Source organism: Canis lupus, chromosome 13, assembly GCF_003254725.2.
Source record: "Canis lupus dingo isolate Sandy chromosome 13, ASM325472v2, whole genome shotgun sequence".
NCBI classification, from domain to species: Eukaryota; Metazoa; Chordata; class Mammalia; order Carnivora; family Canidae; genus Canis; species Canis lupus.
In genome coordinates, this window is record NC_064255.1 from 49,664,144 (window position 1) to 49,736,232 (window position 72,089).

The window sequence follows — 72,089 nt, forward strand, 5'->3', positions numbered from 1 at the left end:
ATCGTTGCCTTATGATGGGTGCCTCTGCCTTACATCTGCAAGACTAAAAGAAACTGCCCATGTGATTGTTTCCAGAACAAAAATGTGTCCCAAGATGACTTGTTAGACATGGAAGTGGCTGGCAACTTTTAACTTGCAGATTTTCTTGCTAACAAAAAATTTTAAATTCTGTCTCATCAGGGACACTGCTGCATATTCATGAAAAAGAAATTGACTGGAAAGAGCTATATCACAGTATTAACCGCGCTTACCTCTGGGTGGTGGGATTCCAATGGGCTGTTTTCTTTTTAATGTATTTTGTTATGTTTTCCAGATTTTTGACAATGAATATGTATTACTTTCACAATTAGAGTCATAGATTTTGCCAATACATTAAAAAAAAAAAAAAAACAACTCAAAACATACTCATTTGAACGGATACCAGATGGGGACATCTGTGTGAATTTTTACCCCTGTCCTAGATCCATCCCAGTTATCTCAAATGACAACCCCATTTTCTGCAGGCTGATCTGGCTCTCTCCTAGTCCCACTGAGAGGTCAGTGGGTCTGTTAATAAGAGTTGCATATGGCAACAAAGAGGGAGGTTTAGAACTGGCCTTTGTGTTGGGCTCTACCTCGGTGTTCTAAGCCCCTTAACCACTCCTCTACATATTCTGGCATTGGGAGATATGTATGAGATCCCCAAGGCTACTCTCAGCTTTGATGATTTGCTTGAAGGACTCACAAAACTTAGAAAAACTGTTAGAGGTATAGATTACTAGAGTGAAGGGATACAGATGAAAGCCAGTGAAGGAAAAACATGTATAGGGTGGAGTTCGGGAGAAACCAGGTATGAGCTTCCAGTTGTCCTCATCCAGTGGAGTTGCATGGATACCACTCAATCCCCCCAGCAATAATGCAGGACAACACACATGAAGTATTGCCAACTTTTAGGGGTCAGTCGTATAGACATGGAGTGTTCGTGTAACTGACCTTAGCTACTCAGTCTCCAGCCTCCCCAGGGTATGGCTCATGATTCCAGGCAAACAAAAATAGGCATTTACCATATATCACATTGTTAACATAAACTGTCATGGCCATGGGCCCTGGTTAAGGGCGAGTTTTTTTTTTTTTTTTTAAATTTTATTTGAGAGAGAGAGAGAGAGAGAGAGAGAGAGAGAATGAGCAGGGGGAGGGGCAGAGGGAGGGGGAAGAACAGACTTACTGCTGAATAGGAGTAGGGATCTTCCTGATAGGAATAGGGATCTTCCTGATCCCAGGAAGAGCAAGTCCTTTCTTTGAAATATGCAGAGTTTGGGCACCCCAGGCCTGCTGAGTTAACTGTTTACTGCACAGGAGATCAGGTTTTACAAGCTTGGGTCTAGTTCTCCTTTGTCTGGGTCTCCTGGATACGTAGAGTGTTCATATTTTGCACCCCTTTCTAGATCATGGGGGCAAAGCCCTATTTTATTGTCCTCATGACTTTATATACTGTTCTCTCAGGCCCTGGTGGAGGCAGAATTTGTGTAGGATCTCTGGTTAGCTTGACATTCTCATGGTCAGTATTTTAAATCTCTGAGGCTGTCTTGTCTTCCCACAGATCTCCCTGAGACCCCTGCAAATGGGCTGCATTGGCTGTATGTCTGCTTGGATTAGGGTTTGGACAATTGATGGCTTATACTGGTGCCACAGCTCTGCCCACAAAACCCTGTGTCCCTCCCAACCTGGGTCCAGCTCTTTTCTCCTAGAATTCCCTGTGATGAATGCCACTGCCTTGCAATGTAATTTACTCCCTGTGGAGTACAAATCTTTAACATATATGAAAGTGCAAGATGTGTGGAGTTGATAAAAAGTTTTTTTTAAAACAAGTATGCAGATACCATTTATTTGGTCCATGAGTACCATATAGTTGTAATTTGATGTTTTAATGAAACATCATATATAAATAACCTGAAACTATAACAATACACAAAAATTGGCTCCTTACACAGACATACCAGGCAGTAACAGGCTGAAAACTTGAGTAAATGAACACTGTTTTACATTAGTGTACGTAGTGCCAGTTAACATTTAAAAACAGGCTTCAGTGCATGGCATTTGATACTTCTTTGAATCTGTTTCAGTCAGTTAAGAGTATGAAAATGGTTAGATCTAGGCTAAAAATAATTCTAACAAAAAATAAAAGCATAATATTTATAACCAGGTATCAACTTGACTAAACTATGATATTCTATTTTTTTTTTGAGATTTTATTTATTTATTCATGAGAGACACACGAGGGAGGCAGAGACCTAGGCAGAGAGAGAAGTAGGCTCCCTGCAGGAAGCCCGATGTGGGACTTGATCCAGGACCCCAGGATCACGACCTGAGCCAAAGGCAGACGCTCAATCACTGAGCTGCCCAGGTGCCCTAAACTATGATATTTTAAAACTGTTAAATGATACCTAAGGTTATTTACATTAGAAAGGCAACATGCATTGTGTTCTTTAATCTCACAAATAGTTATGCACACACTTTGAAGGATTTTAAAACTATATTCCTACTATGAATATAGCATACTGCATGTTTCTAATTATTCTAGCCAAATGAGTGCTTTCAAAGGAGCAGAATCATTTTTTTCAAGTCACTGGTGTCATTTTTTCCCCCCTTTGGAACAAGAGACATAACAAAGAAGCTGGTTCTGCCCAGATGACCTACTGCAGTCAGAAGGTTCTGTTTAGAGATCTTTCTGTTCAATCTAAAGCCATAACATTATCAAGCTCTTCTGTCTGTTGTGCACATGACCTCTTTGCGCTGATATTCTCTCTTATCCAATTTCCTCTTGTGACTTCTCTCTTTGTTGATGTTGGCATTATCTGAAGGACCTTCTTCATCTGAATCAACTATGAGCATTATCTTGCTCCCGTGAAGTGGACGTGGAAGGCTGAGCTCCATCGTCACTGCCATTGCTACTTATGCTTTTGGCATCATCTTCAGTTAGTTTGGGGCCTCCCTTTTTCTGGGGAATCACCAACAACATCAAGTTCAACATCCTTCCCTAGGGCCTTACTATGAAGGATGTTGATCAATAAAGTGTAGTTTTGAAGAAAGTCATCGGCTTGAAGCAGGCTCCCATTTCCAGTTCCAAATTCTGACAGCTTATTGTGATTATTAGCTTCTGCCTCTCCCTCTTCTGAAGATACTAGGATTGTTCCTTTCCATCTCCAATTTAGACATCTGGAGTCACCATAGCAAATTTTTCTTTCACTATCTTATCCTGTAATGGGAGAACAGTCATTTTGTGGATGTTCAGCCAGTCACTCTGGCTTGTTGGCACATGTCTAACAATTGGGATTGTGAGGATCCAGTGCCAAGGTACAGGAAGTTTCTTTCTTGCATTTGGCTATTTATTAAAAAATAAATTGTTCTACTGGTCTGCTTTTCTAATAAAGTCTTCAATCCTTCTAGTACTATTAACCCAGCAATCACTCCATTAGTTGTAGCAATAGCAGGAATAATGTTCTCTGCCATTAATTTTCTACCAAATCTGCTCTTCATATTCATACTGAAAATAAGCAGCATGAGGTCTGCAGCAGAGGTGACCCATTGTAGACAGGTCATCCTTGCCCCACACGAGCTCAGTTCCATCTTCCTTTTCTGTTAAATGAACTCTCAAAGTCTCAATGCTCTTTGAAAAAAAAAAAAAAAGAGGTGTATAGCTCTTTACTCTAGAACCTGCTGGTCTTGCAGACCTAACTGGAGTTCATTTTGTTGATCTGATTCATTGGTTTCTTCTCCTTGATTCTGTACTTCAGCCCAGTCCAACAGAACTGGTGGTTTCCTTTTCCACCATAGCTTGTCCATTGTTAACAGATACTGGATATCATCTTTAAAAAGCTTGGTAAAACGTTTAACCAGATCATTCATATGTGGAATATAAGAAATCGTGGAAGGGATCATAAGGGAAAGGAGGGGAACTGAGTGGGAAAAATTAGAGAGGAAGACAAACCATGAGAGACTCCTAACTCTGGGAACCGAACAAATAGTTGCAGAAGGGGAGGTGGGTGGGGGGATGGGTAACTGGGGGACGGACAGTGAGGAGGGCACTTGATGGGATGAGCACTAGGTATTATACTATATGTTGACAAATTGAATTTAAATTTTAAAAGGTGCAAAACAGTTTAACCAATCATAGCCCATTCCTTAGTGGAAATATGTTTAATGTCACCATATTCATTAGATGCTCTGCTACAGCTTCCATTGGTTTCTAGGAAGCTTTAGGTCAGCTCTATCAGGGGATCTTCTTAATCAGCATGTTTTTCTTCAATTTTCCTAGTCCTATGAAGGTGAGCAAGTTATTTGCTTTCTGAGTTTTAATTTTTTTATCTATAAAATAGGAATATTAAAATTGGCTGTGGTTGTGATTAGAAATAACCTATGCAAAGTGGCTAGCCCAGTACCTGGCATATGGTAGACTGTAATAAATAGTAGCTACTACTACTATTATTTGTCTGTGTAAACAGAGTAGGCATCTCTAGATCAAAGAAGGTAGCTGATACAATGCCCGGTTTCATCTGGGGACACATGTTCAATTTGGAGGACTCCACTCTAAGATATGTATGTGTGTGTATGTTCATATGAGTGTGCATGATTGAACATTAACAGTCTTTGCAAAGATGGTGGTCAGGAGGGCAAAGAATCTGGAAAATATGCCATATGAAGGAAATGGGGATATATAGCTTGAAAAAGAGAAAACTTAGCTTGTGTTGCCTTTAAATATTTGCTAGTTACTATTTAGAAGCAGAAGTAGACACATGTGGTGTAGATACAAAGGATCTGCCTATTGGGTAGACACTAGGAAGACCAGACCCTGCAAGAAACAATTTTGGCTGTCTAACAATTACAGCTGCCCAGTAGCAGAGTAGGCTGCCTCGGCATTGTCCTGGCCCTGGAATTATGCATTGGCAGATGCATGATTTGTGTGTACACAGAGATTTCAACTTTGGATGGGAGCCTGGCTGAGAATGAACTCCAAGTCTCCATGTCTCTAGTGGTTGTCTTGCTCATTTTTCTTGTTAAGATCCTGTAGGAGCCAGCACTCATAAAAGGCCCCTTGATATTATATACCATTATAACTTTGAAGGAACTACAAATACTCAGGGAATGTGAAAAGTGAAGTCTTCTTACCATATACCTAGTTATCCCTAGAATGAAATTTCAACTGGGTTGAGGAGAGAGTGTCCCAGCAAGTGTTACTTTTCAGAATGATTAAAGTCTCTGGGCCTATCTGGACTCATTCATTTTAACTATTCCATTTCCCAAGAATATCATCTCATTACTTTTTCAATGACCCAATATTTTCTGTACAAGTGAATGAGTCCAGAAAGTCATTTCAGCCATTGATTATTTTTGGTGACCTTCTGATCTGTTCTGAATCCCTTTTCTTTTAATTTCCATTTATGTCCTCCTGTCTTATCATCTGTTCTGAGCTGAAAATAGTAACTTAGCTTGACCTTATTATCTACCATTTAAGATTTTATAGTCTTTGGTTTAATCTCATCTTAATAAGTGTTGCTAGGGTAGACTGTAGTTTTTTTTTTTTTTTTTTTTTTTTGGCAGCTCTTTGCAGCTCAAATCTGTTATCACAGGATCAACTATACCGCCCTTTTATAAGTATGCCAAAATTTCACTTCATCTTTTTGATAAGAGCTGGCTTCAAAGTCAGCCTTACGAAGATAGACCTATTTGCTTAGAAACAAAAAACACTCCTACTTAGCCTTGAACTATCTCCCAAGTCTGTTTGTGAAAAAATTCAATTTACATGGGACTTAAAATGTCACTGGGCAGGGAACATACTAAGTGGTGTTAGTTAGATCTTAATGTGGCTGAAGTGATCAGCTCCTTTGCTAGGAGTACATTTTGATGTACGAGAAGAGACAGGGCCATAGAATAACTCTGGGCACTTATTTGGCCAAACAGATTCTTTTAGAAAATGTTTATGGAATACCTGCGTATGATTTGGCAGTAGGTTACGGAAATACACACCAAAAAGACACAATAGTTGACTTCAAGGACCCCCTGTGGAGGGGTGTGGGCCTGTCATTAGGAAACATAAGAAAACAGGGACACCTGGGTGGCTCAGTGGTTGAGCATCTGCCTTCAGCTCAAGGCATGATCCTGGGGTCTGGGATTGAATCCCACATTGGATTGAGGATTGGGTCCCATCCCTGCAGGGAGCCTGCTTCTCCCTCTGCCCATGTCTCTGCCTCTCTCTGTATCTCTCATGAATAAATAAGTAAAATCTTAAAAAAAAAGAAAAGAAAAAGAAAACATAGGCAAGTTTCAGAGCCTAGAAAACAAACTTCAGATTTCAAGAATAGGATCTGGGTAGTCCAAAGTCATTTTTATACTCAGAAGTGGGGAGAATGAAGACAAAGTAGTAGAAAAGAATAATTTCCTCCAGCGATTTCAGATGATTTTTTTCATTGAGGAATAACAGTTTATTTAAGGTGTTTTATTTTTTTATTTTTTTATTTTAAGATTTACTTATTCTAAGGACGCCTGGGTAGCTCAGTCAGTTAAGCAACTGCCTTTGGCTTGGGTCATGATCCCCAATCAGGCTCTCTGCTCAGCAGGGGGCCTCCTTCTCCCTCTTCTGTCTGCCACTCCTACTGTTTATGCTATCTCTCTGTCAAGTAAATAGATAAAATCTTAAAAAAAAAAAGAGATAAGATTTATTAGAGAGAGAGAGAGAACAAGAGCAAACATGGGCTGGGGGGAGGGGCAGGGGAAGAAGGTGAGGGATTCTCTGACTCCCCACTGAGCATGGAGCTGACATGGGGTTCCATCTCACGACCCTGACATCATGATCTGAGCCAAAACTCAAGAGTTGGAGGCTTAGGGGAGCCCCAGTAGCCCAGCGGGTTAGTGTCGCCTTCAGCCCAGGGTGTGATCCTGGAGATCTGGGATCAAGTCACAAGTCAGGCTCCCTGCATGGAACCTGCTTCTCCCTCTGCCTGTGTTTCTGCCTCTCACTCTCTCTGTGTCTGTCATGAATAAATAAATAAAATCTTAAAAAAAAAAAAAAAGAGTTGGAGGCTTAAATGACTGTTCTACCCCGGTGCCCCCAGATTTTTAATTATCTTTCTATTATGTCCTTTCTGATTGGGCATTACTCAAAACCCATGCAGTCTTTTGAGGTTTGGCCAGGACTTCTGATATCCTCGAGGCCTGTCTTTGTTGGCAAATCCAGTTTAAGAGGCAGCAAATCAGCAGGAAAGGAAAAGACTCCCCTTTCTTCATTGCTAAATCTCTCCTCCTTCTTCTCTGTGTCACCAAGTCCTCTTCATGTTGCCAGGCCCAGTTTACATTCCACCTTCCCTGTGATACGTTCTCTGAATGCCCAGCTGGACGTGAGCTCTGCTTAGCTAGAGTGCATTCAAGCATCATTCTCCAGAACTCTCCTGTTGTGCATGGCACTCACTGGCTGGCAGGGAGAGCTATCCTTTCCTATTTAGGGTGGAGTTTGGCCACAATCAGATCACCATCATTATTCTCAGAGGAAGAGAGTACCAGGCGAAGTTGCTGAGGATCTCATAAAGGACAACATTCAGACCAGCCCTCCCTTAAGGGCTTATAATCTGGTACAGTTTCCCTTTAAATGAGATTGGCTGATATTAACTGAGATCTATGAATTCAATGAGAACTTTAAAAAATTGTGTTTTTCTTTCAATACTAATAAAGTATTTTTATCAACTATAAGGATTGAAATTCTATTTTGCAATGATAATTTGCTACTGGTAGATATTTCAAAGAATAAGAATGAAGTTTAAATTGAGGTTTTATAGATAACCTCTGGGGTCAAGAGACTTATTTCTCTGAAGGAATTTGAGGGACATTTGTTTCATTCATTCATCATTCATTTACTCAATAAGCATTTATTGTATGCCCAAGTGTTATATGCCAGACACTGTGTTAGACACATGAGCAAGTGGTCAGGACATGTTCTAGGCTCCAGAATCCTAAGTGCCACTACTGACTTATCAAGTAGCACCTTCCACATGGGGAAAGCCATTCTCTAAGCTTTGCTTTCTCCATCAATAAAACAAAGATAAGAGTATTTTATCTATTTCTGTCCCTACAGAGGTGTAGAAAAAGACCCTGGGATTAAAAAAACTCTACAAAGGGATCCTTGGGTGGCGCAGCGGTTTGGCGCCTGCCTTTGGCCCAGGGCGCGATCCTGGAGACCCAGGATCGAATCCCACGTCGGGCTCCCGGTGCATGGAGCCTGCTTCTCCCTCTGCCTATGTCTCTGCCTCTCTCTCTCTCTCTCTCTGTGACTATCATAAATAAATAAAAATTAAAAAAAAAAAACTCTACAAAGATTTAGTTGTATCCAAACTTGGCCTTTCCAAGTCAGCTACAAGTGCTAAATCCACATTTCTTCCTACCTCCCACTAGTCTCAGTGGGAGGGATCTGGGACCCATGGAAGGTCTCAACCAGCTCTAGCAGAAGTGGGTTCTATATTGCAGAGCAGATTTTTCACAAGAGCTATTTTCAGATTTGTTTACGCTGTCACTGACCTCCAATTTCACATTTCACAAACTCCCATGGGGCCGAGGAGTTACTCCCTAGGAATCTTCTCTGGTTAGCAGGAACTCAAGGGCAGCGTGCTGATGGGTCTGGTGTTTAAAGGACAATCTGTCACAAAGCTAAGGGGCTTATTACTCAAACTAACACTGAACACTAAATAAACACCAGACTAGATGGAGACATAACCTGGGACCTTTTTACACAGAGCTAATATGAATAGCCATTAAAGTAGCACATTTGCCAATTCACACCCACTGAATCATTTCTTCTTGTTAAAAAATGCCCTGGTGGCTCAGCGGTTTAGTGCCGCCTTCACCCAGGGCATGATCCTGGAGACGGGATCAAGTCCCACATCAGGCTCCCTGCATGAGCCTGCTTCTCCCTCTGCCTGTGTATCTGACTCTCTCTCTCTCTCTCTGTCTCTCTCTCTGTCTCTCATGAATAAATAAATCAAATCTTTAAAAAAATGCCTATTCAGCATTGAGTTGCAATGCAGTCAGCAAGGACTACAGCATGACACTTAAACATGTCTAAGTAAATCTCTAACAGGGCCACTACCCTGCTAGCCCACTACTACTGGAGTTGTAGGTGGGATGAACTTTGCATTAAAGGGATAAATTCCCTTTTAAATATTTTAACAGACAGATGTAGATATAGGATCATTCACTCTAGTTTTTTAAGTTTATCTGATCCCAAGCATCATAACCAGCAGCTTCCAAAGCTTCCATGCCTGGAGCCAGACTCCATGAGTAACTAAAATACAGCATTTGTGGACACTGTAGGATATACTGTGTGGTCCTATCAGTGGCTGCTGTGTGTGGAGCAAGAACTGCTAGGGACTTTGGGTGGGGGTGGGGGCATGATACCTTTATTCATTAACCAACATTTACTGAGTATCTACTTTGTGCCAGACATCACACCACATGCCAGAGAAACAAAGGTAGATAAGACACAGTCCCTACCTTGTAGATGCTTATAGTCCAGGTGGAGATACTGACAAGTGAAAGAGGCAATTCTAATAAAGAGCAGTCAGAGTGATACAAGCTGTTTGACCCCGTCTTGGAGGTCAGAAAAGGCTTGTTGGAGCACAGGTGTTCAAACTGAGACCCTGAGGATGTATTAGAGTTAATAGGTCAATTTGAAGGAATGGTAAAGTGTGCAAGTTCCAAGGTGTGGACAGCATGTCAGTTTGGAAACTTATTTTATCTTTATTGTTTGAAAGATTTATTTACTTTGAGAGAGAGAGAGAGAGAGAGAGAAAGAGAGAGTGTCAAGCAGACTCCCTGCTGGATGAGGAGTCTGATGTGGAGCTTGATCCCACAACCCTGAGATCATGACCTGAGGCAAAGCCAAGAGTCAGATGCTTAACCAACTGAGCCACCCAGGGGCCTCTGGAAACTTATTTTAAATTGGCCGGTCAGAGAGTACAAGATGGTAGGATAAGAAATAAGACAGGAGAGATGAAATCCTTGATTATATTGCCTCCTAGTTATTGTTCCCTGCACTCCTTCCTCAAAAAAGACATAGCAGGTATATTTGTGTGTGTGCACAGCAATAAAAAAAAAAAAACACAAAACCTCAAGTAAACTTTTTAATTGAAATGTTTGCTTGATTGGAGGCTATTTAGAAGTGAAGTGATGATCTCTTTGCTTGCTCCAAGTCAGGTTCGGGAAAACATCACCTGTGAGGCTAGTTATCACAGGGGCTGTGACCTGGTATTTGCCAAGCTTCCAAATTTTCAACCGAAAATTCAGTTTTTTAAGAAAGAAAATTATCCGGGACTTTCTATATAGAAACAGAAGGAACTATGCTGGAGAGAAGCTAAGAGCAAGTCTCATATGTGAATGGCAAGAACATTGGGAGGGATGATGATGATGCAGATGGGCCTGAATTCCAACCTGAGGCCAAGGGTGGGTGCGAATGTGAGTGTGAGGCCTCTTGGCAAAGAAATGATTAGCAAGGAGGCTTTACTGTACAAATATTATAAACAAAAAATTACATTCTATTTTCTTTTTCTCTGATTAGAAAAGATACATGTTCAGTACAGATGATTTAGGAAAATATAGAGAAAAGGAAAGATTACCTAGAACTTTCATCCAGAGGCAACCTTATTGATAACAGTAAGTGCATTTATGTTTGGTCACATTTATGTGTAGACATGTTTTAAGAATAAAATTGGGAACCATATACCTTATATACTGTTTTCTGACTTGCTTTTTCACCTAAAGTGTTAATATTAGGAACATTGCATATACCTTTGTGTATACTTCGATGGCATGATATGTAGTGGATGTATGGTATTAGGTTATAAATATATACTATTTGGTCAATTAATGCATTTTTGGGCTTTCAGGCTATTTCCAAATTTTGAGTCTTATTTATTATCTTGTGATGAATATCCTTTTTATTAATCTTTCTATGCATTCCTTACCTGTAAGACAGTACTGGAAGCAGAGTTACTGGATCAAAGAATGTGGCTTTTAAAAACTTTTATTACTAAATGATTATCCAGAAAGTTCATGCCACATGGCATGTTCAGCCAGGTGCAAGAGAATCCTCAGCAGCGCTGCATGTTATTAAAGTTTGTTTCACCGGTTTATTTCTGTTAGAAATAATATGCCGTGATGGGTCTCTGCACTGGGTATTAGGATCTAGGATTTGAGGTCTAAAGATTCCAGACCTTACTTTTTTATAACACCCTAAGTGCTAGATGTGAAAGTGCTTTGTTAACTCTATGAGACACATATATACAAGGATATTACTGTGGTTGTCATGTCCAGCTGAGTTGGGTTGAGTGAAGCTGCTGCTGAGATGCAGTCTGGTGTAGTAGAAAGAGTACTGACTTTGTACCAAGTCCTTGCTCCAGTATTTACTGGGTGTGTAACTGCAATCAGCTTAAAATGCTATTAAAGACTAGGTAGCTTAAATGATACATTGATTTCTTGCAGTTCTAGAGGCTGGGAGATTCAAGGTCAAGGTGTTGGGCTGATCAGTTCCTAGTGAGAGCTCTCTTCTTGTTTCGTGCTGTGTCCTTATGTGGCTGTCCGCTAGCTCTTCTTGTGAGGGTACCAATCCCATTCGTGAGGGCTCCACCCTCATGCCTCATTCCCTTATAAAGGTCTCACCTCCCACTATCATCACATTGGGGGTTAAGTGCTTCAACATATGAATTTTGGGGGGACACACAAGCATTTATTTTATTTTATTTTTTTCATACAAGCATTTAATCCATACTAGTAAACTTGGGCAATTTATTTAACACCCAGAGACTAAGTTCCTTCTTTTGTAAACTGGGAGAATAATGCACAGTTTTTATAAAAACTACATTATATAATGTTTGTATATGTAATAAGTACTCAATCAAGGAGAGTTATCTGCCCTAATTACCAAGAGATAATCACTTTTTTTTAGATAATCACTTTTTTATGTTTCTGGATATTACTTAGAGGGATCATCTATTTATTTAAAGATTTTATTTATTCATTGATGACACACACACAGAGAGAGAGAGAGAGAGAGAGAGAGAGAGGCAGAGACACAGGCAGAGATAGAAGCAGGCTTCACACAGGGAGCCTAATGTGGGACTCAATCCTGAGACTCCAGGATCACGCCCTGGGCTGAAGGCGGCGCTAAACCATTGAGCCACCCAGGGATCCCAGGGATCATCTATTTAGAAACTAAAGTGGAGTTCACCCCTGCACAAAGCCCTTAAAAATTATTGAAAAGTGTACACACACACACACACACACACTTAGCTGATATAAGAACAATAATGGGGAAAAGGATTTCAGCCTATGTTGACAGCCTATATTGTTTTAGGTTCCTGGACCCAATCCCTGTGTGTGTGTATGTGTGTGTGTGGGGTGGGGTGAGGGGGCAAGAGACCTCCCACAGAACACCAAGAAATTGCTAAACCTCAGGAGGGTGTCCAATACTTCAGCTTAATTCCAACACTGTCTAGCTGGAGATAGTATCAGATTCCACAAGTTAAGGAGTCTGTCCTGTAAGTCTGTCAGCCCCGCTGTCCTCCCAGGTGGGGGAGATGGTCAGATGACAGACACACATGCAGGTTATTACCTGTACTTCTGACTGGCTATATAAATTGGAGGTTCCTATGACCTCCTCTTTGTGTTTGATTAATTTGGTAGAGTGGCTCACAGAACTCAGAGAAATATTTTACTTCCTAGATGACTGTTTTATTATAAAAGGAACTGCCAGATGGAAGAGATCCATAGGGCAGCATGTGGGGAAGAGGTGTGGAGCTTCCATTCTTCCTGAATCTCCACCTCTTCACCAACCTGGAAGCTCTCCAAACCCTATCCTTTTGGGGGTTTATGCAGGCTTCATTACACAGGCATAATTGATTAACTCATTGGCCACTGGGGATTGAGCCAAGCTCCGGTACTTCTCTCCCAGACTAAAGATTCCAACCCTCTCATCACCAGGTGGGTTCCTCTGCCAGCCAGGCCTCATCCTCAGGTGGCCTAGGGGCATCTAAAAGCCACCACATTGGCATGAAAAAAGAAGCCTTGATCACTCTTATTACTTACGGAATTCCTAGGGTTTTAGAAGCTCTGTGCCAGAAACGGAAGGAAGACCAAGTATGTATTTCTTATAAGTCACTATATTATCAATGTCATTTCTCCAACAACTCCTGTTTTTTGCTCTATTTTTTTTAAAGACACAGAAGAAATCTAGAAGAAGAAATCTAGAACTCAGGGTTCACCATCCTTGGTGAACACTGGTCACAGGCACACAAAACAACATGATTTCAGTTTCTGCTTCATTTTCATACTCGTTTTCAATGACTCTTGTTGAAAAGTTCCTTCCTAGAACTTCCTTTGGGGCTTACCTCTGACCTGATTCAAAGCTCTATGTCCAGATTCTCTCCCTTCCCCCTTTCCCTGTCCACTCACCTGCTGCCACTTCTCCTTCCTTTCCAGACTCAGCCTCAGCGCAGCTGATTCCAGAAACATTTTTCCTCTTTATGTCTCTGCTCCACAGGCTGCCCTCTTCCCCTCATCATTTCTCATTTCTCACCGTGAAAATCTCTCCTTTCTCTCTTTATGGCTTCCTGAGACCTGAAAATAGAAGTAATTTAAATTTGGCAATTATGACGACAATGAAACACCTTTTGTGAAAAGTAGAGTTTAAAATGCAGGAGTTTGCTGCTCTGGAAACCTAGCTCTCTCTCTGCCTTTATTCTGCGGATACCCCTGCAGTGGTGTTCTAAGGTCACCCCGATCCACTTGCTGAAACCTGAAAGGCTAAGAAATGACTACCACATGCAGGCAGGTGACCTCCACTTGCAGGGGTGAGGGCGGGGTTGACCAGAGGTACCAGGTTCAGCCTAGCCTCTTCTACCTCAAATGAGCTTCCCGACCCTCCTGTGGAATCTTTGCCCTCCCACACTCCACACCCTGCACCTGGACTGTTCCGTGTTCCAGTCATATGTTGGCATCAGGTAGCTGGAATCATGGAGTGGGGGGTTGGGGGTATAATTTCTTCTCTGCCAATGACTAGATGAGTCACCTCCTGTGGGCTGTTCGTGGCAACCTTTTCCTCCATCCTTGAAGTTGGCCCTCCTGAAGACTTCACCTCCTCTGTTATGAAGTGCCTTGAGCTCTCCAAAAATCAGCAGCAAATGTATTAGTGCATATTAACATCCCACTTTCCTGGCACATGACTAGGCTAACACTTAAACCAGCTCCAAATCTGCTAAAATCTGGTTTCAGGAGGAGGACATGGGAAGCATGTAATGTGGAGGCCATCTCCCGACAGGTGCCATCTGTTCTCATTAGAGTGATCTAGCAGCTTCAGCTTGGGAGGGAGGGGCCTCCAGGTGCTCAGAAGGAAGTCTGCTCGTGCGTTATCCTTTCAGAGACTTTGCTTTTATGTTTGGTTTAGTTTTTGTTTTTGTCTGGCAGGCTGAGAGCCTGTCCTACATTCCAAGAGAATAATTGCTCCAACATTGTAGGAAATTAAGTCCCCTGGAAAAAAAAATCTTGTTTGAGTGGGCTTGTAATGGCTCCTTGACCACATGCTGCGCTATTCAATTTATAACATAGAAATATTACAGAAGTTGGGATCCAAAGTTGGTGTGTGAGCCATTGCTTGAAAAGGGATGGATGCTTCTTGGGGATGGTGATCCTTCCCCCGAGCCTCCCCCTCCCCCCGCCAGCATTTATTCAGTCTGGAGAGATTCGGTCTGCCAGGCTCCCACTCCTACATTCCAGGGAGAGCTAGGCCCATTCATTGTCCTCTACATGCAGAAAGTGATAATAATTCCTCGGAGACCTAACTGGGCTCAGGGGAATGTGATTGAAGCCCTGCTGGTGACTGGAACTGCCTTTTATGCGTCTGTGTGGGGTTATCCATTTCGCAGGTGTTTTCTATTGCCAGCCTGTGGGGATGCCCACTGAGTCAAAAATATATTTCCATGAGGATAGGCCTTTTGGAGGTGTCTTATATCACATTTTGGGAAAAGCATGGGAAATAACAAGAGCATTTGGCCTTAAATTTGAAATGATTCTTTCCCAGATTTTATATTAAAGACTTTGCCTGCAAGATTGATCTGAGGACTAAAGCACGACTCCAGGTTTCCAGCATATCTTCCCCCTCTCTTGGGGTCTCCTTCCTGCCTGTTCCCTACATCTTTTCCTAAGCTGCTGTTCCGCCTCCCATCAAGTGCTTGGTTTGTGTATCATGTCAGCTCATTCCTGTTAAAATGTTAGCCAATGTTCAGATATCCTCATGGGGGGATATTTGCATTTTAATAGGTAGCTTGAATATGGAAGAGCTTCAGACTAAAGCAGTGAATCCTCACTGGGAAGAGAGGCAATTTTGGATGGGGTGAGGGTGTGTGAGATCTGAAACATTATCAAATCCTACTGTGTAAGTCCTAAGATGTGTTGATGTAGCCTCTAAGCAGAAGTCAAAGACTGAAAGAAAGGTGTTTCTTTCTGTTCCCAACCCTGAGAGCAAATAGGGGCCTGCTGTGGGAGTACAGTCAGCAGTGACCATGCTACTGTGTGTTCAGATTTAGCAAATAAAAGTACAAGGTGCCCAGCTAAATTTGCATGTCCAATAAACAATGAATACTTTTTTAGCATGAATATATCTCATGTGATATTTGGGACATATTTATGCAAAAAAATCTTGTTTATCTGAATTCAGATTTAACTGAGTGTCCTGTATGTTATTTGGCAGCCTGCTACCACACTAGCCTGTTGTTAAAAACTAATTTCTAAAAGAGATAAAATTATAACTCATATATAAACATAAACAAATGTGTCAAAGAATTTTTTTTTTTTTTTAAGGAGGGGGTGTGAGGGACAGGGAGAGGGAGAGAGAGAGAGAATCTTAAGCAGGCTCCACGCCCAGTAGAGAGCCCAACACGGGGCTACATTGTACAACCCTGAGATGATGACCTGAACTGAAATCAAGAGTTGGATGCTTGGGGCACCTGATTGGTACAGTTGGTTAAGTCTCTGACTCTTGGTTCCAGCTCAGGTTTTGATCTTAGGGTCCTGAGATGGAGCCCCTCTTTGGTCTCCATGCTCAGTACTGCTTAGTGAGGAGTCTGCTTAAGACTTGCACTCCCTAAAATAAATAATCTTTAAAAAAAAAAAAGGGAGTTGGACGTTTAACTGAACTGAGCCACCTAGATGCCCCCATCAAAGTTTTAAAAAACTCACTGATTAATGAAAGAATCAGTAGGAGGTTACAATTGGTTCAAAAGAGAATTCAGCACACACATAGAAGACACGCACATATATACAATCAAGAGATGCTAAAATAGGGATGCTTGGGTGGCTCAGTGGTTTAGTGTAGGCTCAGGGTGTGATCCTAGGTCCAGGGATTGAGTCCCACATCGGGCTCCCTTCGAGGAGCCTGCTTCTTTCTCTCTCTCTCTCTGTCTCTGTCTCTCTCAGGAATAAATGAATAAAATCTAAAAAAATAAAAGAGAAATGCTGAAATGAATTGGTTAACAGAGGTGAAGCTAGCCATATTCATAGGGCAATAATCAATTACACGTTGGGCAACATTAATTTGCATTTCTCTGGTTAAGAGTCATGGCATTACTCTCAGTTTTCTACAATTTGCAATAGTGATAAAGTAGGTCAAAGATAATGAAGGCACAGGTAAGTAGGAAAGAGTATGTTAGACTATCCAGTCACTTTTGCCTATTTTAAAGTCAGGGAAATTAAAAAAAAAAAAAGGGAAATTATAATTTCTCCTGACCGTGTCATGATCTTTCCTGTCTCCGGGCCTTTGCACATGATGGCTCCTTAGTAATCTTGTATTTGTTGATTATCTCAAAAATCATTACCTTTGAGAATCCCTCACTGACCCTCAATCTGGGTTAGATTCATGCTTCATAACATAGGAACATGCTTCTTTCGTTAGAGCATTTATGTTAATTCTCAATTTATGCCTTTTACTGAGGTCTATAATTCCTTGCAGGATCTAGCCTCTGTTCTCAGCTTCCTCTTTAATAATTATGCTATAGTCATACTTTTCTCCTGTTACTTGATCATAACAAGTTTTCCCTGCCACAGGGACTTTGCACCTACTGTTCTCTGTCTCTGGAATTCTTTTTTCTCTTGGCTTTTGCATGGGATGTTTCTTTTTCATCTCTCAGGTCTCAGTCTGAATATCACAAAGGCCTATCCTGATCATCCTACCTAAAGATACTCCTCTCCCCACCCTTACTTTATATCCCAATGGAACCTTAGCACAGATCAGATTCCCCTCATAGGCTTGTTAAAACCCAGATTGCTGGGTTCTATGCCCAGAGTTTTTGATTCAGTAGGTCTAAGGATCTGTGCCTTAACAAGTTCTTGGGTGATGCTGATGCTGCTGGTTTGGCCACCACTCCTGGAGAAACAATGTTCTGATTATTTTTCTTTCAAAACATAACATTATTTCCCTCCTTTTACTGATTTGCTGTCCCTGCACAACTGAAAGCTCCACATGGGGAGGGCATATTGACAACTTTATTCTTTGCTTTATTCCCGGTACCAAAGGTAGTGCCAGGTTTACAAAAGATGTTCGATAAATATTTGTTGAGTGAACAAACCATTTCCTCTCTTCTTGTTCTGTATCATTATGAAGAGTTTGTTCATCAAAGCACTCCTGAATTCAGGTGCTGAGACTAAGCCAAAGGGATTGGCTTTTCTCTCAAAGGTAAGTTTGTGGAGGAGTGGTCTTGATAAACCACACCAATATCTGATCGGTAACTTGGATTAAAGACCAGTGTCTGTTGCAACCTGCACTGTCACATGAGCTTGCCCTCCTTTCTAGGGCCAATGTCACTAACCCACAGTTGGTTAGACATTGGGGCTTTGGGTACTGTTGGCAGGGTCCAGGCTGACCTGGGTTTTGCTAAGACCAGTGCTATGGTGAATATTCAGAAGACATGGACAGGTAAGGGTGGGGAAGGCCTTTTTGTGTTGGCCTCAGGTGTGCCTCCCCTGATGAGACAGTTTGGGAAAAATAAAAGAGCAGGGAGCAGGGGCTGTCCCTTCTTTAAGCTGGGCTATAGGTGGTGCTCTTACATCTTTAGCCTTGGTATCTTCTTAAATGTGTTAGGGTCCTTTGCCTTCGGGTTCTAACCCCTGGGCCTCCTGATGCCAATATTTTGTTCCAGAGCCCCCAGTCCAGGCCTTAGAGTCTAGCCTCAGGCCCTTCCTCCCCAGCAGCCCTGCAGGTTCTGGCTCATTTTTTTCTACTCTCTTCTGAATCATTCCTTTAGGCTTTCATCTCATCAGGTTATGTGGTACACTAATGGACCCTTGAAAGTGAGAGAGATAATACAGCATAGTGCTTGGTTCCTAAAAGTAGGTGCTTTGAGGTCAGCCCTAGATTCTAATCTTATTCTTATTCTTATTCTTATCTAATTCTTATTCTAATCTTAGATACTGTGTGTCCTTGAGAAAGTCACTTAACCATTCTGTACTTCAGATTATGGGGATGACAACAGCATTAAATCATAGGGTTGTTGTAGGTATAAGAGATGATACTTTGTAAAGAGTTTAGTCTGTGCCTTGTAGCTACCAGGTTAATGGCTTAATACTCCTTTATGAAAATAGCTTTCCATTTTAATAACGGACTTTGGTAGACACATGGTGTTGACTGCAAGAGGCTTTGCAGGTCAGATGTTTGGGGACCTTCAGATGACAGCATGTGAGCAGATGCTCATTCTGTGTATGGGTCAAAGGAACCCTCTGCAGATCTCTCTGGGGGACAGAGCACTAGGTGACTTGGCCATTGGCTCTAGTCCTAAGAAAAAAGCCCTGGCAACTGAGAATAAGACAATAATAACAATGTTGTATTCAGGAGCATTGCTTTAAATAATCCTTCTCCTTAATAGCTTTGCCCCTGGCGTGTGACAGGTGTTTACATTATTAAGTAAAAGCATTTAAACAGTGACCTCCTTGGTATAAGGGTGAAGGAGATTAAAATCCAAGCAGTTCTCCAGCCATTTAAATCAATGAGACTTGTCAGATCTGTAACACATGAGCTACTTAGAGGGCGCAGGCATCTATTGTTTTTGAGGTTCAGCTAATATCTCTATATGCTAGTTCCTTCAAAACCTGGCCAGGCCCTGGGTTGCTCATTAAAGGCTGGTCTGACCACAGCTTCTCTGCCTCTAGAACCGGCATTATTTTATAGTTGCCCAAATGTGTACCAAGTAGTTATGCTATTAGGGAAAATCAGAACTTAGGTTATTTCTGTTTAGAGAAATGACCTTTCAAGGAATCCCAATGCTCAAGTCCCTTAGCTAATCAGAAGCAAAGACCATGCATGCTATCTTCTCCTCTAGCAGGGGTTGCTAAACCAGGCTGCTTGGCCTCACCCAGTCTCCCTTTCTTGAGCTGTGTTCTCATCTTTAGCCACAGCACTGGCAACGTCATGTCCACCAGCATTATTGGGGAACCAAGTTTCTGAGACTTAAATTTTGTTTTTAAACTTCAGGCTATCACCATGCCCTGGAAATTTTTTTCCTAAAATTAGACTTTCAGTTTCGAAGGAATGTGGACACACATCCATGTATGTGTGCAGATGTGATGGAAAGAACGTGGTCCAGCCTAGTTCACAGCCATGGGTTTTATCTGACTTTGGGAGACATTGAGTCAATAAGAACACAATCAAGTGTGGCTCCGGAGCCCCAGATGAACTGCACAGATGCTAGGTCATAAACACATGACCAGGAGTGACTGTGCACATGCGGGATGCCTGGGGCAGGAGCCCTGTGTGGTGCTAGCCCAACCTTGGGCCCGTCTGTACCACCCCACAGTGGGCACACAGATGGGTGGTACATGCTTGCTGGCACACGTGCAACCTGGTGGGCCCTGGCAGACACATGCACCTGTCCACTGAGGGTTGGGGCAAACCCACTGGATGACTTACAGCTGAGTCAGTATGGCCACAAAAGGAACTACAAGCAGGAAGGGTTACATGGTAGAGTTTATGGCCTCATGTGTGGCCTATCCTTGATCCCTGAAGGACTGCTCCAGCCTTGACTTTGGATGTGCAGTTCCAGCAGAGGGTGAGGAATTTCCTTTCTGGATGATCTGAAGGGCTTTTTCCCAGGTGAGTGACTTGAAGAATGTTCTCTGCTTCAGAAGAAAGCCTTCCTTCTACTCATAGCAGTGATGTAAGGCCACGGCTTCTGGTCTTTACAGAACTTCTTTGTCAAAATGCGACATCAAGGGCTTCACTGTGAAAACATATGTGCAGAGAAAACCTGGCTACTCAGCATCGGGACCAGCAGTGTGGGCACTGTGTTGGAGCTTCCTAGAAACGTAGCATCTCAGGACCCCAGAGCAGCTGAAACAGAGTATGTGTTTTAACAAGCTCCCCAGTGATTCGTGTGTATGCCAAAGCCTGAGAAGTGCTGATACTCACAAAAAAGGCCATCTCTTTTGTCCACACATTTCTCTCCACCACAGAAAAACACCTCCGTTGAAGCCTGGTCCAGGGAAGCTAGTCTTGTGACCTACCTGTCCCCTGGAGCTGAGGAGTCAATAGGGCGTCTGCAGGGTTTTTTTTCTGGGTTATGGGCTGGAACCTTCTCAGAGCAAGAGGATAATGAGGCCATGTCATGGGTTGGAGACCACTGCACAGATTAATTTGCTTCTTTCCAGAATCATGGTCAATACTGCCGACATTTCCTACCAATGGTATGTAGGCCTCCAGGGGGCCTGGAGCAAGACCGCCACCGTGGCAGCAGCCTCCTAGGAAAAGGCTAGTGAAGTAGAGGGAAGTCTCCCAAAGTGACACCTACTCAGGTCAATTTTGTCAAAAGTGCAGTCACTGAAAACACACCTCATGGATGTTCGATTGTTTGGTCAGTCTAGTCTCCACAGCTGTTCGGAGGCCATCGGTGAATGCTATCTGTGGTGCTAAAGGAATTCAGGTGTTTATTCACAGAGGCAGTAGAGACCCCTCTATCCTCCACCTGCTAGCCCTGACTGGGGTAAGTGATTTAACTTTCCCAACCTTAGTTTCTTTATTTCCATTTTTTTTTTAAGATTTTATTTATTCATGAGACACAGAGAGAGGCAGAGACATAGGCAGATGGAGAAGCAAGCTCCCTGTGAGGAGCCCAATGTGGGACTTGATCCCAGGATCATGACCTAAGCCAAGGGCAGATGCTCAACCACTGAGCCACCCAGCCATGCATTCAGATAATTTTAAAATTGATTATCTGAATGGTACTGATTTAATGGGCATATTATAAATACTAAGCTCAGTATTCACTCTGTAATACTCAGATTTAGTCATATTCACAGGAGGTAAGAAATCTCAGTCACCTTACGGAAAGGGGATGAGAAAGGAAAAACCACAAAGAGAAAGCCTCTTCATTTTGCCAGAGCCCCAGATTCTAGCTCTAGATCTGTCACTGTGGTCCCGAACAAGTGTAACTTCCCAGGGCTTGTAAGGAACTCTGGACGAAATATGAGTGAGCAGCAGGTGTGTCACAGTGCAGGTCAGATGGAAGCCACAGAGTTAGCAGAGGAGAGACGTGTATATACTTGTGGCAAAATATCAGAAGATCCGGGGTATCAATAGCATTGGAAAATAATACAATGGCTGATTCTTGGTGATGCATATTGTTGGGAAGGAGAACCCCACAGCCAAATACCATGCTGTTTCATAAATACCATGTCGTGGTTTTGAAAAGTGGTGTGCTCAGATGTATGCATGTGCCCCCTGCACTGGCTCCTCTGCTGCTCAACCTTACCTTTACATACCGTGGCTGGTAGGGTGCCAGGGGCAGAAGAGGGCGCATTGCAGAGAGGATTCTCAAGAGCCACCAATAAGCTTGCCAAGTACATGTACTTCCTAAGGAATATTCATTCCTGCAGCTCAATTCCTGGGGCTTAAGTAGAGCAGTGTTTTCTACCCACAAATGATTTCAGAGGGGGAGATCTTATGACCTTGTAAATCTGGCATCATACATTTGAATATTTTATTCTGGAAGCTAACTGCTGAAAGCAAACGTTAAAACAAATGTTATCTTCCTCTCTTTTATCTCTGGGAGAAGCTAAAAATACGGAGAGGGGTTTTCATTTGGCAGAGCTGAGCTTCCACCTTCTCACTGCTGTCCCTTTGATCTTCCATTCTCTGTGTTCAGGTTCCCCTTTGTACCTACCTGAACCATGTGAAACAAATCATCTTAATTACTTCAGGCCTGGCTTCTTCCTCCAGTTCTCTCTCTCTTTCTTTTTTTTTTTTTTTTGAAATTCCTGCGATGGTTACCAAATAAATCTGCACAGGGCTCTAGCCCTTGGAAAAAGCACGGAGGCACCTGCAGCAGCGCGAGGAATTTCAAAGTGAGTTAAAAGGCACAGGAGGAGAGGGAATTGAATGAACCTCTCTGGTTTTCAGCCTGTAGATGTAGTGCTGACTGTACTCCAAGTCCGTGATCATCGCAGGGCACAGCTCTCACACCTTTGCTTGGAGAAGAGAGAATAATTAATGCTGGGTCCCCTTGGCATGGTACCCAGAGCTCTGCTTCCATCGGCTGTGCCCCCCATACTGGAGGAACGCAGACCCTATGAGAAAGCCCAGGCAGAGAAAGGGGGAGGAGATGGCGGTGTGCTCTCACCTGCTGGGGCTCCTGGGCTTAGCCAGTAGGAGACCCCAAGCAAGGCCAGGGTAGCAGGAAGGCGGGCAACTCCAGGGACCTGTACCTGAGTTGGAGCTGGGTAGTGTGGGGCTGCATTTTAAGTGGGCCATTCTGAATGAAGAGCCTCTGGCAGAGAGGTGCTGAGGCAGGCCAAGCTGTTGATCCTGTATGCTGGGGGGAGGGGGGGGTGGTGCCCAGGGGGAGGTAATTAGGAGCAATGAGCTGAAACTGCGGAAAAGAAAATATAAGCTGCGCAGCACAAAAGTCTTCCTGATAGTGATGTCTATTAGCCCATGGCATCCTCTCCTGAGGGAAGTTTCGAAAGACCCATTACTGGAGGCATCTGAGGGGGCGCAGGTAACCCCCCAGGGCAGAGGGGAGTGGGCTCCCAGGAATGGCATTGCTCCTTCACAGGGCTGGGGCCCTACCAGAGCTGGCCTGAGGCAGATTGCTTGGGCTACCACCTCTCCCCCCACAACCCCTTCAGTTCTGTTGGAAGAGCCACAAGCTCTTTCAGCAGGATCATTTCACCTTGGAGTGACTTTTTGCCTCTGCAAAAGGTAGGTACTGTGCATGCATATCTGCAAATACATGCAGAACACCCCACAGCACCTTGGGTATGGGATCCAATCAGGGAAATTTTGAAAACAAAATTTTCAGTGGTTAGATGATGGTTTGCAAAATGTGTTTGAGGTGGATAGATTTACTCATCTAGCACACTTAATTTTACTTAAGTAAAATATGGTGATGAAACAGCTTTGTGTCTACCAAGTAGAAGGTGTCACTCCTCTACCCCCTCTCCCCAATGGCCCAATGTCCTGCAGGACTTTGGAGGTCACCCAAGTAGCCGGGAAGTGGATTTTCCTGAGACAACCATCTCTTTACTTGGTTCTAGTCACAAAACACAACAGTGTTAAGCTCCCCAGGTAGATGAAATGGTTAGACCTGCCCCTCACCCCCAGGCCCATGCTTTATACTCTCTTCCTTTATACCCTTCCTTCTCCTCCTTTAAAAGAGCTTCTGGCAGCTCCAGGCCAGGCAGCTGTTTAGAATGCAAAACTGGATTAAGTCAAGAGCTGGCACCTGTAGTTGCTCTGGGCGCCAGCTCACCGTTGACTCTTCCAAGCCAATAGTCCTGAAGCCCTGTTGACAGCTTTACATGATAGTGCTCATGTTCACTGTCTCTATCTTATGTTGGATGATCAAGGGCTCATTCTGGGATAGCTATTGTGTCACCTCCCTGTCTTTCTACTTGTTCCTTCAAACTTATCCTTCCACCATAGCCAGGTCCATCTCTGGAAACTACCTTTTCATCATGACACTTTTGCAAAACTTTTCAATGGCTTCCCCATGGCCTTCAAGGCAGACTACTGGGCTGGAATAACCATCCTTCTCTGCCTATAAAAATAGTTGGTTCTGGTAATATTTTGAAAGATTGAGACTTACTCATTTCAGGAATCGACTAGGGTTGACATTAAGAAGTAGCTATTTCTTTTTCATGATTTAATTTCAAAATATATCTAAACACTGACATAATCAAATCACATTCTGAATCCTTTACCTTTTTAAGTGCAGCCTCTTCTAAAGGATGGAGTGGTTGTAGTAGAACAGTTCTCAGCCCAAGCTGTATGTCAGAATTATTTGGGAACTACTGCAAATTATAGACACCTGGGAATTTAATTGTTTAAAGAGCTCCCCAAGTGTTTTAAATATGCAGTCATTGTTGGGAATTAATAAATTACCTGTAAGACTCTTTTTTTTTTTTTTTTTTTTTTTCTGGTCAGTGGGGGCACCGGGCCGGGTTTATTGCACTTGCAACAGAGTTTAAATAAGTCCTGGATGTCCGGAGCTGAGGTGAGGGGAAGTTGGGCAGGGAGAAAGGGGCAGCGTCAGTGCAGCTAGTGGGCAGGACCCAAATCCTGCAGGCCCAGGACAGTGGGCTTCCCTCTTTCTGGGGGACGGGGAGGGCCTGCATCTGGCCAGGCTGAGGTTCCAGATCTGTTACCATCGTGTTACCTATCATTTCAGATATTTTTGGTTCCTTAATTCTTGAACTCTTCCAGGTCAGCTGAATACATCCTAGATAGCATGAAATTAGGTCCTTTTAGTTAAGGTCGAAATACAGTTTAGTTCCAAATTGACACTACTTTTTTGGGGCCACTGTAACTCCAAACAAGATTTTAATTTTCTCTGATTCCTACCCCCTCCGCAATTTATCCAATCCACAAATGCTTATTGAGCATCTACTATATGTCAGAGGCCACATTCTAGACACTAGGGAAAGATAAAATGGTGAGCAGGGAAGACAAGGAGTCTGATCTCATAGAACTTATATTGTAGAATCAGGTCCAGATCAGTATGAATCTCCTCTTTGTCTTGTTTGTTTTCCCTAAGCTCTCAACCATATTCTTCTGGCAACTCATTTAATCCTAGGGCATTAACATAAAGTCCACTTTTTTTTTTAAATTTATTTTTTATTGGTGTTCAATTTACTAACATACAGAATAACCCCCCGTGCCCGTCACCCATTCACTCCCACCCCCCGCCCTTCTCCCCTTCCACCACCCCTAGTTCGTTTCCCAGAGTTAGCAGTCTTTACGTTCTGTCTCCCTTTCTGATATTTCCCACACATTTCTTCTCCCTTCCCTTATATTCCCTTTCACTATTATTTATATTCCCCAAATGAGTGAGAACATATAATGTTTGTCCTTCACCGACTGACTTACTTCACTCAGCTAAAGTCCACTTTTATACTTGGTTACTTTTCATAGACAGAAACACACTAAATTAGATAAAAGACAATAATTGTGAAGTACAGTATCTAAAGGGCATTATGGTGTTTTCATAACAGGTGGGTTCAATATTCTTTTATAACTAAAAAGCTTAAGGAATCTAACCATTTGGATGCATATATTTTGTTCTATGTATCTACGTATTTAAAACTAAGTCTTACTTTCTATTGGTAGTGGACATCTGTTGTTGCTATCAGCATTCATTTATTCTCTTGTTAAATGTTAGGAGACATGTATTTTCTATTCCTATATTGTGTGTATGAAATTTTTCAGTGAAACAATCCTAGCTCATCTACCCACTGGTTGTTCTCCCTTTGCCCCAAGCAGGGGAAGAGTGACTTACCTGATAGGGCTCAGCCACTGCACCAGAATTCCCATTTCCTCCTTTGACGTCACCTATCAGTATGCAGAGAACATTCTGTGCTTCTCTTTGTCATAAATCTGATAGGGACAAGCCCCTGTGGGAGACTGCATGTCTGTGATGGGGCAGATTCATTTGGTTCAGGAATTAGCAAGCTCTTGGTTAACAGACCTAAACTCATGTAATAAAGGTAACTTTTTGTGTCTACCTGGCTCATAGGTCCTTCAACTGGTTCCAAGGGTAGGGCATGGAGCCGCCTCAAACTCCAACAATAACCATACATTTCCCCTCTAAAGAACCACCTTAAAAAAAAAAAAAAAAAAAAAAGAACCACCTTCTCCAACTCAGTTTGGATTAAGTGAAACTTATTCCACACACAAAACCAAAATTAGTGTCCCTTGGCTACAATGGTTAGTTTAAGGATGAGCATAAGACTCTCTAGTCAATTCCAATAACCCACAGTGATGTTTTCTCTTTGAGGTACTCTTGATCTTATCTGTTGGACCTAAAGAGAGCATAGGAGTTAGAGTCCTTGTTGCCATTCTGTTCCACCATGAAGTTGAGAGATGAGAAAAACAGTCCTGATGACATTAGTTGAGTTCAGAATTCAGCCATTTCTGAAGCTAAGTATGCCTTTAGACTTTTCATCCTAAGTGAAACAATAGATTCTCTTTCTGCCTAGCTAGTTTGGGTTCAGTTTTATGCTACTTGCAATGGTAAATGAACCACATTTCATTTTATTATCATATTTTTAGTTTTGATTGATTTTAGAAGCCCACAGATCACCTCTATAACTCACTTTAGATCCCAGGAGCTAGAGAGGACTTTAGAAAGTATTAATTTACTACAGGGAGAGTAGTTAGGTTATAATGTCACAACATTAATTATTTTAGGCACTTTTCATTACTTATTTCCATTGTCTAGTTTTTGGAAACATAATTTGATGTGATACTTGACTCTAGGAAGTCTTTAAAACGTTCAAAATGCAAACAGCTTATATTTTCCTTCTGATTAGCTAGAGAAGAATGAATCTTGTTCTTAAGGTTATAATTATCAAAATAACCTCAAGGAAACAACAAACTCTTTGAGGGAAGTTACTTTAGCTACTTATCAAGATAAAAGACTAGAGATATTTTTTACTGGGAATTCTGGTGGAAGTTAAATATAACCAGAGGGTGATGAGATTTGGATGAGCAAGAATAAGGGAGAAGAGCCTTTTGGTAATGGGGAAAGAAGTTGGCAGAGGAAGAGTGAGCCACATTCATAGCTGCTGAGATGCAGATGTACACAGAAACAGGTGTTCTCCCTTCCATTTTGTAGAAGTAGCTGTCCTGCCAGAGACTGTTTCCCAGCATTCTCTGCATCTAGATACTATCATGTGGTTAGTTTTCACCAATGAAACATTGAATTGAAGTGATATGGGACACTTCTATGACAACGCTTTTAAAAAGTAGACTGATCAGCTGAACAAATCTTTTTCTAGATACATCTCCTTTGACAAGGGAAACAAAAAGCAAAAGCAACCTATCAGGACTATACCAAAAAAACAAAACAAAACAAAACTTTTTGTACAGCAAAGGAAACCATCAACAAAACAAAAAGACAACACTGAATGGGAGAAGATATTTGCAAATGATATATCCAATAAACAGTTAATATCTGAAATATATGAATAAATTGTACAACTTAACATCAAAAGACATAATCTGATTAAAAATGGGTAGGAGACATGAATAGATATTTTTCCAAGGAAGTCATAAAGCTGGCCAACAGATATATGAAAAGATGCTCAACATCACTAATCATCAGGGAAATGCAAATCAAAACCAAAATGAGATATCACCTCATACCTATCAGAATGGCTAAAATCAAAACAGAAGAAACAGCAAGTGTTGGAGATGCTGTGGAGAAAAAGGGACACTTGTGCACTATTGGTGGGAATGCCAGTTGGTGGAAAACAGTATAGAGATTCTCAAAAAATTAAAAATAGAATTACCATATGATCCAGTAATTGCACTACTGGGTATTTAGCCAAAGAAAATGAAAACATGAACTTGAAAAGATAGAAGGACCTCTATGTTTACTGCAGCATTATTTATAATAGCAAAGATATGGAAGCAACCTAAATGTCCACCCATAGAGGAATGGACAAAAAATATTTACATATATAATATAATAGAATATTGCTGAGTCATAGAAAGAATGAAATCTTGCCACTTACAACAACATGGACAGATCTAGATGGTATAATGCTAAGTGAAATAAGTCAGTAAGAGAAAGATAAATGCCATAAAATTTCACTCATGTGGAGTTTAAGAAACAAACAAAAAGAACAAAGCAAAAAAGAGACAAACCAAAAAGCAGACAGACTCTTAAATATAGAGAACAAGCTGGTGGTTGCTAGAGGAGAAATGGATAGGGAGATGGGTGAAATAGATGGAAGGGGATTAAGAGGACATCTGTTATGATGAGCACTGAGTAATTTATATAATTATTGAATCATTATATTATATACCTGAAACTAATATAATACTGTATGTTAATTATGCTTGAATTAAACAAAAAAGTGGTCTGCTTTCTGGATACCTTTCCTCTCTTCCAACTGTATATGCTCCTAATTGTTAGTAGAGATATAAGCTCAAAGGAGCTTGGGTTCCTCACTCAATGAATGAAAGAAAACTTGCTATGGATTGTTTTGTGAAAGAGAAATAAACTTCTATTGTGCTTGGCCACTATACATTTACAGATATATTTGGTACAGCAAGAAATTGGTGATGCTCAAAGTATGGTTGCCAGACCAGGAGCATCAGCATCACTGGGGTGTGTTAGAAATGCAAATATCCTAGACCTACTGAATCAGAAACTCAGATACAGAAATCTGGAGTTTTTTTTTTTTTTTTTTTAAAGGATTGATTGATTTATAGAGGGCATGAGTAGGGGGAAGAGTAGAGGGAGGAGAGAATCTCAAGCAGACTCCCTGCTCAGCACAAAACCCAATGTGGGACTCTATCTTAAGACCCTGAGATGATGACCTAAGCCGAAATCAAGTGCTGGACACCTAACCAACTAAGCCATCCAGGTGCCCTCAGAAATCTGTGTTTTAACAAGCTCTCCTGGTGACTTTATTTATTTTTAAAGATTTTATTTATTTATTCATGATAGACCTAGAGAGAGAGGCAGAGACACAGGCAGAGGGAGATGCAGGCTCCATGCTGGGAGCCTGACGTGGGACTCGATCCCGGGACTCCAGGATCGCGCCCTGGGCCAAAGGCAGACACTAAATCACTGAGCTACCCAGGGATCCCCTCTCCTAATGATTTTAATGCATGTTTCAGTTTGAAGACCACTGACTTCTTTATCAACCTCACTGCCCTTCAAGACGATATTTGCAAATGACGTATCTGATGAAGGACTAGTATCCAAGATCTATAAAGAACTTCTTAAACTCAACACCAAAGAAACAAACAATCCAATCATGAAATGGGCAAAAGACATGAACAGAAGTCTCATAGAGGAAGACATAGATATGGCCAACAAGCACACGAGAAAATGCTCTGCATCACTTGCCATCAGGGAAATACAAATCAAAACCACAATGAGATACCACCTCACACCAGTGAGAATGGGGAAAATTAACAAGGCAGGAAACAACAAATTTTGGAGAGGATGTGGAGGAAAGGGAACCCTCCTGCACTGTTGGTGGGAATGTGAACTGGTGCAGCCACTCTGGAAAACTGTGTGGAGGTTCCTCAAAGAGTTAAAAATAGATCTGCCCTATGGCCCAGCAATTGCACTGCTGGGATTTACCCCAAAGATACAGATGCAGTGAAACACCGGGACACCTGCACCTCGATGTTTATAGTAGCAATGTCCACAATAGCCACACTGTGGAAGGAGCCTCGGTGTCCATCAAAAGATGAATGGATAGAGAAGATGTGGTCTATTTATACAATGACCACATTTATACAATGGCTGAATACTACTCAGCCATTAGAAACGCAAACACCCACCATTTGCTTTGACGTGGATGGGACTGCAGGGTATTATGCTGAGTGAAATAAGTCAATTGGAAAAGGACAAACATCATGTGGTCTCATTCATTTGGGGAATATAAAAAATAGTGAAAGGGAATAAAGGGGAAAGGAGAAAAAATGAGTGGGAAATATCAGAGAGGGAGACAGACCATGAGAGACTCCTAACTCTGGGAAACAAACAAGGGGTGGTGGAAAGGGAGGTGGGCGGGGGGTGGGGGTGACTGGGTGACGGGCACTGAGGGGGGCATTTGATGGGATGAGCACTGGGTGTTATGCTATATGTTGGCAAATTGAACTCCAATAAAAAAAAAAAAAAAACCCTCACTGCCCTTCTAACTGATCAGTAGACATGAGTTATTTCACTCCTTAACTTGGTCTTTTTTTGTTGAAACCCTCAGAGTATCTTATATTGCTGGCTGTAATTAGGAATGGTGGCAAAAAGTTAAGGATAATGTTAGAAAACCTGGTGCACTTCTGAAGACATTTGGTGAGTTTGAAGTTCCTTTGAATTTTGAGAAAGAGAAACATCTTAGAAACAACTTTTGTTCTGTTCTGAATATTTTCATTTTTAAAAGGGCATGTATCTTCAAACAGAGGCCACAACCTAAATGCCTACCAGGTAATCTAATCAAAGGAAGAGGCCTGAGTGCAGGGAAACAACCAGTACTATGCTTACAGCTGAATTTTTACAATGTGGACGCAGTGTCTTCAGGTCTCTCTCTCTACACACACACACATACATATATACACACACATATATATTTATGATTTTATTTATTTGACAGGGAGAGCACAAGTAGGCAGAGCGGCAGGCAGAGGGAGAGGAACAGGCTCTCCACTCAGCAGAGAGCCTGACACAGGGCTTGATCCCAAGACCCTGAGATCGTGACCTGAGCTGAAGGCAGACACTTAACTGACAACTACCTCAGCACTCCCAGGTCTAAATATTTTTAAAGACAACTGGAATATTGGATTTCTATGTCAAATCTTCTGGTTTAATACCTTATTTTACATTAAAAAAAAAAAGAAAAAACCACAAAACCTAAAAATCTTTGTGTAGTCAAATGCACTTAGTGTTGGATTTGGCCCCTAGGCTATCCGTTTTATAACCTTTGTCTACAAGAACCAGGGAACCAGTCAGGCTGGCTGATATCTTATCTTAGTCATTAGGAGGCAAAATAACTTTTACATAAATGATGAGCTTCAGGGGAGGGAGGAATAAGAGCTCTACAAAGTAGTTGCCAAGGTAACATCTTGCTGATCAGAAAGGGACGGCAATTGGGTTTTATGTAGACGCAGTGGGAGAATGAAACATAATCTTTCTCTGTATTCTTTCTGTTTAAGATCAGTGAGCAAATGGATGTGGATGCAATGCGGCTGCCTGAGATTAGCAGGAAGCAATTCTTTTCCCATTTGGAGAGACCCCAGTGAGACCTGATCACCAACCAGCAACATATGGAAGTCACACCATTAAATCTTCCAATTTGCTAGCAGCAAATCAATGGAATCTGATAGCTGCTGCCCTAAGCTAGCATTCCGGGAACTGTGGACAAGCTTTGATACCTGAACTTCAGTGAAGGAAAGTTAAAGCTTTTTCTTAAAGCAGGGGGAAGAAAGAGATATTATTAAGCAATGAGAGAAGAGATTGGAAGTTTTATGAAAGAGAGTTGGTTGTCTTAAATTTTTATTTAAACATATTGGCAAAATATTGACAACTAGTATTTTGTGGTATATTTTAACAAATGAATAAGAAAGGCTTTTATATTTTATTTAATTGAATTGAAGCTTAACTCTGTTTTTTTTTTTTTTTTTAAATTCTGAAAATAAGACCTTGTTCTAGAGCCTGCCAAACTGGGCAAATCATACTTTGGTATATTTTCAGCACAATGAGATGGAAATTTTAAGACGCCCAAAGACAGATACTTGCCTGAAGTTTTATTTTATCTTTAATCCTTATCAGATTACCAGATATTACCTGTACTGCCTTGGCATGCTGCCTGATGGTGGGCTTCTTTGGTTGTCTAGAGTTCAGGGCCATGGGGGTGACTGCTTTGTGATGTGTTATGTGGCAGTCAAAGTTCTTTGTCCTGTAGGCAGTTTTGGACTTTTTTTTGGTAGAGATCCACCTCAACCATTTTAATAACTGCATAGACTCCTGGACATTTGGAGGTCTTCAAATATCAGTTGTCATCTGTGGTATATTGCTTTTGTTATGCTAATATTGCAATATCCTCACAACTCACTTGTTTATGTACAATATTTTTGAAGGATAAATTCTTACATATGAAAGTAGTCAAAGTATATATTTAAAATTTCAATAGTATTAAAATTTCAATAGTTATTGCCTAATTGCCCTATGATGAGATTATAATAATTTATACTTCCATCAATAGTTCATTAACCTGGTTTCTCTGATACTTTACTATATACTTTAAAAACTCTAATCTTTTCTAATCTGATATAGGAAAGTGTTTCATTGTTCTAATTTTTCTTTCATTATAAGAGAGTCTGAAAGACAGTTGCATTTTTTTTGGGTCACATTTTAAAGATAGTTGCATTTCTTTTTTAGTGAGATGTTGCTTTATAAATTTTCCTTTTCCAAAGATTGTTGGCATTTTTTTATTGGTTGTAAAAGCTCTTTATATGTTAGATAATTTAGCCTTTTGTCTAAATGAGGGTTGGTTTATAAAAATAAATGTTCTAAGTATTCATAGTCTCAGCCTAAGGCAACTGGGGAGAGTCTCGACAATGGCTACACATAGCTATTTGGCCAGTGAAAACTGCATGGATCTCAGGCATACATGGGTAATCTACAAAGCTAACTTGCACATGCAAATCTGTAAAGGAAGACAAAGTCTGAAGACCATCTGGAGATAATTTACTGAGTGTTTAGCACAGCGTCATGGCACATGTGATGGCTAGAGGTGGCTGGGTAAATGTGTGATGGGTGAGGAAGTCAGGGCTAGGTCGGAGGTGTGATTAGTGAGAGATGTGTATGTGGGCAGCTCAGGGCTAGAACTCTCATTGCAGGGTTTCTTTTTATTTGTATTCAAGGACAGCTATTTTGCCTCACTGCTTCTTGCTGGTACATCTAGGACATTTGGTTTCTTGCACATCCCTTTTGCTACCAGTGCCTTTCCAGGCTAGTGGAGTGTTTGCACTCAGAGAGGTGCTTGTTCAGGCCAACACTACTCTTTTTGACACAAGAGGCAGATTTTCTTTTTGTGTGGTCCCCACATGAGACTGTCCCTCATTTTGGGTCCCAGGCTGGCCTAAGGTCTCTGTTAAAGCTAAATAGTAAAACTGCGATCAGTGCTACCCAATTTTTCTCCTTTGGTATTTATAAAAAGCAACATTTAAAAACCTTGGAAATTTACTTAACCAACAACAAAAGCCATTGCTTTGTTAATTCCTCCTGGAGATGGTTCTTTCTTCTCAAATAGGCCAATTTTCAGACTGAAATCACCCCAAATCCTCAAATAGCCTAATGTTTTTCATGTGTGATTCCAGCAAATTGCTGTTTGCATGAGGCCTTGGTGGGGACTCACTTAAGAGCTAGATTTGTTACTGTATTTACTGACATTTTAACATGATGTTTTCAGCTGCTTAAATAATTGTAATATTTACTAGAAAAAAGAAATCAAAGTAATGAAAGGTACCCAAAATTATTCCTATCTCAACATTACAAGTCTTAATTTCCTGCCTAGAGCAGGGTGAATGACTCATTTTTAAAGTCGTCTCTAGCTACTGGGAGTCCATTGTGATGTATATAGATGGGTTTGTAGATTGGAAAAATCAGTGAATATCACAGATAGGCAGTGTGATTATAGAAAAAGGGGATCGGGTAAAAATATCACATTAAAGACATCCAAATCATAAGAAAATGAGTAGTAAGGGGGAAAAATCTTGCTCAATTCTTGTGAGTACCAAACAACAGAGCAGCATCTCCTGATATGTAAGATCTGCTCGTACCCACACATTGCTCTTTTTGCCCTTAAAGCAGGCTTAGCCAGCCCAGGAAATGGCTTTGCAGGAGCAGAGGACCATGAACAGAGCTTTGGGGGATGGGTGCTCTGGTTTTACCTTGGCCATACCTACTCTGGCAGAGGCTTGTGACAACTATTGCTGTTCTTGGTGGCCTAGCATCTAGCTTAGCCAACCTGCAGACAGAGTGGGATGTCCTTGTGAATTGAACAGAAAGATGCTTACTTGATAAAAACAAAGCAAAACAAAACAAAAACCAACTAATTTCTCTTGATAGAAACTGCTATTATTAGAGTCACTCTTTAAAGGCTCATCAGTGTAAAGTTGCATTTTAATAGCTTAACTATTCTTTTAACTGGGAGGGATAGTGTACTAATAGGAAAAAATACATCCATGTTAGAGCCTCCCTTCCTCTGGATCTGGCCCTATAACCCATGGGTATTTTTATGACTTTAAGTCTTTGCTTATGTTATTCTCCTGAGTTGGAAAGATCTTCTCAGACTAGATACGTGTCATAATTTTCCAAGAATCAGATCAAAAGTCATTTCTTTCTATGATTTTCTTGCTTCTTCTTCCCAAATAGGACTAATACCATATATACACCTGCACAATTCATTTGTAATCAATATAAACCTCCCCATTCTATAGAGAGCTTGAGATATCTTACCAACATACCTACAAAAGGGTAAAGGAGGATTTGGGATCAAGGGGAAATCAGGACAGCAAAACAAATGCCTACCACCCATTCTCGTATGGTTATTAGAGGAGCACTACGATTTGATCTTAACTTCCAGCACCTATAGCAAAAATGGAGACACAATGAATGGATTATAAGATTTTTGCTCTATCCATAAGACAAAAACAAATGAATTGTTCTGAGAAGGCTCTTCCTGAATCTGAGATCTGAGAAAAACTTCCCTCTGGAGTCCTTAGAAAATGGACACAGGATGTACAGGAAGACTCTCACAATATTTCTACATTGGGGATGTATTTCATTTCATTTAGCAGTGTTTAAAATGTTGCTTATCTAGGCAGATGAGACATCAACATACAGCTCAGTAAAAGCAGTTCTACTGAGGTATGAAAACAAGGCCATGGATCATGTTGTTTTGTTGTTTTAGTTTTTTATAGATTTTTTTTTTTAATGAACTGAATTATGCTTCTGTGTACATGAACAATAAAATTTAGGATCTCTAAAGTAATAGATGGGCTGTTTGTCTTTTAGGTAAACCACCATAAATTATTTATTGTAAGTTTATTTGATAAGGATTATATGACTGAGAATTCAAGGTTGCGTTTCTTTCCCCAGCAAGAACCAAGGATGCAGATAACCTGAAGCCAATTGAGGACAGATCTGTGTGGTTTGTCAATCAATCTGCCAGAATGTACCTGTATTGTAGCACTTATCACTTTGTTTTATAGACATCTGTGTCCCTGACATAACTGCATACTCTTCAAGGGCAGGAACTATTTCTTTTTTTGCATCCCTAGCCCCCAGCATAATGCCTGAAACATAACATCTGCATAATAGATTTTGTTGAATTGAATAAATCTCACAGCTTTCCATTATTCAGTGCTAACTGACGATAAAAGAGCCCTGAGGAGGCAAGGACAGGGAAAGTAGGATAGCTAAGCTTTGAAGGAAGGGGAAAGGCAGAGGCAGGAAGGGATGGGAACCTGGTGTACCCATGGTCTGAGAAAGCAAGTCTAGATGAGAGGTTCTGGTGAAGAGTGGTGAGACTTTATATGTAGAGCAGACAATGTTGGGGCATCAGCTGATTAAATGAGGAGGACCAGAAGGGGTTCTAAAAGAGCAGTTGGGGTGGGAGGTAGTAAATGTTTGTTGTTTCATTACATTTTGAGGTAATTTGTTACATAATAGCAATAGATAACTAATCCAAGGGCAGATCCATCATTTCCAGCAGGGGCAAGCAGGTATGTAGTGGTAGACTGTGGGTAGCACCATATTCACCTCTTTGCTCCTCCGGCTATAGGGGCAATGGCAACTTCCTGCAGTTGGCTGACCTTTAGATAATACCTTCTTTCCCTTGGCCAGCATTTTAAACACCTTTGTCATTCTTTTCCTATATTAAAATCTCTCTCTTAAATATCTGAATGGGAACTGATACATCCACATAACTATTTTTCCTGAGAAGGAGATACACGGGAGCATCACATTATTCTAAATGCAGTCATGTCTTTTTAGATGTTTAAAAAACGTATAAACCAAATGCAGCTTTTGGTTTCTTTCATATATATATATATATATATATATATATATATTTTTTTTTTTTTTTTTTTTTTTTTTTTTTTTTAAAGCAAATAGAGGTTTGCTTTTCTGCAGGTCCTGGTTTCTGGGGAGGGTCAACTTCAAAAAGTAGAGTCATCTGTACCGTCTTCCTGGGTGTAGTTGGTATACATCCTTGCCCTAGGAAGCAAAGGCAATGCATAAGGGATTGTGAAGGACACACAGTGGCTTCTTCTTCATGTGAGAGTCCATGGAAGTGCAATCGCTGCATGCTCCCTGTAACTAGAATAAAATGACATGGCATGTGTATGAGGGCAAACTCTTAACTCAGCAGGTGAACAACCATATTGACTCCATTTCCCTTGGAGACAGTAAAACTAGAAAGAAACCTACGTATCAGGCCAGAGCAGCTCTTGATGAGGCTCAAAAGAGAGGTGGCAAATTCATAACTATGCAGCAAAAACCAAGTCAGAGGCAGCAAAAGCTGTAGCTTGAGAACAAAGGGAGACAAAAAGACTAGTTAAAGTGGCCAAATCTACCCACCCACAGAATACCCAGTGAAGAAAATGAGCTACACTTCTGATGCTGCAAGGCTTGAGGGAAGGAGACATTCAGGAAAACCATAGGCACAGAAAATTAGTTTATCTAAAACAGGAAAAATAAAATATGCTTTTGATGATATATGGCTGACAGCGAGGACAAAGGCAAAACACCAACATATACTTGGCATTGGAAAATGCCTTTTATCCAAATATCTCAAAGCAGTTTGAGTCTATTAATTGACTTGTAAGAAAGTTAAATTATTGCTTTATTTTTATGTGGCATTTTATTCTAAAATTTTTTTTTAATTTTTTTATTTATTTATGATAGTTAGAGAGAGAGAGAGGCAGAGACACAGGCAGAGGGAGAAGCAGGCTCCATGCACCGGGAGCCCGACGTGGGACTCGATCCCGGGTCTCCAGGATCGCGCCCTGGGCCAAAGGCAGGCGCCAAACCGCTGCGCCACCCAGGGATCCCATGGCATTTTATTCTAAAATTTGCTAAAACCCAAGTGCATTCATGATTCCTCAAACACTCTGATATATGCAGTGCAGCCATTCCAGTTTGACACATGTGAAAACTGACCCTCAAAGAAGTTGGGTAATATATTAAAGATCAGGGGAGGACAGCTGATCCTCTGAACACTGAATAAGGAATGTGGAATTCAGTGGCGAGAACTCAGTGTTTCCTATAGCTAGTCCTTCAGGGCATCTGTGTTGGGCTGAATAATGGTCCCCCAAAGATACGCATGTTCTAACCTCTGGAAACTCTAAGTTACCTTACATGGAAAAGAGACTTTGCAGAAAAATGATTAAGGATCTTGAGATGGCAATATTACCCTTATTATCTGTATGGGCCCAATATAATTACAAGGTCTTTGTAAGGGAAAGAGGAAGGTGGAAGTCATATATGTGATTATGGAAGCAGAGACTGGAGTGATGGGTCATGAACCAAGGGCTGTGGGCAACCTCTGAAAGCTAGAAAGAGCAAGAAGAATGTTCTCCCTAGAGTCTCCTGACAACCCACCATAGACTTCTGACTTTCAGAACTGTAAGGTAATAACTTTGTGTTGCTTAAAGCCATTAAGTTTGTGATCATTTGTTACAGCAGCAATGGGAGACTAATACGCATCTTTAAAGAATGGAGGTCTGGATGATTCTCTGACACTAGAGACCTGAAATTTCATTTTCTGTGTTATTTGGGTAACAGAGAAGATCTTTGAGGGGACAGGGATTACACCTGGATATTTACTCACAGCAATAATGGATTTAATGGTTTGAAGGAAAAGAATAATGGTGGTAACCTCAGTACTAGTAGTTGGTTAATAGTCATTTAGGCTTAACATGTGCCAAATGCTGGATCAGGCTTTTGATGTATCTTCTCTTTTGTTTCTTATAACAGCTCTAGGAGGTGATAATTATCCTCATTTTACAGAGGAGGAAACCAAGTCTAAGAAAGTCTAAGAAGCAATTTGGGAGAGAAGTGACATTTGCATACCAGTTTATCTGACTCCTAATCACTATTTGAAATGGCCATTTTAGAGACACCTTAACTCATCAAAGGGAAAGAATGAGTCACGTGTGAAGGTAGGTTGTGACAGGAAATCGAGGACAGGCGTCTTTCTGACACTGAGGAGGTGTGAGGACTCTGCCTCAATCAAGAGGGAGGTGAGGGACCATTTCTCCTTTCCTTCTTTTCCTTCTACTGCTCTAGCCAACCATTGTAGAACATACCCACCACTGGAGGGCAACATTTCTCCCACTTTTTTTTCAGCCAAGAGGGACACCTTTATTGAAAGCAAGCAAGCAATTTCACATTACATAAGGAATGTCTTTCCTACTAGAAGCAACAGCATGCATACAGAGGCTCTGGGGCTTCAGCTTACATGACCAGGAGGGGGAAGATTCAGTGAGTGGGATCTGGAGGACTGGAGATGGGAGGACCATGGTCTTAATGAGATGTTGGTGGAGCTAGCATAACCAAGTTTGGTATCAGTTAGAACTGTACTAATTCAAAATGTTATAGGTGCTATTGTAAAACAGACATTTATAATAATCCCTACCTCACAGGGTAGTTGTATGAATTGAGTTAATAAATGTAAAGTACTCTGAATAGTGCTATAAAAAAGTGTAGCTGTTATTTTCTTGCACCCACCACTGCACTACTCCTGCTGCTGCAAGTGCTGCTATGATTATCACCACTGCTTCCATTACTACTACACCATCACTCCTACCAACTATCACATCACAGCTCTTACTATTGCTCTATGACTACCATTACCACTGCCATGATTACTACTATACCATTGCTATGGCTACTCTACTGTTGGTAGGATTATTACTATTATCAGTTACTCTTACTCCTATTGACTACCTCTGCTATTGTCACTGTTATTTCAAATACTCCAATTATTGCTATTACTGCTACTGTTACTACAATAATTACAATTACTATCACTACCATTACTATTAATGTCCAGGCATGGCAAATGCTTTCTTTACAATAAATAAGCAGCACGGACTTATGTATCTTCAAAAAGGAGTAGCTAGAGCAAATTTCCAGGTCATCCTGGGTTTGCCTGGCAATAATACTTCCTCATCTGTATCTTTTCTTTGGGTTATTGCCATCCTTTTGCTACTGCTCAGGCTTGGACAAAGTGGCTGTCGTTGCCCGGAACTCTCCGAGGTAGCAGCAACTCTGCTTGCTTCACTAATCCTTGTCAGTGACAAATACTCCTCAAATCCATTCCCAATGGCCCTTTGAAGTGGACAAACAACTCCACAACCATGAAATATCATGTTTTATATGGAAGGCACTGTGTCAAGTGTCATCAGTGGCTCACGGAGGGGCTACTGATTTCAGACTAATTCAGATAGTTTGGGGATAACAGTAAGAACTAACATTTACCTAGTGCTTATCAGCTCTTATCGTGCTTTTTCAAGGCACTAAACACAAATTGACATATTTAACCCATCACTAAACTTTATGAGGTGGTTCCTATTAGTAACCACACTTTACAAATGAGAACACTGACACTTTTCAAGATAACACAGTAAGTGAGAGAGCTGCGATTTGAACTCAGGCAGTCTAACTCCATGGAAAATGCTGTCAGCCACCCCGAACCAACACACTGGCTTCACTTTACACAGCATTCAAAGGAGATCAAGGCCTAGTGAAGACAGCTGCCCATAGTAGTTGCTCAGTAAATGCTAGACCAGCCAATAAATGAATTAACGAGTGAAAGAATGAGAATAACCTAACAATGTCATTTGTGTGAGTGAAGAAAGAAGGAAGCATTTGGAGTGTTTCTAGACCAAAGGTGCAACACAGTTATTGGTAAAACAGATTTGCAAGGGAGTTATGGAGGTCAAGAAGAAACTGATGAGAAGGGATGTGTAGATACCTACTTTGTTTTCACATTCTCAGGATTTTCCTGGGCACCCTGGGTTGACTGGTTGGCTGGGCAAGAGGAAGGCAAGAGGACTTCTGGATACATGACATGTCCCTGGACCTTATGTGGAATGGCACATGATATATATACATGTAGATATATCCACAACAAATCAGCACCTTTCTCTGGAGAGTGACTTGTTTGCTTCTCTTAAGTATAAAAATTGTGTGCCATAGAATTTTAGTGCAGAAAAACTCCTGAAAGGTCAACCCCATTCATTTCACTGATTAGGAAAGTGAGTCCCAAAGGGTCAAGTAACTTGACAAGGCCACAGACACTAGCGAGGGGCAAATTGCCCTGATTCTCCAGGCACTAAACCCCACCTTTAATTATGGTTTGTTTGCTTGCCCTGATCTGGTGACAGTACCTTGTATTGACTTAAATGCTTGGTGTTTTAGATAAAAGGGTTGGCTTGAACCAGAGCCACAGGCACATTTTGCCTTTTATAACACTGGATACAACAAAGATCTAATTAGCTAATTAATCTGTACTGCATTCCCTTGATACAAGGTCATACAACTTTCATCTTTAAGATAGACAAACTAAGGTAGTTTACATTTTCCTTCATTTAATATTTAAAACCTCTTTGTAAGAGGAAGCGGCCCCAAAGAATTCTATTTGCACTTATATTAATATCACTTAATTAAAAACATTTTTCAGCATTATAACAAATAGAACTACCTTAGGTATAACATATATTCTTCTAGCAGCAAAATTTTGCCTCTTTACATAGTTAACAAATGTGAGCATTGTAAGATTGTAATAAATTATTTAGAGGGTATTTACTTTTAATTATTATTTTCTCAATAAATTCTCAAATTCAATTTCAAATAAAGTAAGATGACTTAGTTACATACAAATGTTTCACACTGGACTCATTTTGGCTTTCTGGAACTGACTATATTACTTTATTAAAAATTTCTTTTGCTTTTAATAAGGTAGAAAGGGAAAGACCACTGTGTCATTTAATCACTCACTCTATCCTGCCTTGCATGTTAACTTCTTCACAACTGTACTTTACCACATTTCCTCTTCCTGAATAGAAAATATCAAATCTTTTCTCCAAACCTTTAATTATTACTCCTATATGATATGGAACAATGACTAAAGTAACTCATGTCTGGAGCCAATTTGATGTATGACAATAAAAATTTCTTGTCAAATTCCAGTGTGATCTGGGCGATTCAGGTATATACATATCTCTTACTGATTTTTACTACTTTGGCAATTCAGCACTACTCGTCTTTGGGTTTTCTCTGGCTTGAAAGGAAAAAAAAATGCTGTTTCTATTCTTACTGTCACCAAACATTTTTATTTGTAAGTGACCATTTTGTTGAAGCCATATAGATTCTGTAGTATTATAATCTAGGTGAGTAATCTAATTCTAATAACCTTTGAATTGTGGATGGGCACATTTTTATTGGTTCAGTGGCTGACAATATAACCTGATCCCAAGATTTTGTCTATTCCCTTTCTTTGTTTCCTCTTCCATTATTCTTCTATTTGATTCTTCTGGGATTGATAGGAATTAGCACAAGAAAATGGAACTTAAGTATCTAGTCTGAAGTCCCTTTCTTCCTTTGTAGAGCTCAGCAGAGAAAAATGTAGCTCCAGGAATCTCTTCCTTTTGTGACCTCAATATGGAGCCACTATTATTTTTCCATTTTATAGATGGAGATATTAAGACAGAATCAGCTTGGGGACATGCTTCAGGTTGTGAAGTGAATCAAGGCTGTGGTCAAGTGGAGTACAACACAGGAATGAAAGTTGGTTACATAAATAAACTCATGGACACATACACAGTATTAACTGGAAATGCTAATAATAAAACTCAAGGAGAGTTTAAGTTGTGGATGATAGAGCATTAGTAGGAATTTAAGGACATTTAGGAGTTGTTTCCAAGCTTATGAAGCCATGATTATGGAGGAAGTTGGAACTCTTTGCTACAGAATGTCTCTTGGTACTATTGTCAGACAGTTGGTCTAAGCCAGTGTGGCAATTCTTATTTTGTTATGTTTCCCAAAACCCCTTTTGGTGTCTTATCTACTGGAGCGTTCATTTGAGACAAACAGCTTATGTACTCTTTCTAGCCAAGCAGAAACCAGAATGAATGAGAACATTGCCTAAGAAAATCTGTCCTCCTGATTTCCCACATGAAACCGGCTGGAGAGTCCCTGTTCCCCTGACAGAGCCTTCTGCAGCTCCACCAATACTTGTCAACTGCCTGGCCTATCATGGGGATGGTGGCAGCTGTTGTTTCCACTTCTTCAAAATAAAAACTGCAAATAAGTATAGTTAAAAAGTGTGTCCATCCTAGTTCATCTTCCCAGATGTTTTCCTGGTGGAATGAGATTAGTGGTGTGAGATCTTTTCTGTACTTGACTGAAATCCAGACTTCCCTAGTCAGTGGCTTCACTTATTTTTATTTATCTATGTTCTTACTTACATGGCTTTTCTTATTTTCCTAAACATTTACTATATACTAAGGAGTGCACAAAAAGCTTTATATTATGTCTTAGTCAATTCAGGCTGCTATAACAAGATACCATAAATTGGTTGGATTACAGAGGAGTTTACTTTTCATAGTACTAGAAGCTGGAAGGTTCGAGATCAGTGTGTCAGCAGCTTCAGTGTCTGGTGAAGATTCTCTTCCTGGTTTGCAGACAGCTGTCTTACTGTATCCTCATATGGTAGAGAGTGTAAGCCCTAGTTTCTTTCTTGTCTCATAAGGTGTCCTCATAGGATGACCTTATAAGCTAATCTCATTGTGGGGGCTCCACTGTCATGACCTTATCTAAAGCTAATTACCTCCTAAAGGCCCCATGTGTTAATGTCATCAAACCGGGAATTAGGATTTCAACATATGGATTTTTTTGAGACACAAACATGCAGGTCATAAAACATGTAACATTTAATCTTAAACAGCCCTACAGAATGGAGGTTATTACCCACAGATCACAATACTAGGTTTAAGTGACTGGTGGAGGTCACCCAGCTGGGTGGCATCCTCAGGTTTGGTTGACTTTAGGTCCTTTGTTTCTAGTCAGGATGCCCCATGCTCCCAGCAGAGGACTTTACTCAATAGTCTCTAGCCTTGCAGAAGTGAACCTCTTTGGTGGTCTTTGCGGATGCATCACCTTGAAGATGAGTTCTTAAAGGACCACTGGCTCTTAGTTTTTGTACACTTCCTAGAACTGGTGGTGATGGCCTAGGCTTTCTATGGGCTCAATTTTCTTTTTCTTTTTTTTTTCAATTTTCATGTACATATTTTGGCTTCAGTGAGTACTAATCTAATCCCAGACTTCCTGGTTTGCATATTACGCGCGCGCGCGCGCGCACGTGTGTGTGTGTGTGTATGTACGTATGTGTGTGTTCTCTGGCTTGGAGAGTTAGCAATTGCTGATAGGGTTTCCCTCATCTTCTTTTTAGAAAGACTTCTTAGTGTTCCTTTATTTGAAGGTCAAATTGAGTATGGTAGTTCTCCTAGGGATCTTTTTCTCTTAATTCAGTGAAGATGAGTGACACATTTTAGAAAACAATGGGAAAAACTATCAACACTAATCTCTAAACACCTATACACACACATTTGAAGAATATATACAACATAGATGGAGATGCATTTTCAGAGCACAGATTGATTATCTGAAGCAAGGTAGACTGTTTCTTGTTGGCATTTCTGGGACTTACTTCTGAGCCTTTAATTGTGCATATGAGCCTCATGGTCGGTCATTCCCTTTGGCTCTGGTTAGGCTCTCCTTCATCTGTATAGTCACTCTGTTTCCTAGACAAGTCTTGCCTGAAGGTGGGAGGCTTTTCTCTCTGTCGTGCCACAATTCCTGCCTAGAATATAGGCTATCTGGTGTTTTGTTCTCACCTTTCCTGGATTACATACTCTCCATTTGCAGTGACACTTGGCTTGTTTACTCACGGAGCTGGAGCAGTGGCTGGGCTTGCTTTTTCTTAAGGTTCTGTAGTCACTGTGGTTGAAGATCCATCCTGAGAGGCTCTTCACCCCAGTTCAGCTTCCTGTCAGTGTAAGCAAAGCCTGCTTTTCTTCTGGCTTAAGAACTTTGCATCCCCTGCTGTATTTCTTACTTTGTTCCTTCTTCAGTCCTAAAGCATATGTCTTACGCTCCTTTACAGACCTGGGATTATTGAGAGAACTCTGCCATGTTACCAATCATTCCATTTCCCTAGTTACTCTTGGGGATTCACCCACCAGAGGAATAGGTAACAACTGGAAAATGTCTCACACATACAGTGGCAGTAATAAAAATACAAGGGAAAGAGTATATGTTTTCTGTATGCCTTTCTCATATCAGAGATATGAGACATAAGATACAAAATAAGAATCTTAAATGATAATGAGTTTTTGGGAAAGCAAACTTTTTTTCTCTCCTTAGGATGTCCCCCATTCTAGGCTTCAGTCTCATTATGGATGTCTCATAATGATGGGTGTCAGTTATGATGCTTTGGCTTCCAAGGAACTGAGAATAACTCTGACTCTAAAGCAAATAAGGGGCATAGTCAGGGTTGGGAGATCATGTCTGGAAAATGAACAAGAATCAGAGAGTCAAGAAACAAGAGAAGCTGGTTATGCCTCTGTGTGGTTGTGCTGCTGCTATGAGTACATTTAGCCAACTCTATCTTTGCTTCACTTGTTCAAAATTCAGGTGAGTGAGAGCATCTGACACACTGAGCCTTGTATGTTGGCATTGCCTATTAGGGAATGGGGAAAGGAAGGATTGAGTCTCTCTATCTTTATCTGTGGGAGCTTGTGGAAACCCTCTAAGACTATGCTCAAGGAGTTAGGTACTCCTTAAAAACCAGGAAAGCAGCAGGTTGGACACTAGACTGGCATTTAAAAAAACCCTGCAAAGGGCACCTGGGTGGCTCAGTCAGTTAAGCGACCAACTCCTGATTTTGCTCAGGTCACAGTCTCTGGGTTGTGGCATCAAGCTCCACACCCAGCAGGGAGTCTGCTTGAGATTCTATTCTCTCTCCTGCCCCTTGCTCTCATGAGCATTCTCTCTTTCTCTCTCTGATAAATAAATCTTTTTTAAAAAACCCACAAAAACATAAAAAACACAAAGAAGACAAAGCACTACAATGGAAAAAAAAATCCAATGGCCAGTCCAGTGTATTTCCTCAGTACTGTTTTCTAGAAATATCAATTAGTATTCTTAACAGTGTTCTGAATCTCTAGAGCCGTCCCTTTTGTTCTCTTTCTTAAACACACACTTTTTAGGGTAGCAATTGCCTTAATATCAACGTTTTATACTGAGGCTATACAGTCACTGCTAAAGCGTATAGTCAGAATTGGATTCAGAAGATTGATGTTCTCTTCAGGCTGCAGACCATCTGATTACTGGATCTCCTCTGGGCAATGAAGCTGCCTCCTTTTTCTCCTCTCTCGACCGTCAAGCTTGCACCACAGTAATAATATTTAATAAGAGCAGCCGTAAAACTATGTCATTGCTTCTCTGATGGTCAGAGTGGAACGCAGCTCCAAATAAAACAGGAGTGATTGTCATACAGATAATACAGTTGTTTTAGTTCTTTCACCTTGAGAAAGGATGAGGTAGCCTAAATGTTGATTGATTCTTGTCTCTCACACCTACTGGAATAATACATTGGGTGTTTGGGTGAAATTGTGAGGTGCACTTGATCATGTATTAAACATTCGTGAGCTATTTGCTGCGGCACATTCTGACTGGATCTTGAAAAAACAGCCTGCTAGTTCAGGATAAAGGAAATAAAGCCTTTGTATTTTTGCCTGCTGAACCTATATCAGGCGACTCTTTCTGAGTCTTTCCAAGCACTTTGCCACATTCATCTGCCTTTTTCACATGTCATCCCAGAATAATGTAGAGTATGTAATACAGAGGAACCTCATTTAAAGGAAACACCTTTGTATAGAAACCTGAATTTACAAAACAGAAAAATTGTGGTGAGGTTACTTACATTAGAAAATAATTTTCTTTTTGATTTTACAAAAGGAATCACATTAGGATTTCTTTTAAATACCAAAGTCCCTTATTCTATTTGGTTTGTGACTGAGACTCTCTCTCAGAAATACATTCATTATGAAAACAAGCTATGTTTTATGCCATCCATTTTATAACTGAAGAACTGGCAATAATACAGAAAAAAAATCATAGAAACTGTCTGTAACTCTAGAGAGGATCCAGGATACCTGATTTTCATTTCCTTACTCTCCTAGAAAGAGAATAGCTTCCACTGAAATAAAAACTGCTACTTTTCTGTCCAAAAACCTGGAAGATTCCTGCATTGTCATGACATAATGGTAAGGTCATTCTACTATTAATTGTGACATTTTCAAACTACACTGTGAATAAGATATCACATTGGTGATTTGGATTTTCTGCTTTGGAAAGAGGAATTTTAGCAAGTATGACTACTAAGGATAAAATACATTCCAAGGAAATGCTGTCTTCAGATACCATAGTTTCTAACTCAGGGAAAGATATTTCACTGCAACTTTTCTGGGCCTTAGTTTCTTCACCCACAAAATAAAATTTAAAAAATTGAGATATACTTGATATATAACATTATTTTAGTTTTGGGTATATTACATAATGATTTCATATTTGTGTATATTGTGATCACCATGGTAAAGCTAGTTAACATCCAAAATGAAGGTTTTGAACTAGATTATCTCAGAGGCTTTTTATAGCTCCCAAATTTGCTACTTAGTTCTTTATAAGAGTGACTAATATAAATTCTATGATTCTAAGATCCTATCCTCTTTCCTTTGCTTAATTCAAATCCTACATTAAATCACTGATCGATCTATTCTATGCTTTTTTTTTTTTAAGATTTTATTTACCTATTCATGAGAGACACACAGAGAGGGGCAGAGACATAGGGAGGGAAAAGCAGGCTCCCCATAGGGAGCTCGATGTGGGATTTGATTCCTGGACTGGGATCATGCCCCGAGCTGAAGGCAGACGCTCAACCGCTGAGCCACCCAGGCGTCCCTATCTTCTTATAAATACACTTAGTGTTTTTCAAGTCTGTGTCCAGACTTATAGCTAGTTAGAGGTATGAAGGACAGTGCAAAGGAATGTTAGGTGCACCCAGATACTGTTTTTTATTTTAATGAGGAACAAAATTTATATATATATATATATATATTTTTTTTTTTTTTGAGAGAGTGAGAGAGACTTGCACGCAAGTGCATGAGGCAGGGAGGGGAAAAGGTGGGGAGAGAGACTCCTAAGTCGGCTCCACTCCCAGCATGGGGCCCCAAGTGGGGCTGGATCTTGACCCTGAGATCATGACCTGAGTAGAAATCAAGAGTCACAGGCTTAACCAACTGAGCCATCCAGGCACCCCCAAATCTTAAGATTTTTACACAGTTAAGGTCAAAAAGAGTAAAAATGTAAGGGAGGAAAACTGAAAGAGCCAAATGAGCAGAAATTCCCCTCTGGTTCATCAGACCCCCCTAGGGTCTAGGGTGTTAAAGTGAGATCACCTGGTTAAGCGGGACAATGAAACTTGGACATGGAAGCAACAGCGCCTTACAGAAATGCTGCTCATGGAAGCCAGGCGATGGTCAGTTTTGAATCCTGAAGATCAATTTTAGCCAAGTAACATCAATATAGGATATTCCACACAGCCTTGGGCAAGGACTCCTGATGCTAACCACCCAGACTTAGACCAGACTTCACAGGTTAGAGGCATAGTCCTCCACAAGACTGTACACACCACCCACAGTCTCAGGGGTTCTCAGGCCAGGCTGACTTATGGCCAATTGGCTACAAATTTGGGATAATCTCCTAGAATGACTCACAGAACACAGGTAAGTGTTATATTTACAGTCACTGTTGTATTACAGCCAAGAGGTCAGACACCTCAGAATCAAAGGGCCTCAAAGCATGAGACGTCCTTTCCTGGTGGAGTCCGAATGCACCAAACTCTCAGCTCCTCGATGTGTAACAATGCAGAGCACCACCGACCAGGGCAGTTCACCTGAGATGCAGTCTGTCGAATTTTTCCTGGGGCTTCCTTAACGAGGCACGGAAGACACCTGTATTACTCCGGAAGTTCCAAGGATTTACAGGCTCCCTTCCAGGAACTCAGGACAAAGGCCATCCACGTTTCCTGTAACAGGACACCTTGCTTTTGTTCCGTAGTTTGCACGGAGCAACAAGTTGCTGGTTCTATCTTTCCCCGACGGGAGCTTCCGGAGTGGGTGAGGTCATTCTTTGGGTTAGAGACGGAGTCACACACCGGCACAGGCGCGGGCCGCCGCTTCCTCCCGCCCCCCGGCCGCACATGCGCAGTTCGCTGCCCCGCGCCCAAACGAAGCCCCCGGGCGAGCCCCTGCAGCACGGCGGCCCCGATGGCTGTGCGGGGTGCGCGGAGTGCGCGGAGTGGAGAGGGGTCTGTCAGGACTGGGTCTACCTGCCACGAACCGGAACCCACACCGGCTAAAGGCAGGGCCGCGCCTCTCACAGTCGGCCGGTTCCTCATCCCCGGGGCCATCCCGGCAGCCCGGGGGGGGGGGGGGGGGGGGGGAAACTCCTGCGATCTCGCGAGATTGGCTTGCTCCTGGCGAGAGTAGACGGCAACGTCCCGGGCCTGCTTCCGGTCGGCCTCCCGGAAGCCCCAGCTGGGGGCAACATCCGGTCCCATGATGCTCCTGTCCAGGTGTTGGAACTTGGCCTTACTTCCCCTCTTCGTGCTTAGCCTAAGCCACGAGGTGAATGCCCCAAAGGCGATAGCCATATCCTGCTTCTCTTCCTGGGAAAGCTCATCGTACTCACCAGACCAGGCCCCGGGGACAACCTGCATGGCGTCACAGGAGAACGTTTCCTGGTTGAAGGGCTTCAATGGGGAGGCCGGCTGCCCCGCTGCAGAGTGCTCGCGCTTGGGCTGCCCTGAGGCTGTGCTTCGTGGAAAGGCTCTAGGGACAACTTTTGGGCCTCCGGCTACTGCCAGCCCCTGCGGGGGTGGGTCGGGGGCCTGGGGGTGGGGTGGGGTGGACAACAGGCCCCTAGGGCGACGGAACGCAGTGTTCTGGTCGCTGCAGCCCTGTGCCATGGCAGACGTCAGATTGGCGCCGCAGGAGCGCGCGCTCGGATCCCGTAAAGAAGCTTAAACTGCATGGCTTCATCCTGGTTCCACTTGCTCGCTTCGTAATCATGGGCAAGCTACTTTTCTAAGCTTCAGTGTCTTCCTCAGTAAGGTGATAGTTTACGAGGATGAAATGTTAATGCCTGTCATGTGTTGAGCAAAGTCCTGGGCTCAGAGAAGCTCCGGGTTTGTCGTTAAAGATTGCTTCTGGATTTTTGGATAGCCCCTGAGTATTACTAAATGGGTATTTGTTAAAAGTGGCGTACCCTACATCTCTCCAGGTTAGTGGTTTTAGCAGATTCTTTAGAAGTCGAGATACCTTTGTTAAAAGGAAATCTTTCACAAAATCCTAATCAGTAAAATCTATTCCAAGCCAGGCCGCTCTAGTTGAAGAGGGCCCTGCGCATCCGCCACCCTTTTATCTCCAGGGTATTGAGCCATGTTTGATGAAGTTGTTTGAAAAGTGGCCCAGACCACTTCTAGTCTCCCTCTCCTCCAGTCTCCTCCCAGCCAGCTCCTGTAACAGGGTTAACAGAAGCACCTCTGCATAGTATCAAAATCATATAATTTTCTCATTTCAGTTTCTCCATAAGCAGAATGGAGAGAATAATGCTAGCTTTGTTGGGACAGTGAATTTGATAATGTCTGTAAACTATTTTGAGTCGTTTTGGATCAGCTTTAGGGGGCAAAGGCCTTGCTACCTCTCATTTTGAGGTTGCTTTAAAAATATGGTAGTCTAAACATACCACCTAAGAATGGGTCTCTGTGTAATCTTAAGATAGGGTGAAGTCAATGACTTAATAATCGGGGGGAAAAATGTGCTCTGTTTAATTGAGAAAAGAGAGTTTTGAATTAGGGTTATTCAGAAAGTCAGTCTAGAAACCAGCAGAGAGAAGGATACGTGGCAGGATCTACAGAAAGCTGTTTATGAAGCTAGGTTATAACTGGGTCATTATAGGTCTTCTTGTAATTTTATGTCCTTTACTGAGGCCCGAGACAGATCTTTACAAGGGTTCTCCGGCCCAGTATGACTAGTTTCATAGCCAGGCCTAATGTAGTCACTCTGTACAGCAATAATGGGAGGTGAGAAGGCATGGCTGGGCTGGGCTCTGCTGTTCGTCTTGAGTTTGGTCCTGGTTCCATCACATTAGCAGAGGAAAGTCTGCAATTTATTTGAGCATTGCAAGAATGGAAATAATAACACCTATTTCAAAGGTTTGCTGTGAAGATTATATGAGATAATACGTGGAAATTGAAATCACAAGTCCTGATCATAGTAAATGATAACTCGATAGCTCTTTTAAAGATCATCTATATTTTTAAAAATTATTTTTAAGTGTTTTATTTGTTGAGGTATGACTGACATAACATTCTGTTTTATGTGTTCAGTGTAATAATTCGATATTTGTATATATTGCAAAGTGATCACCATAGTAAGTCCAATTAACATCCATTGCCATTTTCTATACACTAACAAGGAGACTGAAGAAAGAGAAATTAGGGAGTCAGTCCCATTTACAATTGCACTCAAAAGCATAAGATACCTAGGAATAAACCTAACCAAGAGGTAAAAGATCTATACCCTAAAAACTATGGACCACTTCTGAAAGAAATTGAGGAAGACCCAAAGAGGTGGAAAAATATTCCATGCTCATGGATTGGAAGAATTAATATTGTGAAAATGTCAATGTTACCCAGGGAAATTTACACATTTAATGCAATCCCTATCAAAATACCATGGACTTTCTTCAGAGAGTTGGAACAAATCATCTTAAGATTTGTGTGGAATCAAAAAAGACCCCAAATAGCCAGGGGAATATTAAAAAAGAAAACCATAGCTGGGGGCATCACAATGCCAGATTTCAGGTTGTACTACAAAGCTGTGGTCATCAAGACAGTGTGGTACTGGCACAAAAACAGACCCATAGATCAATGGAACAGAATAGAGAATCCAGAAATGGACCCTCAACTCTATGGTCAACTAATATTAGACAAAACAGGAAAGACTATCCACTGGAAAAAGGATAGTCTCTTCAATAAATGGTGCTGGGAAAATTGGACATCCACATGCAGAAGAATGAAACTAGACCACTCTCTTACACCATACACAAAGATAAACTCAAAATGGATGAAAGATCTAAAAGTGAGACAAGATTCCATCAAAATCCTAGAGGAGAACACAGGCAACACCCTTTTTGAACTTGGCCACAGCAGCTTCTTGCAAGATACATCTATGAGGGCAAGAGAAACAAAAGCAAAAATTAATTATTGGGAATTCATCAAGATAAAAAGCTTCTGCACAGCAAAAGAAACTAAAAGACAACAGTCAACAAAAGTAAAAGACAACTACAGAATGGGAGAAGATATTTGCAAATGACACGAACAGAAATTTTTCCAAAGACCTACACATGGCCAACAAGTGCATGAAAAAATGCTCCACATCATCACTATCAGGGAAATACAAATCAAAACCACAATGAGATACCACCTCATACCAGCGAGAATGGTGAAAATTAACAAGTCAGGAAACAACAAATGTTGGAGAGGATGTGGAGAAAGGGGAACCCTCTTGCACTGTTGGTGGGAATGTGAACTGGTGCAGCCACTCTGGAAAAAAGTGTGGAGGTTCCCCAAGAAGTTAAAAAATAGAGCTACCCTATGATCCAGCAATTGCACTACTATGTATTTACCCCAAAGATAATGATGTAGTGAAACATGGGGACACCTGCACCCCAATGTTTATAGTAGCAATGTCCACAATAGCCAAACTGTGGAAGGAGCCATGATGTCCTTTGACAGATGAATGTATAAAGATATGGTCTATATATACTATGGAATATTACTCAGTCATCAGAAGAGACAAATATCCTTTGCTTCAACGCGGATGGAACTGAAGGGTATTATGTTGAGTGAAATAAGTCAATCAGAGAGGGACAATCATCATATGGTTTCACTCATACATGGAATATAAGAAATAATGAAAAGTATTATAAGGGAAAGGAGGGGAACTGGGTGGGAAAAATTAGAGAGGGAGACAAACTACGAGAGACTCCTAACTCTGGGAACCGAACAAACAGTTGCAGAAGGGGAGGTTGGTGGGGGGATGGGGTAACTGGGCGATGGGCAATGAGGAGGGCACTTGATGGGATGAGCACTGGGTGTTATATGTTGTCAAATTGAATTTAAATTTAAAAAATGAAAAATAAATAAAAGATGCTACTGTGTTTCTTTTTAAAACATGAATTCAAAAGATCCCCCACATTCACTGCAGCATTATTTACAATAGCCAAGACATGGAAACAATCTAGATGTCCATCTATGGATGAATGAATAAAGAAGATGTAGTGTGTGTGTATATTGTGTGCACTTACATGTAGAACCAAGTTCATGGATAGAGAGAATAGATTATGGTTTTCTAGAGTGGCGTGAGGAGGCGAGAGGGGAGAAGAGGGTTAAAAGGTACAAATTTCCAGTTATAAAATGAGTAGCCATAGAGATGTAAGGCACAGTATAGTGACTACAGTTAATAATGCAAAACTGTATATTTGAAATGACTGAAACGAAATATGGACAGTGGATCCTGAAGATTCTCATTAGAAGAAAAAAACATTTCCTAACTATGCATGGCAATGTTTTTTTCTTTTTATTGGAGTTCAATTTGCCAACATTTAGCATAACACCCAGTGCTCATCCCACCAAATGCCCCCCTCAGTGCCCATCACTCAGTCACCCCCACCCCCACCCACCTCCCTTTCCACTACCCCTTGTTCATTTCCCAGAGTTAGGTGTCTTTCATGTTTTGTCACCCTCACTGATATTTTCACTCATTTTCTCTCCTTCCCCTTTATTCCCTTTCACTAATTTTTATATTCCCCCAATGAATGAGACCATATAATGTTTGTCCTTTTCTGATTGACTTATTTCACTCAGCATAATACCCTCCAGTTCCATCCACGTCAAAGCAAATGGTGGGTATTTGTTGTTTCTTTATATATTTTTTTATGATAGTCACACAGAGAGAGAGAGAGGCAGAGACACAGGCAGAGGGAGAAGCAGGCTCCATGCATCGGGAGCCCAATGTGGGACTCGATCCCGGGTCTCCAGGATCGCGCCCTGGGCCAAAGGCAGGCGCCAAACCACTGCGCCACCCAGGGATCCCCGTATTTGTTGTTTCTAATGGCTGAGTAATATTCCATTGTATACATAGACCACATCTTCTCTATCCATTCATCTTTCGATGGACACCGAGGCTCCTTCCACAGTTTGGCTATTGTGGACATTGCTGCTATAAACATCGGGGTGCAGGTGTCCCGGCATTTCCTGATGGCCAGTGATGCAGAGCATTTTCTCATGTGCTTGTTGGTCTTCCTCTGTGAGATTTCTCTTCATGTCTTTTGCCCATTTCATGATTGGATTGTTTGTTTCTTTGCTGTTGAGTTTAATAAGTTCTTTATAGATCTTGGATACTAGCCCTTTATCTGATAGGTCATTTGCAAATATCTTCTCCCGTTCTGTAGGTTGTCTTTTAGTTTTGTTGACTGTTTCTTTTGCTGTGCAGAAGCTTTTTATCTTGATGAAGTCCCAGTAGTTCATTTTTGCTTTTGTTTCCCTTGCCTTCGTAGATGTGTCTTGCAAGAAGTTACTGTGGCCAAGGTAAAAAAGGACCCTGTGTTCTCATTAGGATTTTGATGGATTCTTGTCTCAGTTTTGGATATTTCAACCATTTTGAGTTTATCTTTGTGTATGGTATAAGGGAATGGACCAGTTTTATTCTTCTGCATGTTGCTGTCCAATTTTTCCCAACACCATTTATTGAAGAGACTGTCCAGTGGATAGTCTTTTTTGCTTGTCAAATATTAGTTGACCATAGAGTTGAGGGCCCATGTCTGGGTTTTTTATTCTGTTTCATTGATTTATGTGTCTGTTTTTGTGCCACTACCATACTGTCCTGATGATCACAGCTTTGTAATAGAGCTTGAAATATGGCATTGTGATGCCCCTGGTATTAGTTTTTATAAAAAAATATTTTATTTATTTATTCCTGAGACACACACACACACACACACACACACACACACAGGCAGAGACACAGGCAGAGGGAGAAGCAGGCTCCATGCAGGGAGCCCAATGCGGTACTCGATCCTGGCACTCCAGGATCATGTCCTGGGCCAAAGGCAGGCACCAGCCAGGCATCCCTGGTTTTCTTTTTCAATATTCCTCTGGCTATTCAGGGTCTTTCCTGATTCCACACAAGTCTTAAGATTATTTGTTCCAACTCTGTGAAGAAAGTCCATGGTGTTTTGATAGGGATTGCATTGAATGTGTAAATTGCCCTGGGTATCATTGACATTTTCACAATATTAATTCTTCCAATCCATGAACATGGAATGTTTTTCCACCTCTTTGGGTCTTCCTCAATTTCTTTCAGAAATGTTCTGTAGTTTTTCGGGTATAGATCCCTTACCTCTTTGGTTAGTTTTATTCCTAGGTATCTTATGCTTTTGGGTGCAACTGTAAATGGGATTGATTCCTTAATTTCTCTTTCTTCAGTCTCATTAGTGTATAGAAGTGCCACTGATTTATGTGCATTGATTTTGTATCCTGTCACATTGCTGAATTGCTGTATGAGTTCTAGCAATCTTGGGGTGTAGTCTTTTGGGTTCTCCATATACAGTATCATGTCATCTGTGAAGAGGGGGAGTTTGACCTCTTGTTGGGCAATTTGAATGCCTTTTATTTCTTTTTGTTGCCTGATTGCTGAGGCTGGGACTCCTAGTACTATGTTTAATAGCAGTGGCGAGAGTGGACATCCCTGTCGTGTTCCTGATCTTAGGGGAAAGGCTCTCAGTTTTTCCCCTTTGAGGATGATATTTGCTGTGGGCTTTTAATAAATGGCCTTTAAGATATTGAGGAATGTCCCCTCTATCCCTACACTCTGAAGAGTTGTAATCAGGAATGGATGCTGTATTTTGTCACATGCTTTCTCTGCATATATTGGGAGGATCATATAGTTTTTGTTTTTTCTTTTATTGATGTGACCTATCATGTTGATTGTTTTGAGTGTTGTATCCCAGGGATAAATCCCACTTGAGCTCGGTGAGTAATCCTTTTTTTTTTTTTTTTTTGTGAGTAATCCTTTTAATGTACTTTTGGATCCTATTGGCTAATATCTTGGTGAGAATTTTTGAATCCATGTTCATCAGGAATATTGGTCTATAATTCTCCTTTTTGGTGAGGTCTTTGGTTTTGGAACCAAGGTAATGCTGGCCTCATAAAATGAGTTTGGAAGTATTCCCTCTGTTTCTATTCTTCAAAACAGCTTTAGTAGAATAGGTTTCTTTAAACGTTTGGTAGAGGGATCCCTGGGTGGCGCAGCGGTTTGGCGCCTGCCTTTGGCCCAGGGCGCGATCCTGGAGACCCAGGATCGAATCCCACGTCGGGCTCCCGGTGCATGGAGCCTGCTTCTCCTTCTGCCTATGTCTCTGCCTCTCTCTCTCTCTCTCTCTGTGTGACTATCATAAATAAATAAAAATTAAAAAAAAAATAAACGTTTGGTAGAATTCCCCTGGGAAGCAATGTGGCCATGGACTTTTGTGTCTTGAGAGGTTTTTGATGACTGCTTCAATTTCCTCAGTGGTTATTGACCTGTTCAGGTTTTCTGTTTCTTCCTGTTCCAGTTTTGGTAATTTGTGTTTTTTCAAAAATGCATCAATTTCTTCTAGATTGCCTAATTTGTTGGTATATATTTGCTCATGACACGTTTTTGAAATTGTATTTCCTTGGTATTGGTTGTGATCTCTCCTCTTTCATTCATGATTTTATTAGAGTCTTATCTCTTTCCTTTTTAATAAGCCTGGCTAGGGGTTTATCAATGTTATTAATTCTTTCAAAGAATCAGCTCCTGGCTTTGTTTATCTTTTCTACAGTTCTTCTGGTCTCTATTTCATTGAGTTCTGTTCTAATCTTTATTGTCTCTCTTCTCCTGCTTGGTTTATACTTTATTTGCTGTTCATTCTCCAATTCTTTTAGGTGCGAGGTTAGTGTGTGTATTTGAATTTTGGAAAAAAACTCTTAGGAGGATCTCCTTTGCTGTATCCTAAAGGTTTTGCACAGTTGTGCTTTCATTTTCATTTGTTTGCATGAATCTTTTTAATTCTCTAATTTCCTGGTTGACCTATTTATTTTTTTGTAAAGAGAATGCTCTTTAACATCCAAGTGTTTGAGTTCCTTCCAAATTTCTTCTTGTGATTGAGTTCTAGTTTGAAAGGATTCTGGTCTGAAAATATGCAAGGGACAATCCCAGTGTTTTGGTATCGGTTGAGACCTGATTTGTGACCCAGTATGTGGTCTATTCTGGAGCAAGTTCCATGTGCAGTTGAGAAGAATGTGTATTCTGTTGCATTAGGTTGGAATGTTCTGTATATATCTGTGAAATCTATTTGGTCCAGTGTATCATTCAAGGCCCTTGTTTCTTTGGTGATAATCTGCTTAGAATATCTGTCATTTGCTGAGAGTGCCATGTTAAAGTCTGCTGCTATTAGTGTATTATTATCTAAGTATCTCTTTACTTTGGTAAAGAGATTATATATACTTGATATACTTGGCGGCTCCCACATTAGGGGCATAAATATTCATGATTGTTAGGTTTTCTTGTTGGATTGACCCCTTAAGTATGATATAGTGTCCCTCTTTGTCTCTTACTACAGTCTTTGGTATGAACTCTAATTTATCTGATATGAGGATTGCTATCCCAGCTTTTTTTTTGAGGACCATTTGAATGGCAGATTGTTCTCCACCCCTTCATTTTCAGGCTGGAGGTGTCCTTAGGTCTAAAGTGAGTCTCTTGTAGACAGCATATAGATGGGTCTTGCTTTTTTATCCAGTTGGATACCCTGTATCTTTTGATGGGATCGTTTAGCCTGTTCACTTTCAGAGTAACTATTGAAAGACATGAATTTAGTGTCCTCGTATTACCTTTTCAGTTCCTGTTTTTTGGTGGATTGTTTCTTGGGCTCCCTCTTTCTTTTATAGGATCCCCCTTAATATTTCTTGCATAGCCAGTTTGGTGGCCACATATTCTTTCAGTTTCTGCCTATCCTGGAAGCTCTTTATGTCTCCTCCTATTCTGAATGACAGGCTTGCTGGATAAAGTATTCTTGGCTCCGTGTTCTTCTTATTTAGTACACTGTGTATACCATGCCAGCTGTTTCTGGCCTGCCAGGTCTCTGTGGAGAGGTCTGCTGTTGATCTGATATTTCTCCCTGTATAAGTTAAGAATTTATTTTCTCTTGCTGCTTTAAGAATTTTCTCTTTATCTTTGACATTTGCAAGTTTCATTATTAAATTCGAGGTGTTGAATGGTTTTTATTATTTTTTTTTGGGGGGTCTTTATCTCTTGAATCTGAATGCCTGTTTCCTTCCCCAGATTAGGGAACTTCTCAGCTATGATTTGTTCAAATATACTTCGTGGTCCTCTCTCTGTCTCAGCCTCTTCTGTAATCCCAATTAGACATATATTCTTCCTTCTCAGGCTACCATCTATTTCCCTAAGCCTTTTCTTTTGGGCTTTTAATTATTTTTCTCTTTTTCCCCCCTCACTTTCCTTCCTTTCCATCAACCTGTCTTCTATGTCACTCTCTCTCTCTTCCACCTCATTAACCTAGCAGTTAGAGCATCTTGTTTGGATTGCATCTCAGATAAACTATTTTTAATTTCGGCCTGATTAGATCGCAGTTCTGCAGTAACGACATCTCTAGTGTCCCTTATGCTTTTTTCTTTTTTACAGAGCCACCAGAAACTTTATAATTGTATTTTTGAATTGAATTTCGGACATCATATTTAAATCCACATTCTGTAATTCTGTGGCAGAAAGTATTGCTTCCAGTTCATTCTTTTGTGGTGATTTATTCCTTCTAGTCATTTTTCCAGTGCAGAGTGGCTGTATGAGCAAGCTGAGTCAAAAATATCAACCACGACCTAAGTAAAATACACCCTAGATGATTCCAAAGAAGTCAGAGACCAGAAAATAAAAGAAAAAGAACAGAACAAAGTAAAACAAAAGGACCACTAAAATGAAAAACAAATTAAAAAAAGTAGTAAAAATAAAAATAGATACAAAAAAAAAAAAAAAAAAGGAGGGGCAACGGTGGTGGAGAGGGAATGCAGTCTCCCTGAGAGGACCTGGAAGGTGATCCTCTTGGTTCTGAGTGTATTTTGTTCTGTATGTTAGAAGATGCTCAATCCCAAATTTATATAAACCAGCAATACTTAAATGAAGACCCAACATCGACCACAAGACCATCAATAAGATAAAAGAATGGGAAGGAAGGGAGAATATAGTCTCCCAGAATGAACCACCACAGTGTTACACTTGGTTTTGGGTGTATGTTGGTCGTGTGTTAGAAGGTACTAACTTCCACCATTGTAAAAAAATATTGGAGATTTTTAGCCCTATATAAAAACGAGTTGTTGAAAAAAAAAAAAGGACACTCTAGTTCTATATACTATTTTCCCTCATTCTGGAGCTTTCCAGTGTTCTTGTTCAGTAAACTTGCTTTTCCCTTATCTTCCAGCAGTTCTTCTTGGGGAGAGATCTGCTGCACTGATTCTCACGTGTCCCTGCCTTGGCAGAGATGCCCTGTCCCTTGCCAGGTGCCGGGCTCAGTATAAGCTGTTTATCCTGTGAGGCTTCTGTTCCCTAGAGGCCCTGCCTCTCCCAGGCTCAAGGTAAAATGAAGAGAAAAAAATGGCGGTGGCCAGATTTCCAGCTCTGGAGTTGAGCTCCCTGTGAGTACCTAACCGCACTCTCCTAGTCCACACTGGCCTAGATGTTCCTGGGGGCAGGTGTGGGTATACTGATCTGCACAGCTTGCTGGGCACCCAGCAGCGGGAGAGTTCTTGCTTTCCTGTGAAAGAGGACTCCCCACTTCTGCCTGTCCCAGGGGAATGGAGGATAGCTGGCTTTGTCTGCTTCAGCACCCTTGGATCCAGGGCCCTGCACTTCTAGACCTGTGCTCCTGGGCACCGCCTCTGCCAAAGGGAATGGAGGACAGCTGCCTCTGTTGGTTTTAAGACTCTGGGTAAAGGGAACTCTGGAGCTGGTCTGTGTAACCTGTGGGCTTCTCCCAAATGCCCCGGAGGGCTGTGGCACTCCAGCCCGTTACCAAGATTGGACCGTGGTTTGTGGTGAGCTTTCTCCTGGGCACCCCAGTCTTACAGTGACTCTGGTACTCTTGATGCTTCACTGCCTCTCCTTTGATTCAGCCCAGTTTCCCTGCTAAGCACTTTTCCATCAGGGAAAACTCCAGTGTGGATTTTTAAAGTTCCTGCTTGTCCAGAGCTGGGCTTTCATGCCTTGGAGGCTTTCACCACTCCGCTTTAGCCCTGCTAGTCATGGTTCCCCTCCCCTACTTTATTTCTTTTTTAGTTTTTTCACCTTCCTACCTTGTTAGAAGCGAAAACTTTTCCCTCTGTGACATTCCAGCTGTTCTTTACATCTCAGGTCGAATTTGTAGGTGTTCAGGATGTTTTGAAAGTTATCTAGGTATGTTTGTGGGACCAGATGAGTTGAGGACACTTACTCTTCTGCCATCTTGCCAGTCTCTCTGAATTCATGTTTTTATTTTCTTTGGGTAAATACCCAGAGGTGGAATTACTGGATAATGTAGTAGTTCTATTTTTATTTTTTTTGAGGAACTTCCATACTGCTTTCCATGGTGGCTGCATCAATTTACATTCCTACCAATAGTGCACAAATGTTCCCTTTTCTCCACATCCTTACCAACACGTTATTTCCCATCTTTTTGATATTAGCCATTTTGACTGGGAGGAAGTGATCATTTATTGTGGGTTTGATTTGCATTTCCCCCATGATTAGTGATGTTTAGCTTCTTTTCATGTACTTGCTATCTTTCTGTAGGTCTTTAGAAAAAATGTCTATTCAGATTCTCTGCCCATTTTTTAATTGGATTACTTTTTTTGCTATTGAGTTGTGTGAGTTCTTCATATGTTGTGGATACTAACCCTTTATTAGATACATGATTTATGACTATTTTCTCTAATTTGGTGGGTTACCTTTTCATTTTGTTGATGGTTTCCTTTGCTGTGCAGAAGTTTTTTAGTTTGATGTAGTCCTACCAGTTTGTGTGTGTGTGTGTGTGTGTGTGTTGCCATAACTTTTAGCATCAGATCCAAAAAGTCATCACCAAGACTGGCATCAAAGAGCTTAATGCCTATGTTTTCTTTTAGGAGTTTTATGGTTTCAAGTCTTACATTCCAGGATTTGATTCGTTTTGAGTTGATATTGTGTGTGGTGTAAGACAGTGGTCTAGTTGCATTCTAGTGCAAGTGGCTATCCAATTTTCGTAATACCATTTAATGAAGAGAGTATCCTTTCCCATTGTATATTCTTGGCTTTTTTTTTTTTTTTTTTTTTTTTTTTTTTTTTTTTTATTCTTGGCTTTTTTTATTGTAAATTGATTGACCATATATGTGTGAGTTTATTTCTAGGCTCTGTTTTCTGTTCCATTGAGCTATGTGTCTTTTTTTATGCCAACACCCTCGTGTTATGATTACTGTAGCATTGTAATATAGTTTGAAATCAGGGAGCTTGATGCTGAGTAGTGTTAATCATAACTTTGTTATTATAGATAACAAATATCTGTCCATCTATATCTTTGACCCTGAACTAAAATTCTAAGTTCTAAAATCATCAGGAAGCTAAAACTTAGGAGGTAATGCCCTTCTGCAACTGGAAAGCCTGAAGTGATGAGAGATTTTGACTTGCTCAAAGGTATTCTTGGAGTCCGTGTTATCTGAGTCTTCATTATCTAGGCTATTAGAATTATGAGCTTTCATATGGGGAACAGAGCTCCTTGTGTTCCCCTGCAAAATGAAGTGACCACTTACAATATTAACCCCCATTTCAGTATCTTTGGGTAGTATTAGCTTTGTATCTCAGCTCATCTTATCAAACTTTTTTTTTTTTTTTTTCGAAACTAGTCTCTTGCTGATTACCTCAAGTTGTTAACTTCACACGATAGAGTAAGATAACAAGGAAAACTAGTTACAAAGGAAAAGTGCAAATCATATAAAGGTTTCGGGATTTCATGAAGTGACTAAATTAATACTGGAGAACTGTTGAATCAGTCATTAATTCTACAAATATTTATTGGGTACTTTTCATGTAATGGGTCCTAGGTATCAGAGACTAGCCCCGCATGAAACATGAAGATCCCAGCCCTTATGGACCTGACACCAGATTTACACAGAAATAATGACAAATGGATCTGGCAGAGTTGGATCAGTCAAAAATCAGAAGAGAAAATCAACAAAGAAGATGACATGGTAGACACTTCTAGCAATTTTATTTATTTATTATTTATTTATTTATTTATTTCTAAAGATTTTATTTACTCATGAGAGACACACACATACACACGCACACACACACACACACACACAGAGAGAGAGAGAGAGGCAGAGACACAGGTAGAGGGAGAATCAGGCTTCATGCAGGCAGCCCAACGTGGGACTCGATCCCGGGTCTCCAGGATCACACCCTGGGCCGAAGGCGGGCACCAAACCACTGAGCTACCCGGGATGTCCACTTCTGGCAATTTTAAAACATGTCCACAAGTTCTTTGACACCCCTTTCTTTTTTTTTTTTTAAGATTTTATTTACTTATTCATGAGAGACATAGGCAGAGAGAGAAGCAGGCTCCATGCAGGGAGCCCGATGTGGGACTCGATCCCGGGTCTCCAGGATCAGGCCCTGGGCTGAAGGCAGACGCTCAACTTCTGAGCCACCCAGGCATCATTGACACCTGTTTCATAAAAGGTAGACTTTAATTCCTCTCTTTTTGAAAATAGGCTAGCTTTTGAGGTTTGCTTCTCTGGAATAGAATATGGCAGAACCTTGATGCTGTGTGACTTGCCAGTGTAGATCATGAAAAGTGATGTGGCATCAGCCTTCTCTCTCAGGGGCCCTGAGGTGCCATGTGTAAAATCCGGTCCCCTGAAGCCACTAGGTTGGATAGACCATGTGGTGAGACCAGGAAGAGAGAGGAAGAAGCCTGAGGAATCCTTGCTGTTTTGGCTTCCAGCTGAGTCTTCCCAGCCCAGGTGCCACACGTATGAATGGCAGGCTGGCAGATGATCCTAGCCCCCAGTCTCTGACTGTTCCAGCTGATGACAAGTGGAGCAGTGACAAGCTGTTCCCATTGTGCCCTGCTCAGATTGCTTATTAAGGAGTCAGCCATTTAAGTTTTGATACTGAGCTGTTTCTGCACTAATGTAGCTAGATGGAAGAGAGAATTTTTGTGGAATGTGGAATTTAGCAGAGGGAGATTGCGTTAGAGATTATATTAACAAGGTAGATGTTATTCCCAGCCACTAAGTTTTGAGGGTAAACTGTTAAAGGCTATAATAACTAGAAGAATGCCTCAAAAGAAAATGATATGAATTTCAAAGGAAAATAGAGACCCATGAGAAAACTGAAGAAACCTTTGAATATTTTTGCAAACATAACACTCTTCATGATCATTCTGTAAGAATCAAACAGAAAGTGATGGATCTTAAATTGGGTTGTCATTCAGGTCTTTTTGGAGAACATAAATGAAAAAAACTCCTTCACATTAAGACTTAGTGTTTAATTTTAATTGTTTCTTTTTAGAGTTTCCATTTTATTTTATTTTTTTAATAAATTTATTTTTTATTGGTGTTCAGTTTACCAACATACAGAATAACACCCAGTGCTCATCCCGTCAAGTGCCCCCCTCAGTGCCCGTCACCCATTCACCCCTACCCCCCGCCCTCCTCCCCTTCCACCACCCCTACTTCGTTTCCCAGAGTTAGGAGTCTTTATGTTCTGTCTCCCTTTCTGATATTTCCCACACATTTCTTCTCCCTTCCCTAATATTCCCTTTCACTATTATTTATATTCCCCAAATGAATGAGAACATATAATGTTTGTCCTTCTCTGATAGACTTACTTCATTCATAATACCCTCCAGTTCCATCCACGTTGAAGCAAATGGTGGGTATTTGTCATTTCTAATGGCTGAGTAATATTCCATTGTATACATAAACCACATCTTCTTTATCCACTCATCTTTCAATGGACACCGAGGCTCCTTCCACAGTTTGGCTATTGTGGACATTGCTGCTATAAACATCGGGGTGCAGGTATCCCGGCGTTTCATTGCATCTGTATCATTGGGGTAAATCCCCAACAGTGCAATTGCTGGGTCATAGGGCAGGTCTATTTTTAACTCTTTGAGGAACCTCCACACAGTTTTCCAGAGTGGCTGCACCAGTTCACATTCCCACCAACAGTGTAAAAGGGTTCCCTTTTCTCTGCATCCTCTCCAACATTTGTGGTTTCCTGCCTTGTTAATTTTCCCCATTCTCACTGGTGTGAGGTGGTATCTCATTGTGGTTTTGATTTGTATTTCCCTGATGGCAAGTGATGCAGAGCATTTTCTCGTGTGCGTGTTGGCCATGTCTATGTCTTCCTCTGTGAGATTTCTCTTCATGTCTTTTGCCCATTTCATGATTGGATTGTTTGTTTCTTTGGTGTTGAGTTTAAGAAGTTCTTTATAGATCTTGGAAAGTAGCCCTTTATCTGATATGTCATTTGCAAATATCTTCTCCCATTCTGTAGGTTGTCTTTTAGTTTTATTGACTGTATCCTTTGCTGTGCAAAAGCTTCTTATCTTGATGAAGTCCCAATAGTTCATTTTTGCTTTTGTTTCTTTTGCTTTCGTGTATGTATCTTGCAAGAAGTTACTGTGGCTGAGTTCAAAAAGGGTGTTGCCTGTGTTCTCCTCTAGGATTTTGATGAAATCTTGTCTCACATTTAGATCTTTCATCCATTTTAAGTTTATCTTTGTGTATGGTGAAAGGGAGTGGTCTAGTTTCATTCTTCTGCATGTGGATGTCCAATTTTCCCAGCACCATTTATTGAAGAGACTGTCTTTCTTCCAATGGATAGTCTTTCCTCCTTTATCGAATATTAGTTGACCATAAAGTTCAGGGTCCACTTCTGGGGTCTCTATTCTGTTCCATTGATCTATGTGTCTGTTTTTGTGCCAGTACCACACTGTCTTGATGACAACAACTTTGTAGTACAACCTGAAATCTGGCATTATGATGCCCCCAGATATGGTTTTCTTTTTTAAAATTCCCCTGGCTATTCGGGGTCTTTTCTGATTCCACACAAACCTTAAAATAATTTGTTCTAACTCTCTGAAGAAAGTCCATGGTATTTTGATAGGGATTGCATTGAACGTGTAAATTGCCCTGGGTAACATTGACATTTTCACAATATTAATTCTGCCAATCCGTGAGCATGGAATATTTTTCCATCTCTTTGTGTCTTCCTCAATTTCTTTCAGAAGTGTTCTATAGTTTTTAGGGTATAGATCCTTTACCTCTTTGGTTAGGTTTATTCCTAGGTATCTTATGCTTTTGGGTACAATTGTAAATGGGATTGACTTCTTAATTTCTCTTTCTTCAGTCTCATTGTTAGTGTATAGAAATGCCATTGATTTCTGGGCATTGATTTTGTATCCTGCCATGCTACCAAATTGCTGTATGAGTTCTAGCAATCTTGGGGTGGAGGCTTTTGGATTTTCTAGGTAGAGTATCATGTCATCGGCGAAGAGGGAGAGTTTGACTTCTTCTTTGCCAATTTGAATGCCTTTAATGTCCTTTTGTTGTCTGATTGCTGAGGCTAGGACTTCCAGTACTATGTTGAATAGCAGTGGTGAGAGTGGACATCCCTGTCTTGTTCCTGATCTTAGGGGAAAGGCTCCCAGTGCTTCCCCATTGAGAATGATATTTGCTGTGGGCTTTTCGTAGATGGCTTTTAAGATGTTTAGGAATGTTTCCTCTATCCCTACACTCTGAAGAGTTTTGATCAGGAATGGATGCTGTATTTTGTCAAATGCTTTCTCTGCATCTAATGAGAGGATCATATGGTTCTTGGCTTTTCTCTTGCTGATATGATGAATCACATTGATTGTTTTATGAGTGTTGAACCAGCCTTGTGTCCCGGAGATAAATCCTACTTGGTCATGGTGAATAATTTTCTTAATGTATTATTGGATCCTATTGGCTAGTATCTTGTTGAGAATTTTTGCATCCATGTTCATCAGGGATATTGGTCTGTAATTCTCCTTTTTGGTGGGGTCTTTGTCTGGTTTTGGAATTAAGGTGATGCTGGCCTCATAGAAGGAATTTGGAAGTACTCCATCTCTTTCTATCTTTCCAAACAGCTTTAGTAGAATAGGTATGGTCTCTTCTTTAAACGTTTGATAGAATTCCCCTGGGAAGCCATCTGGCCCTGGACTTTTGTCTTGGGAGGTTTTTGATGATTGCTTCAATTTCCTCCCTGGTTATTGGCCTGTTCAGGTTTTCTATTTCTTCCTGTTCCAGTTTGGTAGTCTGTGGCTTTCCAGAAATGCATCCATTTCTTCTAGATTGCCTAATTTATTGGCGTATAGCTGTTCATAATATGTTTTTAAAATCGTTTGTATTTCCTTGGTGTTGGTAGTGATCTCTCCTTTCTCATTCATGATTTTATTAATTTGAGTCTTCTCTCTCTTCTTTTTAATAAGGCTGGCTAATGGTTTATCTATCTTATTAATTCTTTCAAAGAACCAACTCCTGGTTCTGTTGATCTGTTCCACAGTTCTTCTGGTCTCGATTTCGTTGAGTTCTGCTCGAATCTTTATTAACTCCCTTTTTCTCTTGGGTGTAGGATCTATTTGCTGTTTTTTCTCTAGCTCCTTTATGTGTAAGGTTAGCTTTTGTATTTGAGTTCTTTCCAGTTTTTGAATGGATGCTTGTATTGTGATGTATTTCTCCCTTAGAACTGCTTTTGTTGCATCCCAAAGATTTTGAACGGTTGTATCTTCATTCTCATTAGTTTCCATGAATCTTTTTAATTCTTCCTTAATTGCCTGGTTGACCCTTTCATCTTTTAGCAGGATGGTCCTTAACCTCCACGTGTTTGAGGTCCTTCCAAACTTCTTGTTGTGATTTAGTTCTAATTTCAAGGCATTATGGTTTGAGAATATACATGGGACGATCTCAATCTTTTGGTATTGGTTCAGACCCGATTTGTGACCCAGTATGTGGTCTATTCTGGAGAAAGTTCCATGTGCACTTGAGAAGAATGTGTATTCAGTTGAGTTTGGATGTAAAGTTCTGTAGATATCTGTGAAATCCATCTGGTCCAGTGTATCATTTAAAGCTCTCGTTTCTTTGGAGATGTTGTGCTTAGAAGACCTATCGAGTATAGAAAGAGCTAGATTGAAGTCAGCAAGTATAAGTGTATTATTATCTAAGTATTTCTTCACTTTGGTTATTAATTGATTTAAATATTAGGGAGCCCCCACATTTGGGGCATATATATTGAGGATTGTTAAGTCCTCTTGTTGGATAGATCCTTTAAGTATGATATAGTGTCCCTCTTCGTCTCTCACTACAGTCTTTGGGGTAAATTTTAGTTTATCTGATATGAGGATGGCTACCCCTGCTTTCTTTTGAGGACCATTTGAATGGTAAATGGTTCTCCAACCTTTTATTTTCAGGCTGTAGGTGTCCTTCTGTCTAAAATGAGTCTCTTGTAGACAGCAAATAGATGGGTCCTGCTTTTTTATCCAGTCTGAAACCCTGCGCCTTTTGATGGGGTCATTAAGCCCATTCATGTTCAGAGTTACTATTGAAAGGTATGAGTTTAGTGTCATCATGATATCTATTCAGTCCTTGTTTTTGTGGATTGTTCCACTGAACTTCTTCTTAAAGGGGAATTTTAAGGGTCCCCCTTAAAATTTCTTGCAGAGCTGGTTTGGAGGTCACACATTCTTTCAGTTGCTGCCTGTCTTGGAAACTCTTTATCTCTCCTTCCATTTTGAATGAGAGCCTTGCTGGATAAAGTATTCTTGGTTGCATGTTCTTCTCATTTAGGACCCTGAATATATCCTGCCAGCCCTTTCTGGCCTGCCAGGTCTCTGTGGAGAGGTCTTCTGTTACCCTAATACTCCTCCCCATAAAAGTCAGGGATTTCTTGTCTCTTGCTGCCTTAAGGATCTTCTCTTTATCTTTGTAATTTGCAAGCTTCACTATTAAATGTCGAGGTGTTGAACGGTTTTTATTGATTTTAGGGGGGGATCTCTCTATTTCCTGGATCTGAATGCCTGTTTCCCTTCCCAGATTAGGAAAGTTTTCAGCTAGAATTTGTTCAAATACATATTCTGCCCTTCTGTCCCTTTCGGGGCCCTCGGGAACCCCAATCAAACATACGTTTTTCTTCCTCAGGCTGTCATTTATTTCCCTTAATCTATCTTCATGGTCTTTTAATTGTTTGTCTCTTTTTTCCTCAGTTTCCCTCTTTGCCATCAACTTGTCTTCTATGTCACTCACTCGTTCTTCCACCTCGTTAACCCTCATCATTAGGACTTCTAGTTTGGATTGCATCATTCAATTGATTTTTAATTTCTGCCTGATTGGATCTAAATTCTGCAGTCATGAAGTCTCTTGAGTCCTTTATGCTTTTTTTCTAGAGCCACCAGTAGCTGTATAATAATGCTTCTGAATTGGCTTTCTGACATTGAATTGTAATCCAGATTTTGTAACTCTGTGGGAGAGAGGACTGTTTCTGATTCTTTCTTTTGAGGTGAGGTTTTCCTTCTAGTCATTTTGCTCAGTGCAGAGTGGCCAAAAACAGTGGGAAAGGAGAAAAAGAGAGGAGAGAAAGAAGGAAAGAAAAGAGAAAAAGAAAAAAAAAAAGAAAAAAAAAGAGAAGAAAAAGAGAAAAAGAAAGAAAGGAAAAAAAAGGGGGGTGGGGAAAGCAAACAAAACGCAATAAAAAAAAACAAACAAACACGTGGGAGTATCTTCTGATTCTGTATACTTTAAGTCCCTTGACTTCCCCTGGAACTTGTCCTTGTAGCTGGTCTTCTGGGGGAGGGGCCTGTTGTGCTGATTTTCAGGTGTTAGCACTTGGGGGAGCTGCTCTGCCCCCTGCCTGGTTCAGGGCTCAGTGGGGGTTGTTTACCCCGTGAGGCCCCAGGAGGAACAACCCCAGTGGTGGCGGCCAGCTCTGGAGCCCTGGAGTCAGCTCCTGCAGTAACAAGGAGCTCTCCGTCTTCAGGGGCCTGGAGGCTCCGGGGTGGGCCGCTGATCTGCTCAGCTCCAGGCAGGAGCGTCCTTGCTGTCCTGGGCCCTCCAGCCCTCTGCCTGTCCCGGGGGAGGCCGGATCTCGGGCTGTGTCCCCGGCGCCCTGTGCTCCCGGGCCTGCGCTGTTGGATTCGCGCTCCCAGCTGCTCAGCCCCCTATGCGGAGTCGCCGGCGGAGCCCCTCCGAGCTGCTCCCGGGTTTAGCCGCACGCTGCAGCCCTTCAGGAGCTCGGCGCGCTCTCCCCGGGACGCAGTTCCTCTTTTACTGTCCCAGGGAGCCTGAGGGCATCCCCACCCTCCTGGGGTCCTGCTCCAACTCCCTGCCAGGCCTTTCCCCCCGGGGAAGATTGGTGCAGCTCCTACTTCTCCTGGACGAGCTCTCCTGTCCTGGGGACACTTGCCCCGGCCTTAGCCTGGCTCCTCGCGGGGGCCCTCCACCTTGGATGCCTTTTGTTTCTTTATTTCTTTTTTCTCCGTCTTCCTACCTTGATAGAAGCGCGAACTCTTCTCACTGTAGCATTCCAGATGTTCTCTCTTTAAATCTCAGGCCGAATTCGTAGATTTTCAGGATAATCTGAAGGTTATCTAGGTAATTTGGTGGGGACAGGTGATTTGGAGACCCTACTCTTCCGCCATCTTGCCCCTCCCCCTGAGACTTAGTGTTTAAAAGTGTTTAGAACCTACATTCTGTTAAATGGAAATATAATATACATAGTCTCTTAATACTACTTCCATTTTTCTAAGTGAAGTACTAATCAGACCCTCCATGACCACCATGACTTATGTCTCTACAGGGAGTCATGTTAAGAAGTCTTTTCTCATTTACCTATTTTCTCAGGACAGGAAGCAGTGTAGAGAGTGTTAGGAAGGGGAGTGGGACTAACAAAGCATTCGATTTATTATGATTATTATACAATGCTTTCCTTTAGTGTGCCCTCCGAAAGTACGGAGCACTTTCTTATAATTGACCTGTAACATAAACAGTGAATCAGCTAAAAGGAGGAAGAGTACATATGGAGTCATTGTTATGTGTAGTTGTTGTAGAGAGGTGATGGTCTTATCAGAGGATGCTATAAAGCTAAACCAGTCCTTCTTGAAGGTTCCTGAAACAAAGGCTTTCTGATGATCCTCCAGTTGGTTAAAAAGGCCTTGCCTAGCATCACAGTGTAACAACACAATCCATTGTTCATTAGGAAGAGTTTCACTTTGAAAATCAAGATGTGTGAGTATCTCTAAGAGGGTGCCACACAGAGAATAAGGGGTTAGCCATTTAGGTTTTGGTACTGAGCTGCTTACAGTTTTTGTTCTGCAATCAGGATCCCTTTGGATGAACCTGGCATTTTTGTATTGATTGCCTTCTGCACTAATGTAGTTAGATAGGAGAGAGAATTTTTGCAGAATGTGGAATTTAGCAGAGGGAGAATGTATTAGACTGGCTGTGTTTTCTTGCCTGTGGGCATGGTTTGCTCCTTGAAGGTTAGAGCCAAGGGGATTTTTTATCTTCCAACATTTTCATTTAGGGCAATCAAACACCACAATTTGCAGTCTTCAGCTTTAGGGAATCTCAGACTTCAATAAAGAGGATGGTATTTTATTATCTCCTCGGGTTGTTTTCAGAACTTGGAAAAAATAAAACCACACAAACACTTCTACTGACTGGACAACTATAACAGGGCAGAACAAACCACTCGAGTCTCGTTTCACTTAGGAAAGCAATTTTCATTGTTCAAGACACTTGTAGTAAGGGTACTACTACAAGTAAGGTTTTGGATTTCTTAGAAACCTCTTCTTTAAGTAGCAAGAACTTCCATTTTATTGAGTGCACAGAGAGGGGAAGTGGCAAGTCAAAGGAATTGTTCATGGTACACAAATGGAGAGCTGCAGAACTTTGTTTTTCAAGCTGTTATTGGCCAGGACAAACTGTATCTACTCACTGTGAGATTTCTTTTTTCCCCTTCAAAAATAAACCTGCCTCTGCAGTCTTGAGGGGGTGAATATGGGGAATCTGCAGGTATGCCTAAACGTGGAATTGCAGGTGCCTGTCCCAGCCACAGCTCTCTGAATTCTACATGACTGTACTTGAGCCACTCAGTCCATTGAATCTTAGTTTTCACAGCTCTAAATCAGGGGCAAGTAATAACTTCCTTGCTGCTAGGATCAGAGGTTTTTTTAAATTTTTATTTATTTATGATAGTCACACACAGAGAGAGAGAGAGACAGAGACACAGGCTCCATGCACCGGGAGCCCGACGTGGGATTCGATCCCGGATCTCCAGGATCGCGCCCTGGGCCAAAGGCAGGCGCCAAACCGCTGCGCCACCCAGGGATCCCGGATCAGAGGTTTATATGAGGTAACTTGTATAATGGCCTCAGTACCTGGCATATAGCAGATGCTCCATGAGTATTTTAAAAAAAATCTTGACAATTTTGTTTAAAGATTTTATTTACTTATTCATGAAAGTCAGGGAGAGAGAGGCAGAGATATAGGCAGAGGGAGAAGCAGGCTCTGTGCTGGGAGCCCGATGTGGGACTCGATCCTGGGACTCTGGGATCACGCTCTGGGCCAAAGGCAGATGCTCAACCGCTGAGCCACCCAGGTATCCCTCTCCATGAGTATTAATTAGCAATGTACCTACTCTGAGACTTACCTTTCTTATCCACTTCAGAAGACTGAAGGGATCAGATGTGTGTGAAAGGGAAACTGTGATGCAAGAGACAAATATTAAGCACGTAGCTATTCACTTCCATCTAGGCAAGAAAAAGAGTGTCAGTAAAGGACATGGAGAGAGTGCCCTAAATAAGCAGTCTTTGTGGTGATCTATACAATAGCCAGGAGCTAGATCTGTGGATCTAGTCATCAGACTCTTAAGACTTGGGCTTAAGGACTAATGTTCCCGCCACAAATGTGGATCCTACCTTTTAAAGCAGAAGGGACATTACCATTATTCTTCAGAAGTACGCTTATCATTCTTCAGCCTGTGGCAAGTTGATAGTCTTCAGGTGAATAGTGGCTAGAGAGTTTGGGTTCTCATCCCCAATTAATCTGGTATAATTTAGCCTCATATAGTGAGCCCCAAGATGGCCAACACATCTTTGTCCAGGGACTGGTAATGGATGAACAGGGAATGCTCCAAGACCTAGGTGGGAAAATGCTGAGTCACAAGCCAGGTGCAACTGAAATCCTTCTTCACTTCGCAGTATGGCTTTTCTAAACAGGATCCTACTCCTACCTGATAGATACTTAAGTGATTAGTTGATGTGGGTTGAGTACTGTGGTGCAGTAGAGGGACAACTAGGGAGGAGGAAATTCAATGTCAGCCAGTTGGGGAAAGAAAGAATTTAAGTTATTAAAATTAGGTTTATGCCCAATCTTGGAGGCAGTTTAATTATTGCATCTAAAGGAATAGACATGACGCTTTCTCTTAGCTTCGGATTCTCTCTCTGGCTCATCTCTATGTCTCTATCTTTAGCCTTCTGTCTCTGGCTTTGATTCTGTGTCAGTTTATGCTTCTTCCTCCCTGTCTTACTGCCTACATCCCATCTCTCTGTTGCCTTTCTCCTCTATGTCTCTCATTCTCTTTCTGTTTCCGTGTCTCTTTCTTAGGAAGGGGGCTTGCTTTCTTGCTTTTTTAAAATTAGATACAGAAGATAAGGGAATAAAAGCAATCCAACTCCATTGCCTAAATAAAGAGTCATTGGATC

General features: G+C 41.2%; 1 pseudogene; it reads right to left on the reverse strand.

Moving 5' to 3' along the window:
• Positions 1–2,711: 2,711 nt before the first annotated feature.
• On the reverse strand, positions 2,712–19,470 carry LOC112652177 (SUMO-activating enzyme subunit 2-like; annotated as a pseudogene).
• Between the last annotated feature and the right edge of the window lie 52,619 nt (positions 19,471–72,089).